Source organism: Neodiprion virginianus, chromosome 2, assembly GCF_021901495.1.
Source record: "Neodiprion virginianus isolate iyNeoVirg1 chromosome 2, iyNeoVirg1.1, whole genome shotgun sequence".
NCBI classification, from domain to species: domain Eukaryota; kingdom Metazoa; phylum Arthropoda; class Insecta; order Hymenoptera; family Diprionidae; genus Neodiprion; species Neodiprion virginianus.
This window is the reverse complement of record NC_060878.1, coordinates 8,642,120-8,703,067: the sequence shown is the minus strand read 5'-3', so window position 1 is coordinate 8,703,067 and position 60,948 is coordinate 8,642,120. Positions and strand designations below refer to the sequence as shown.

At 39.8% G+C, this 60,948-nt stretch overlaps 1 protein-coding gene across 1 annotated transcript; it reads right to left on the bottom strand.

Annotated features, from left to right (window-relative positions):
- Window positions 1-6,340: 6,340 nt before the first annotated feature.
- LOC124296871 (extracellular serine/threonine protein CG31145) lies at window positions 6,341-55,056 on the bottom strand. The gene is made up of 7 exons (XM_046747249.1): window positions 52,424-55,056; window positions 23,543-23,667; window positions 21,571-21,649; window positions 14,817-14,909; window positions 14,263-14,567; window positions 13,259-13,532; window positions 6,341-8,065 (listed from the first exon to the last, which is right to left on the bottom strand). The coding sequence occupies exons 1-7, from the start codon at window positions 52,924-52,926 to the stop codon at window positions 7,873-7,875; spliced, it is 1,572 nt and encodes a 523-aa protein (XP_046603205.1). The 5' UTR covers window positions 52,927-55,056; the 3' UTR covers window positions 6,341-7,872.
- Between the last annotated feature and the right edge of the window lie 5,892 nt (window positions 55,057-60,948).

Below are 60,948 nucleotides of genomic sequence, written 5' to 3'. Positions count from 1 at the left end.
CATGAAATAGCCTCTAGCAAGGAGCTCCACTTTCGTTTTATAAAACGGATTTACTGAACTGAAATGTTCAATTTTCAGATATCAAATATGTAATCGTTGTATGCGAAACTCAACCGACTGCAACATGGTGGATAACGTATATCAACCGTACTTATAAATTGGATTATTTGAGTTCTCATGTTTGGTAGTATAAGCAAAACTGATCGAAGAATATACCAACAGTACGGGAATATCGCGTTGCAAAATGATTTATCTCGTTGAGAAGTAACTGAATTGATTATACTCGTAGTGGTACGAGCCATAGAGGAAACGGAAATCTGCAATTGTCATTTAAACTGTTCCAATCAGAGGTCATAAATGGCCAAACTACGGACCAAGATCCAAGCCAGTATAATTTTCAGTTTGCAGTATGACTGTAATCGAGGTTCAGGAATCAAATGAATCAGGTACGAAATGAAAAAATTCCGATATAAGACTTCAATCGCAAGTTTGTTAATTAAAACTCGGTTAAACGGATGGGATAAGGATGAAAATCGACGTTATGCATAAAGCGAAAATATAGGGAGAGAGCGAAATTAATTCTTTTCTCAGGAACCCATATAATATTATAATATACCCGCGCAGATTCCAAACAGACAGACGTCAGGAATCTTATATTTTCTTTTCCTGCAAACCGGAAGCTTCATTGCGCCCGAACTCTCCTCATTTGCTTATTTTAACATCCCTCGCGCTCGTAGAAATTGGCGAATCCGTGATTTCTCGACTCCGGGAATCAAAATTCGCCCTCTCTCTCCCTCGCCCCGTCACTTTCACTCTCTCCTCTCCTCGACGCTCCATTGCCCAGACCTTCGACCCTCCTGGTCCTCCTTCGCCTCGCAAATAAGACCCCTAGACCAAGATCCGCTCTTTGTGATAAAAGATAGACTGTCTTGAGCTTGCGCGGAATTTAATTTAGTTTTGCACAATATATGTATATGTATGTATGTATACGGAACAGATCCAACTGTATACCTATTCTCGGTAGCCCCTCTGCCGGAACTTCGGGATTCCCTTATTGACGCCATAATGAATTCGAGAATCTGTTTACTCCTATACGGCGAGTAAAACGAGGGCCAATAAATAGTCCGAATTATACGCTCCGCGCGCTTTTATACAGCGTGGTATACTTGTGTATTTATACATATATGTATAATTCCTGTGCAACCAACGCATCTGTGAAATATAATTATAACACGCTACGTATTATTCGGCACGTGAATGCATATGGAAATTATGTCCACGCTCGAATTTACTCGTGTACATGTATATGTATAGGTATGTGGGTATATTTACTTCCACCTTCTCATTATGGATGAAACGCCTGTGTAAATTTGTGTATAACAAACCGCCAGTCGGCCTAGTTCTCTCAGTTTCACTGTTTATCATGCCCTATCCATCTACATTCCTAATGCCATCGAATCCACTTATAATTTACGTGCTTATTTCACGCACCAATGTACGAGGTAATGAATTCCGGCTCGTAAAACGAAGTGTAATAGTTACAAGGTGTCAATTATCTTTTTCACTCGACAAAAATTTACGAGAAGGTAATTATTGGAATTGAAGAGCATCGACAAGTATCGGTGAAAATGGCATTGCGGAACGGGGTCGGTTTAATTTTGCGCTCCAGAGATCACCGTGCGAAACGTTTCAAAAGCACTATCGGTCTAACGATTTGTGCAGGCTAATTAAAATCCGAACGGGAAACTGACCATCGCGTCTCGTCAAACGGAGTTTCTTCTATAAATAAACAATGTTCGAATTACGAGGTAAACGAGACTCGCAAGTAACAGAATTAAGTATCCAGTTGTAGGCGGCTTGTACGTGTATCGAAAGTCTGCAGTCTGCAGTAAGAACCAGATTTGTCCATGTACACTTATACCCGCTATTTTATCGTTTATCTGATTTAAAAATCGTGATGTAAGTTGATCACGAACTAGATCTCAGCCTTACTTTGGGCTCCGATCATTGATTAATCAGTAACTAACACGCAAAATTGATGACGAGATAATTCTCTTCAATAAATACTAAGATACATTCCTTATCGCCGATTATATCGTACAAGTTCCTTACTTACAAATCGCCTCAGGTTTGAACAGCGGTCGCCTCGAATGCAGACGCGTACCCTCTTTCGGTGGCGCCAACTTCTCCGAGATGTATTTTTATCAAAAACACATTTCAGTTATCCTGGCCTCGATTGAAACCGCAAACACTTGGAGTAGCGAATGCTTGGCGAACATTTGGACCAAGTCGGTCCATCGCGTGTTTGTTCTTCGTCGTACGTGACCATCGGAATCATTTTGCGAGGGCCATTTTCAATCGCTTCCTCGATTCGTCCCGTATCTCATGTATCTCGGCTTAAGCCTCAAAGAGAGGAAGAAAAAATACGAGAGAATAGAAACAAGATGGCAAAGTTGAAGACCAGAGTTTTATTCTCCTTCCAAAATTCCTATTAATCTTTCTTCGATATATTATAAAGCGAATAATTACAACCACCGTCGTCTATTCGCGTTGTTGTTATTTTCTTCGCTATCTAATTTATATGTATAATGGATATACCTGTAGCGAGATACCTCGATAAAGTCTGGAGGTTAGAATCGTAATAAAATCATACAGCGCAGACTGTCTGCAAATAAAAGTTTTAATGGCCTATAGCTTTCGCTATCTTTCCCGATAGTTTTTAACTTGGACTGCTGCGTGGTGGACAACAACAGTGGAAGAATAAGAGACGGAGAGGGTCGATATATCGGTATATGTAGGATCCGCGATGCGGAGGATGGTGGAAAAGAGGAAGGAACGAACAGAGCTAACTTTTGACTTGACTGTTATAGATTTCTGCTTAGTGGTGGAAAACTTACCCTCGTAAAAATAACAATAATTCTATTCGGGATTCTACAGTCAACAATAGAGGGCGAGAAACTTTCTTTCCCCGTCCTCGTGATCCGCGTTACCCCCGTACTCACTACGGGTGTCGCAGCATCCTCAATTTTTCTCCCTCTCCTACCCACATTATACGCATATACCTACCCTACATGCTTCTCCCGACGAAAATCCTGCCCGCACTTTTATCGTAAACAGATCCCAACCGCACTCGATTATTTACACTCGGTGTAAACATCGTCAGTACCGATATTTGTTCTTTAAATATGCTTTGGGCCGGACATTTTCAATCAAGACCGCTGCAATTAACTTGATTAAAGTTCGTCAGCTGCGACACTCGCAATTGCTCTATATCGGACGACTGAATCAAAACTCGATTCCACTTGTCTGGAAATAATTGACGGAGTGATGTAACTAGGAATAAAAATAGTGAGAAATTGCTCTCGAGATAGAGAAGAGGTGTGCCACTAACTTGATATGCATACAATATTTACCAATTTATTAACAGTATGGGTATATCGTTGGTATAATTATAAGAATAATTACAGACACCCGATATTCACCGAACAACTTATTCTTAGCTCAGAACTCAATCAACTCCTGACTCTAAGTAAATGCATGGATGCTGTACTCCGGCTCGAGCTCCTTATTGGCAATTCGGTAGTAACTGAATAGTTCAAATCCATCGCGCAATCACTGTAGGTAAGTGATTGAACTTCCCGAGGGCCCCAGTTCGCCGAAATATCCACGTCCTGAAACCCGTTTTCGGAATCGTTTGCGCTCGTCTGTGTATATGTGTGTAAAATCTTCATGCATGCCACGAATAAGCTTGACGCAACTGTGTCAGAGCTTCCATGCAGGATTGGATGCGGATTACGATTGGAAAAGTACCGCCAACTTTGAGAGAGTGCAGCTAAAGTATTTACAACTACGTGAGTAATAGAGTGATATCTACCTGGATTCTGATCTCGAGTCTTGGTGGGTTTCGCTAATATTGCATCACACTTCTCCGCAAGTTAACGAATTTCAAAAGTGTATGCAGCCTGCGCTGGAGTTCAAAGCTAACGAACTTGAGCAGTTGAAGCGCATGTCCAGCATCAAAGTAGTCTGATCAAATGTAACATTTGCGTAAAATTGTCACGCTCTCCATTCGTTTCAGTACAGCTACGTCTGTATAAACCTACGTGCATACTTGCGGCGGAACCAAGGCGGAAAGTGTACGTTGAAAATGTACGATGTGAACGGGGATCGAGATCAGCAACAAACCGACGTAAAACCTGGGTTTACACCTTCTCGATATTTGACTCGTATCTTTTCGCTAGGATGTATCACGTCTCCCGGTGGTGACCATTCTGTCAAATTTACTACCCTCCCTTCTCTCTTTGACGAAAGAATCGGTTCTCGCGGCTTGTGCAGCGCTGGCCTGCAGAGTCATTGTCATAAAACTTCTTTCCCCGGTGCGATGTCATGCATAACGGAGCTACGTGCTCTCAGCGTCGGGTGGGCGGTGGTCTCCAATCAACAAAAATTATCAGGCATCCCCCCGGAAGGCAATCTTATTACTTGCCCTGATCATTACCTCCTTCCCAAGCCGGATTACTCACTTCGCCTCACCGTCAGTCGGCAGGTGAATAATACATCGGGTGTATCGATAAAACGATAACGAACGACACGGCGGCGTATTCGGTTTACAATCGATACCAATGTCGGCAGCGAACCGCTATCATGATTCGTTCAGGCTGCTCGAAGATGTTACCGTACTTTGATAAACGCAAAACTTGGACTGATTTCAGCAATAATTGAACGAGCTTTTTTACTAGACACCCTGCAGATGTCGGCTTTCAGACATCGCTTGCAGAGGCTTGATCGAATATCCATCGGGAAATGGAGAACTGTTTCTGAGATACAACGTCACGAGCTAACCAAGTTCTGTAATTAACCCGACCACTCAAAGTCACGTCCATTATATATCTTGTTCGTGCGTTTCGATAGGTATAAGCAGCCGGTACTTGCCAGGTGTATGGGCCAACTTGGATTACAGTTGGGAACTTGGAGGCGCTCCTTGGCCACCTTGGAAACCCATCTCGGTACCGAATATCAATGATCAATTACCATTCGCACCCCACATCTGCGTATATATAGGTCTAAACCCGGAATGGTCAGGCATCACAGTGCTACGTCACCCCATTCACTCGTTTTATATCCCTATAACATAGCGCGCGTTCCCCTAACGCGCTTTTTCACGCGCAACACGTGGCCTCGTGCGTTACGAGTTTAACCAATTCTTCGACCGCGTTCTTTCGTTTGTCGTTGATGAAGGAAAATAAGGATATCGAGACATTTCACGTGCACGTAATTCGAGCTACCATGTGTACTCAATAATGATTTTCAATATAAACGGGAACTCAGTTACGGGTGGATTTCCGAAGCCAAATTCGTAGTGTTTAGAATTATCTGAGAGGTGAAAAGCCAAGCAAGATATTCTTGCCGTTCTCTTATTCAGCGTGAAACAGCACTCGATAACTGACGAATCTCTTGCGCGATCATGTCACGGAAATAAAAACGCAAGCGAATCAATGGCGGCCATATTGGTTTCACAGTAACATTTACTTACTCACTTGTAGAACGTTAGAAACGTTTAATTTGTGACTCGAGTAAGGTTTGAGAACTGATTGAGCTATGCCGTGTGAAGGGAAAAATTTCAATCCAAGGAATTTTTCTGTGGTACAATTCTGTCGAATACCTTTTCAGCAAGATCGATTTAATTTTTAGCGTAATCTGCAGTGCAATTACGTCAAGGAAGCACTTTTTAGAGTCTGCAGGGCAGACCCAATGAAGTACGACCAGCTGTAATACGAATAGTAAAAATCGCAACGCGGGACAATCGATTAGTAAGCAGAAAAAAATCCGGTCAGAACCAGACGCGTAAGAGTTCTGCCGAGATTTTTACTGCTATTACAATGGTCGATTGTAAGTGGTTCGAATTTTGAGGTCAAAAAACACTCGAAGATTATCCAACTGGTCGTCAACCCGTTATAATTATTATGCTTTGGAGTTTAATAAAGCAACAGCCGCCAGAGAATCCACGGCATGAGGGTTGTAAGGGTCACAAATGCGGTTCTATCTTGGGTTGCGTAAATTTTCTGCTTATCGGAGGAACCAAGGAATTGTGGGTAACCCTCCGTGAACTTCGAAGTTGCGACTTAATTCTGGAGACCCTTCTCTCTAACCTTTACTTCCTCCCTCCCTCTGTCACAGCAGTTTCCCCTTTATCCGTACCAGTGAACCGTGAGGCAAACTTGTTGGCCTTCGAAACAAATTTTTACCTTTATTGCCACCTCGAAAATTCGAAAACCAAGCCTTGCCAATGCAATTCCAATTTTCTTAATGGAAAGAGGATAAATACATGTGAAGGAGGAAATGATATTTTCTATACTTTTATTTGCGTAAGAATATTATTATGATTATGTACAGCCTTACATGCACAGTCCAAAAATAACAACATATATTTTTTTTACACTTGCAGTTATTACCATTAGTTTTCTCCTTTGGGAATTCATTTATCGAGACGAAGACGTTGGAAGAAAAGTACCGAACAAACCTATTTGTTGAGAAATTTAATTATGTACCAGATCCTTATGTTCACTATACATATGTATATAGGATGATAGTATCGTCTTCTTTTTTTTTCAAACGAACATACGACAAGGTATATTACACGTATAAATACGATACCAACATTATTCCATACATCTAATTTTGTCGAATGTTCGTTGACAAAATGAAAATTTTTGGTTTCTCAAGCCAGGATAATTTATTTACAAATTTCGAGATAGGTATATAATGCGTATAAATATAATAACTTACAAGTATATAATAGGTTGTATATTCATAATAGTAGCTATGGTAAAAATGATCCGGGTAGTGTACTTTAAAAAACTGCCCTCATATTTGCAATACGATGATATTCGGGTACATTACACCTAAGACATTCTATTTTATTATACAACAAAATTTTCGGCGCCAAATATACATATCTATTATTATTATACGTTCAGTGCCGCATTATAACAGCTGGTTTAATCCCTAAGCTGGAACAATGATACTCGAAATATCTACTGTACGTTGCGTTTATTATATGTTGTACAACTTGAGGCTTAAAAATTTTAACTGTATACTACAACTTTGTATATAGCCCGCATTTTATACATATTTACAGAGATTTTCTGACCTACATTGCACATTACCCCTTGCGATATACGATTTGCGATACACTGTTCACATCGTATATTTAAACAAATGTAAAATGTCGATAAACTGTCAACTGTTAATGACTTGATTTTTATTTCCCCGTTTGAACTATTTAAAACTATAATCTGAAAATTCAGCGTATCTTCGATACGTTGAAATAACTGTTGAACAACATATTTAATAACTATTTATCCACCATATCGCTATTCCACGATATTCAATCACTAGTTATCATTTATAAAACAAATCGTGCATCATCCGATGTGCGTTACTTATTGTAAGTTTAAAATAAATTTGTCGGTGGTTCAATCGCCTCGACAGATATTATCACGATTGTTAGGTATACATATTTACATAGCGACGCAGAATATTGAATTTACACAATTATTTGATTGAAAAAATGAATATTAAAAACAACTAAAACCTCTTCTATAATAATATTATATATACATCGCAGTGAAACGATTATTACCAAATTTAACAATTACGGTATCGTGTATCTTTTTCGTCATTATAAAACATAACTAATACGTTATATCATACAAAAGTCGTCTTTGGAAAATATTGATATATTGATAAGATATCCTAATTATTCGTTCGCTGATGCTCTCGCACTCGATCGATCGATCCGATTATATCAACGGCGTAAGCAGGATATCGTCGATATTAATATTGTTTAAAAATGGTAATATCCGGAGTCCTTCAGTGTCTGTCCCGTCGCACAACCTGCTCGGACATCGCACTTTTGTCAACACAGTCTCTGACACCCTGGAGAATAATGCCGACGCGTCTGTCCAACGCTGCAAAATGAGGCTCCCACAAAATCGGAGCGACAGGATCGACTGACATGCTCTTGCGCATGGCTGTGCTCAAACGAATCGGCCCATTGTGGTACCTGAAAGTAGAGAGATGCGGTAAATGAAGAATCAAACCGCCTTAAACATCGCCAGCCTTCGATAATAATCCATGATCTAAAATCCTGCGCAATTTTTTAACCCGCACTGTGAATTATTCAGCAACGGCTAAGAGAATAATACATAAAATCTCTCCAGGATATTTGCCCTCGGTATTCGGAATTAAATGCGTTAAAAGCCATTTGTCACGGCATGCTGACAAACGTTTGACTCTTTTTATTCACGCGGATCGTTAGCCGTGAAACAAAGTGAAAAATGAATCGCTCAAGAAGTTTCCTCGTTCAACAACATCGTTATAATTTAGAATTATTTTTCTTTCTTTATAGAGGATTTAATCAGCGGCGAAATCTGATGAATTCAGTATCAATATAATTGTAGAGTAGAGTTAAAAATTAGGCTCCAAGTACCTGGAAGCAAAAATATTCAAAAAACGGCGTAAGGCTGTTTTTTCTTCACTGCATAGTTATTCATCGCTTAAATTCGACTGTAAGATGTATTTTTTTTTTTTTTCACTTTTAATTTCTGTCGTTCAATCATCTTATTTCTCCGGCTGGCGGATATGCAGTTTGTGCTTGGAGGAGCGTCTGGTTGGAGGTTGATCTACGTTCGATACGTTGAAACTTGGTACATATTTGGCATGACAGCGAAGGTAGACTCGGAGAGAGTAATAACGGCGGAAACTCGAGTAGTAGAAACGTTTGTTAGCAGAAACCGACGCTAAGACAGAAGAAACTTGGCCGCCTCGGAAATGTTTAAGCGGTGAAAACTTTGTTTAAACAATTTGGCAATTAGCCTGGGCAAATAGCCGCCGTTTCTCCCTTTCGCTCTCTGCGTCTTGATGCTGGAATGAAAGCCGCATGTAGGTACATCTATGCTGAGCACACATTTCCCATCGATCCCAAGTTCGCTCTCTTATATGACATATATGTATATGATTATACATGTACGTACTGAACAATAGAGATTAGAACACATTGCATTGAATTTTTAATCCAATTTTTCAGGTGACGAATATACTCAGACTTGATTTTTAGTAATCATTTCCTCGACGCAACAAAGACGAAAAAGAATCGCTGATTGTGAGAACGGGGGTAAAAAAAGCTGAATAAATTATCCTCCGGACATGCGATCTGAATATCATATTGAAAACCGCCTCGTACATGAAATCTTTCACTTCTACAAGATCCTCCACTTTTCTTCGCGGAATATTAACATCCGTATTCAGTATCTGAAGACACGAAAATTCTGCAATCGAACTTTTTTAAAAGTACAGCGAATGAAAAGACGGTAAAAAAAAAACTCGTGTCAAATTTTAGTTGTAAATTTGTTTTCCTCTGTTACGAGGAAGTGAAATTACAATAAACAAGTTCAATCATAAACTGCAGACTTTATAGAAAGCCACAAGCAGAATTCAGTGGCAGAAATATCAAATTCAACATTTTGTTATTACTTTATAATACCGAATAAACTTTGTAATATTGAGCACGATCTGGAATTCACCGTAACAAACCGTCATACCATGCAAAAACTAAGAAACGTGCGTTCTGCAGACAGTGAATAAGCGATGAACACTGATGTTGAAGAACTGGAACGTACAAGGTTTTCGACAAGAAGTCAATCTGCCGTGGTAAATTACCGCGCGAGTTGTATTTCCGGACGGATGATTCACAAAATTGGTCTATCTACGTTTTTATTTTCATTTTATTTCAATCTATTCCATTTATTTTTAAATCCAAAATAATTGGCATATCGTATTGTGATATTTCCTCGTCTTTGCTTTCTATCCAAGAATAATGCACTGAAAAATATCGTTGGTTAAAATTACTAATAAATTCTAATAAAACGTGTTATAATAACGGTTTGATTGGTTGGTATCAAATATTAGTGCGATTAAAGCTGTACAATACTTATACATTTTCTGATTACGCTTAGTTAAGCTCATTTTTTATTTAAATAACACCTCAACATCAATTCATTGCTACACGAATATCAAATTATCGCGATATCGATAAGAAAATACATATACGATTATTGACAGTGATCAAAAAGTATACCGACAAAGGTAAAAGATTTTTTACCCAGAACAATGTTTCTTGTGTAACAAAAGAAAAACAGTTATAAAATGTATAATAACCGGAATTAGAAATTTCTTCCTATGGGAGAAGCTGGCCAACGGGATTCCTCGCAAAGAGAGGATCGGAATTTGTTTGGCCCTTGGCCCTTCAGCTGGGGCGATTAGAAAATAGAGAGAGTTTTGCCGTCGCGGGTTGCAGGAGTTAAGAGAGGGGAAAGAGAATTTAAATCGCCCTCAACCCCTGTAACAGTGAATTCCGTCCACCGTGCATTATTCATTCGGATTCGAAACCCTTTCGAAAACCCATTCCCGCGGAGTTTGAGATAAAATAAATTTAAGTGGGTAGATGGCTTTGCTGGACGGTTTTCTTCTCACCTATTGGGACCCGTAAGTGTAATTTTTGCTTTTCTCATCCTCGAGTAAACCGATCTAAACCTGCGTCGAGCTTCGCTGAACGTCCTCCAACGTTGAAAATAACAAATTCAGACATTTAACTTTGCTTCTGATTACATTTTTACAAAAAAATTAATAAATCATAACAATTTCTGTGAATGTTTTACTTTGCAAGATCGGAACTCGAATGGATCTTTAATTGTCAATTTTTTCATACATTATTCACTGATTAAATAGAGAATTATTATAAATGCATTTAAAATTTCGCTGAGAATTTTGAATTGAAAATTTTGTAAAACCGTTCCAAATTCGATGGTCATAATTAGCGATTATGCGCAAAAGAAGTTCCTCTGCTTTAGGATAACGATAACTGTTACTTTTTGAAGAGAATCCTTTAATTTTAGTAAAATAAAAAGGCGTCTAGACGTGATTGAACCCTGTTCTCGGTTCAATCTCTGCGCGTTATCCATTCGCCCGATTAATTTCCGCGGGAATCTGGGGGTGAACTGGAATGACTTTAGGCTAGCTGAAAACATCGCGCGAGGCCTCGAATAATAAGAATTATTATCCGTTACCCCACGTCACGTCGGGTTTAACGTTTAAGCGCCTGGTCCCATAGGTTGGCATTATAGGCACAGGTTAACAAGATATAACGAAAAAGCGGGCTGTAAAAATGTTGGAAGATCAGTAGACGGAAAGGTCACAGTATCGAATTTTCAACGACGCAAAAATCTATTTCACTGAATTTCAAAATTTATCTGAAGTCGAGATAAAGAAAGGTCAAAATGTAGAAAGGTCAAATTATGGAAAGCCGATGTGTAACATCGTCCGAATGACCAAAAATATAATAGTCCAATAAAATAAAATCACCATAACTCTGACCATTTTATATTTTGATTTTCTGTACTTTCCGTAAAATTTTCACGTTTTGACAATTCAATATTAAAATCCTTTTATTTTCTAATCTTTCTGTCCCCACTCAAAAATTGAGAGTATAAGATAATGCAGGGAGGAATTATCGACTAACCGACCAAACAAAATGCCCAAATATCTCGTTTATTATGCCGCAAATATAAACGCCGATAATTTCTGACCAAGTTTCAGCGATCTTGAGACGCGATGCCAATATGGCGTAGATCGACGCTCTCAAGGAACGATAATCGGCCTCCTCTGCCCTCTATATATGTATATTTCCTTCGACGGTACAATATGCGCCGCGTTATTACACCGGCGGAGATGCGGAAAGCTGGACGAGAACTCGTAGCGTCGCTCAAACTAAACTGGAAATTCCGTGGATATGTGCGATATAGGAGAAAGCTCAGAAATTATTAGGTACGTACGTCGACGTTATTATCGGAAGATGCTAGATGATTACCATGACCTTTCTGTCCTGCAAATCATATAATTATCCCGTCGCATCGTATGGCAGTCGATAATAAAGATTAAATTTTATTATTTTTTTCACGGAAGAGATTATTTCTCATCGAACTTATGCAATCTAGTTTTCCTTTGCGACAGCTGGGTGATGACATATTTTCTCAAGCATGGAATGTTCGACGTTATTCGAGCTGCTCATTTCTCGATTCGTGAATCATTCCTGGCCAAATGAGTGACAGTGAATAACTGATTCACGATTCTTTGTCACTTGGAAAATTCGCTTATATAATTTTATACAACGTGAGCGTGTTTTACGCGTTTTTCCGTGCATATTTTCCGTACAAAAAATATCAGAATAAGTCTGCGAATGCGCATGCGCGGAATACTTAATAGCGGTCATTTCCGTACCGCGCGCATGCGCTGTCGCGAACAGATCTGATATTACGCAACCCTAACCTCAATTTCAAACTTACACTCGTCCCAAAGAGACCGAGTTTGCCTCCTTGTTACACAATACATTATTTTCAAACAGGATTATACTCCTACTTGTCTTCGCTGAAAAAATTCTGACCATAAGACGTGATAAAATCGTCTCGCATTAAGCTTTTAAAATTCTCTTATAAGAATTTTAATCCACAGTGATCTCCGATAAGCAAAGTCAGAGTTTCGGGTGATCGAAACAGTCGGTAATCCGTTCAGGTCTAAAAGTGAGGATCAGCTGGCTCTCAGAGCCAGAAACCAGACACGTTATAGGCAGAGATTCACGCTGGGTTCAATTTCGGTCGTATGAAAACCGCAGCTTGCAAGCTCCCGCAGCCAGCATCCGCCTATCCACCTGCCTGCCTGTCTCGCTACTTCCACAGGCAAAGCAATCTGCCCGGTTATTCCGTATAATAAGCTACTCTCCCTGCGCCGAGACTGTCGCGATATGATATACACAGGACTATGCGGCTATGTAATGGTTTAGACACGTGAACGCAGCGTCAAAACACTACGTCACACCATGGAAAATTTTTCTCAGATTTCATCAGGACGACCAGTTACGCCGTGCAGACTAATCGCACTTATATAGCTTATCTACTCCGAAACAATCAGAGCTTGTCACCGAATTCCGTACTGATTTACTAAGAATAAAAGTTATAAGATAAAAAAACCACTGTGTAAATCAAACCAGTTCGAAATGTTGAGGAGTCTAGAATTGTACTAATGTTTATAATTTCGCATAGCTTTTGCATTTATAATTGAGTGACGAATAGAAGAAGAAAAAAAAAAACCACAATAATGGGCGGCATTGTTTTACACCGACTATTACGTAGTATAAGCGACTTACTGAAGCAGGGTTGAAAGGGTGCTCTGTCTTATGACGCAGCATTGCAAAAGCGGGGCGAGAATGGAAGTCTCGTCGTGATATGGCCGGCCAAAACCCCGTCCATGGTCGAGGTGAAGAGTGAAGGTGTTGTTGCCGAATATCTTGAAGGTCTCGTAGTGATGCCGGTCCATGTTTCCGGTGAGGAAATCAAAGACGCACATGTCGACCAAGTCGAGGAGTCGACGGCCCTCGTCGTATGGCGGAATCTCACGAACCAAGGAGCAGTAATCGGAATCTAAAGTAATTGGAAACACTTGAAATCACGTGATTAAAATAACGTTTAAGATTCCGAGCAGCGAGCGTCGGAAATCACGGAAATCGTTGTAAGTCTTACGGTAAATAACTAGATGATTTCAATTCATTATCATTCCTTATATTGATTTCCTATATCTTATCATGTACAGTCGTTGATTTTCAGTTCGCGCAGTGATTCCCATTAGTTTCCAATGATTTTCCAGGGTTATGGGTGATTTCCTGCGATTCAATCCAATCCAGAAACCACTGATTTCCACTTCACGCAGTGATTCCCATTAGTTACCAACGATTTCTTATCGCTCTGAGTGACTACTGCTTCACTGATTTCCAGTTCACCAAGTGATTCTCATTCATTTCCAATGATTTCCCACTGTTCTGGGTGATTTCCTGTGATTCCATGCTATCCAGAAATCACTAATTTCCAGTTTACACAGTGATTTCTATTAACTTTCAATGATTTCCCAGGATTCTGGCTGATTTCCTGTGATTCTATCCAACCCGGAAATCACCGAAGAACGTCCAAAACGGTCGGACATCAGAGTAAACGTTGCAAATGAATGAAAATGAACAAAAATCACATGAAAATTGCAACGATTAGTTTTATTTTCAATATAATATCCCCAGCGGTGAACTCGCCCTAACTTTCCGCCCCCGGGGCTCTGCGGGAACTAAGCGGGCAGGAAGTTACACAGAACAGTTGAAAATCACACCTTGTTCCCACTGCGCCTTCCTTCGCTTGTGGTAACTCCGCCGCCAAGGGTGCCTCCAAACTTTTCTAGCGCCGATGGCGTTGGCCGGTAAAAAACCGGCGAAGCTCCCCTCGAGTGTGTCGGGATTTCCGCAAACCGCGTGAGCGGTGTCGCAGTAATAGCTGCACCTTCCATGAAAACAGAGATTCCCAACCGGGCTGACGAAAAATGTTTTCAAAAGGTCCCCGTCTGCCACTTCGTAGATCTCAGTCGTGACGTTCAGCATCCTGCCGATCACGGGCATTGCTCGCCGGAAATTAAGAAGCCTGTGTAAACGTCGGATAAATTTTTTTTTTTTTTCTTTAAATCAAGAGTAATATTATACGGGGATATTATTTTTGCTTTTCCTACATCACCGCGATTACGGCGGATGATTTATTTGAACTAATGGGAAAAATTTATGAGACTAACGAAACCGGGATTCAACATTTTTATCGGTAATAAATCATCGCCACGTCATTTGTTACAGTACAATGATTCGCCGAGTTCTGTTTTTTTTTTATTGTCATATTTACCTGTCCAAATGGAAGGCGGCGATTTCCGCATTGTGTCGTTCGAAGTCGGTGAAGTAAAAATGATTCGGTAGCGTTTGCTGCTCTCTTGGAAACCTGCGAACAGATAATTATAACCGTCAGTATCTAGATTACGCAGAGAGAAATTTATTTCTTTCATACTCGCGGTGCAGAGATGAGACTGAAAATTATACAAATTTGTACGTATAAAGTCTAGTTATTGCGCCTAATTTAATAGCTGACACAGAATTTAATTAAATAATTTCTCATTGCGATTCTGCGCTCCAAGGATTTACGATTCAAATTTTTTTCTTCACTTTTTTCTTTCAAGTCAGAAAACAGAAGGATATTATGAAATCGGGGAAAACATTTCCGACGATGGATTAGCGAGAACAAAAAAAAAAAAAAAAAAAAAATACTCCAGACGCGCTAATTAAATCAGAGAACTTGAGCTAATTAATTACTCAACTCGTTAATCACGATCATATAATTGCAATCCGAACCAGCGAAGAGCGGTGTTATCTGTACATTTTGTATAAAAAAAAAAGTGTCTCACAAAAAAAAAAAATTGCCAACTAAATAAAAAATAATTCAAATATCAACGATGTTTACGAGTATAACTGAGAGATGATTCGCAACTATTCATAAGTGAGGAAGAAACCGTTCTTCGGCAGAACCAACCCACGAAAAGAGGGTGAAATGATAGGGTGAAAAAGTACGAAGCTTTGGAAAAATATTGAAAGTCATTCAAGCACAGGCGTCTCATACCGGTAACCCTATTCATACGAGCAGAAAGCGGATTTCTCTATAGAATCTGGTCGGAAAAATCATGCGCTACATGTGTCGCGTTACATTATTATTTTTATTCGTTCATTCGTTTTTTTTTTTTTTTTTTTATCGCAATTCCTACAACACCGACGCTGTAGGTAATCGATTCGCGGAAGATTCTGTAATCAAGAAAATTTAGGTGGTGCAGGGTATGGATTTAAGTAAGCAGAAGACGAGGAAAGTCGAAACCGTGAAATATAAGGAGAGAGGAGAAGAAAACTTTCAATTTTATCCATTTCGTTAACTCCAATCAATGGGATTCGGTCCGCTTCGACAAGTTAAATATTTCATCGGCATCGACGAGACGCGGAGGAACCCATCCGTATGTATACATGATTTATTGCCAATTAATAATCACCGTCTACCTATACCAGCAGTAATTACATTGACGGAGTGAGGGGGTGGAAATATAAAAGGAACACCGTATGCACTTCTTTATCAAAGGAAATCTCCTAGCTGTACCCGACCACCTTCCGATATGTCCCTGAAGTATAGAATCTCCAACCTTTTATCGTCGCCGCTATGTCGAGCAAAATTTCCTTTGCTGTATTATACTTGCTAGAAAATTCTAGTAAATAGGTAATAAAAAAAAAAAAAAGATAACTTACACTGAGAAAGATTCTTTGGCTTGAATTTATTTGATTCAAAGCAATGCCACATTTTTATAAGAATAACTCTAATTGTACTACAATATCTAGTCGTACTAGAATAAAAGATATCTCGTTTCAATTTCGGCACTAGTGCGGTAATGTAATATTTTTCTTACTCATTTCACGTGTGAAAAATCGAATCTTGCGCACTTGGTTAGGAAAAATACTATGCACAACGCGTTTGCACAGGTATCACCCGCACCGGTTGCGCAGTCTACTATTTTCCCAGTATAATACCAGAGAATACATAGAAATTTCTCTGAAAGCATCGTGACAAGAGTTGTAACAAGACTTTTCTTTTTTCTCGTTAAAACGACGACCTTTCGCCCCGTCATCCGTCGACGAATCGGAACAACTTGCACTCGTTCCTGTAGTCGAGGGATGGTTATAACAACGCAATTCATCTTTTTACTACCGCCATACGTGACGGGGTCGTACCTGGGCCCCCGTCCCTGGAATAAGGGGGTGGAGGGCATCCCGTGGCATCGGAGAATGATGAATGCGACATCACGTTGGACAGTTATTGTGTAGCCGCAAGTTGTGTAAGGCCGTGAGGATACGTACGTATAAGCGAAGAAGGGGGTCCTGCTTGGAAGGACGTCGCGACGCTCGCCTCGTCAAGTAATAGACCTTATTACATAAATATTTCACAGTTACAGTATACAAGGTGAGCTGGCACCGGCTTACGGACGCTTCCGTCCCCCGGGTTGGATAAAAAGGGGAAATAGAAGCATCAGTTTTCCGGGCAAAGCTTTCTTTCGTCGCAATCTGCTGTGGGGGGGGGGGGGAAAAAAACGGAAATAGTAACCGAAAATCGAATTCCGCGGATAGAACTTGAAACCCTTCGAGGATAATTTGAAAAATTTCATTTCTTACATAGTTGGATGAAAATTCTAGTCAGATATTAGCATAAATCGTTAAAATATAACGTTTGACAAGATACAGGTTAAATTACAAGAAAAACATGCGCTACAAGTACAATTATTTAGTGTCTATTATAATCGTCAATACTATTATTTTCCCGTTACTGCAACATGAAATCTGCAGTTTCTTCAGTTTACGACAGTTTTATTAATTTAAAACATATCCTAGCATCGATTTGTCGTTGCACCAGGATTGTATAGAATTATACGATTTTCACCGAAGCTCGTCTCTGGTAAATTATCATTCGACTCAACGGCAATATTTTTCGCAGCTAATAAAGCCACCTAATAATTTTCTGCGTGTTATTCGTCGTAAATTGTACAGAGCCCTTCTTGATATGTTGTAAGTCGCCGGATCAATTATTCGTGATACTTGAATTTGAATCTTGTTATTCCATCGTCGAAGGCTATAAACCACATTCATCGTACTCGTAGTATCGAGTTTCTTCAGATTTCTTGTGTTATTCGCACGTTTAATATTTATATCAACTTCACCTGTTCAATTTTATTTGTTACACTGTCCGTGACTCCCTCCGAATTAGGATCGTTATTTCATGTTTGCGCTGTTCAATAAATCCGATATCAGTATATGGTTTATTCTTAACAACTCTCTATCCCGAGAAGAAATCCACACAAGTTATAATTAAATTACAGTAGGAGTGACTGTTAACAAAAAAAATTACCCAACATACATTCTGACAAATAGCCCAAATAGTGAAAAAGAGTTAGTAGTTAGTAGCTACAGTTAGAAATTTTTCTCCGTATATCGTAAAATAAGGCAACAAGTTTGAAAATCTTAATATGTTTACAATACTTGAAATAAATAATTTAAAATTTTCCAGATCTTCTAACATGCTTTACGTCACGTATGGTGAAGAAATTTTGATCAAAAAGTTCGAGCAGCAAATTAGGACGTAAAATTTGTTATGTTTTGGTTCGCGATTCGATGATTTGGAACTCCTGCGATGAAAAACGAGATGGGGAAATTTGTGAAGACCGCGCAATCAAGGCATTATAATAATTCATTATCCTGGTCACTGCGCCCTGAGATCGCGAAGGACTCTCAAAGTTTTAGTATATATATATATATATAAAATCTGCAATTCTGCCCCTCCTCGGCTAAGAAAAGTATAAATCCGATTTTCGGATAATCCCTGAACAAAAAACACAGTTCGTCTTAACTCGTTGGAGAGAAAGAAGAAGTAAAAAGAAAAGGTGGAAAAAACTTTTCCCACAGTTCTCTGACTGACCGAACCTCTATTCTTTTAATAAATTACTCGACCTCTCGCCTTTCTTTCTCTCTCACTCTCTGTCTTTATCGCGTCCCCTTTCCCTTGACATAATTTAGGTATCGAAGTTCCCCCCCACCTTCCATCAACCAACTGTTCATGTCACGCTTACAAATAATTTATCTTTCTTGACTTCGAACTCTGCAGTTCCCTGAGTCGGTTCGAAAGAATAAGCAATGACAAGAACAACGAGAAAAGAAATAAAAAAAGACGTGAATCAGTGAGATGAATACATGAGAAAAATGCATGGCCTGAAAAATATCTACAATTAAAATACATTATATATGCGTGTCTAATTTAATCTATTGTTAATCTATGAATTATACCGTAAGTATAGGCTGTACATACATATTTTGCAACTTCGATTCAATGGTAATTCTTCATATAAATTGTAAATTTTGAAAACCGCGATTGCTAAAATTTTAAAAGTCGCATTATACATACGCGACGATTAATTTTTGCAACGAGAATACGCGTCAAGATTTATTGATTAAAGTTGACGCTTCGATTGTTTTTTTGACTTTTTTTCTTCAAACGCGGTAAAGAAAACAAGATAAAAGAATGATACAGCATTGATGAAAGACAGAGGGATGGATAAAATGATATATTTACGAACTGGCGATCCGAAAGTAGCCAGTCAAAGTTGAACGATCCGCGTTTTATGCCGTATTGTAATGGTTATAAACTGAACATCGAATGGAAGTTACTTTTATAGCTATGCACTATAATGACAATGGAATCGAATGAACTTGTGTGCTAAAAATCGAAACGACACGAAACGCGTCAAAACAGAACGATAAATCGAGGAAAATATCCGAGGTGTACGAAAAAGTTTTGCTTGCAAACAAGCGATAATTTAGCCAAGGCGGGTAAACACCGAGTTTGGATATCCCGACAGGAGGAGAAAAAGAGAGACGGGGATGGAATCGTCGAAGCAAGAATCACGCAAGAAGTAGCAAGATCTCCAAGAAAAATCAAACTTTGGTTTAGGTATGTATGTCGATATTGTACTTTTGCCAAAGTTGGTCAACCTGCACACTCCGCGTCCGAGAAATCGGAGACGAAAAGTTTTGCCGGTTAGTTGATTAATTTCCCGGTCGTTGTTTCAAGCTCGACGTTAAAGTCGATCTGAAAACAGAGAACGAACGAAAGAAGAAGAAGAAGAAGAAGAAGAAGAAAAAAAAACCTCAGGGTAGAGGAAAAGGAACAGAAGGGAAACGAATCGCGGATATAAATAGAGGGTAATTGATTTATGGGACATTTCACGCCGTTTCGATTCTCAACTCAACCCCCTTGCAATACCGATTTGGAAATTTACGTTATTCACGATACCTCGAAAGTCCAAGGAAATAGAAACGCTTTTCCTTCTATACCGCTTGACCAAGAAATATAAACAAAATTTTGCTATTCCAGATTTGTTACTACGCTAAAAACTCTTGTTTATACCCTCTTTAAATATCGTTCTGCTAAATAATCAAATAAAGATATTATCAGCTGAATTTCAGAGAAGAATCAACGGCATGTTTTGTTATCTATTTTTGGACCGTCGTCTAGGAGGCGGGTGGAATTCGCCCTTAAAATTCTCCCCCTACTAATTGTAAGTTGTTGAGCGTGGGCGCATAGAATAAGGTACGTAATAATAATTTACTTCGAGTAACATGTTTCGGTAATGTATATAGCAATATAATAATCGAGAAAAGGAAAGAAAGGAAGGCGTAAAATAAAATTAAAATCTGAAAAGAGATCTTCTCAAACTTCCTAGGCAAGTGCAGCAATTTTAGTCGAACTATAAACGATATATGTATGTATATACCTTACATATACACACACACACACACACATATATATACTTATAGCAAACGCCAGAGTATAGAGAAAACTTTTGCGCCGAGTAGAAGTATAAGCGTGGAGAAAGAAGAAGTTATTGCCGAAACTTATTACAAGTTTAAATTCTGTCGCTTTTCCACTACTTAACGAATATAATGTTGAAAAAAAAATAATTTTTTTTACCCGTGTTACTTATACCTATATACATATATATATATATATATATTATACCTATATGATAAAAGCGCTTATAATACCAAAGTTTAAAAAGATACAATATCCTCGTTTTGTACGATAGTTTCGCTAAGCCGTAACAATGAATGGTTCGCCTACTATTCGAAAGTACAGGAATGAGGAAAAGAACAAAAAGAAAATTGAAGAGAAGAAAATTGAAAAAGACGATTCTCTCCCATTTTCCTTCAGCCTTTTATGCAGCATAATATTGCTTGGATCCGATTATACTCATTACTGCAAACCACCGCAGTTAGTTCCGATATCAACGATCAAACGATTTTTCTACTTCTTCTTTTACGTAACGAAGAAAGAGAAAAGAGAAAAAGAAGAAGAAACTCGTTTCAGACTGTTCTCCGTTTTTTACCCCGCGTATATTGCCGCAACAACGTACTGTTCAAATTTCTTCCTATAATTCTTTATAACGGTTGAAGAATTAGAGTCGAATTGCAACCCATGGAAAAAAAGATAATCTTTCAAGATCAAACCGTATAAAAATGTGTAAAGAATTTTCGAGTCACTTCGTGATTGTGGACAGATGTTCTCTGCTGCAAAAAATTAAAAAGTGTATTAAAAAATGCAATCCGCGAATGTAGAATGTAACTGTAGAGATGCGGCAAATAATGAAAAGATGATAGAAACGAGAAGACTTTGAATGGCGGTAAGTCGTCTGCTAGGGGTGAGAATTCCAAGGAGAGGCACTTTGGAATTGATCTCGCAGACGTGCCGCTAGCCACGCCTGGTACATACTCAATTATAACAGGACGATGCATCAAGTAGATGATACGTCACATCCTCCATTGTCTGAATTATAAGTAGGCATGGTTGGTTATAACGCGAAGTCGAGGTGCCGCCATTATCACCTTAGCCCCAAAGTGCTCCGTGCAACTTGTTACAACAATAAAGTCTCTCCTTTTCTCTCTCTCTCTCTTTCTCTCTCTTTCTCTCCGAATGGTTGCAGAGCGGACAATCAGCAATATGCGGACAGACTAGCATGGAGACTGCTTACCTCATGGGTTTGAAGAGCGCTTGCGTATCGTCCGGATACTCGATCACCAGTTTCAGCTGCGTTCCACCCTCCTTTTGAACTGTAACGAGAGGAAAAAAACGAAAGTGCGCGAATGTCAGTTCGAGCTTTTGTTACTTCCTCGATTTTCATATTGATATTCGGACGAGGAAGAGAGGATCGAGGATGGAAATGGACGATGAGCTTGACCGCGAGGAAAAACGGACGGTGTTACCATAGAAATGATTCGATCCTTCTACCCCTCCTGGCCGATATTCTGCCATACCGTAACGGATATATTTCTACCTTTACCGCCAGCATCGCCTAGCTTCCTTTTCGACCAATGAAAGGAATTCGTTTCATCCCTATCGTCTGAATCAAAAGTTGGCAGATGAGAACGAAACGTTTGAAACGTCTTCAGCAATGTTATTAATGACAATGACGGTGATATTGAATAAAAATTGCATCGTCCTTACTACGTACAAGTGGAAATGGATTGAAGCAAATTGAAACAACATTGTAGAATAATCGTATCTAAAGAATGGAAGTTTCATCATTTCGAATATTCCTTTTCTCAAACGTTTCTTCCTCTTTATCAAACTTTTTATTACGACATTGAACTTTTCAACATATTTCTTTGCGGTTTTTTGGTATATCTGACAGTATGGTAATAGGTTTTCAATACTTAATTATTATCGTTAGAAACAAATTGATTGAAAAAAATTCAAGACGGCGAATCCAATACGGTGTACGAAAATTTTTAAATCGATCAAATCCGGAGAAAAAACTCTGCCCAGAAGTTGTTTGGGGTCGTTGATTACGTATATGAAATAAGATTTTGAAAATTCGATACGACGAATCCAATCAGCGACCCCAAAAACCCTTTCATAGACTTTTTTGACAGTCCTCAATCAAGGTTGAAATTTTCGTCGACAAGGTTGGATCCACCGTCTTAAATTTTCAAAATCTGATATCAGGTTCGTGATCAGCGATCCCAAAAAACACAGAATATTACTTTGTCATAAAAGTTGACTTATGTCCGACTCGAAGGGTTAACCAAAATGTGTTTACCTTGTACGATACATATATAGGTACACAGGTAGCGTGCAGTGAGGGGTTGTGTGTTGGAAATATTACCCTGAAAAGGCGGCCCAGAGGCTTGACGAAAAGGCTGTCCAATATGGATCAGCACGGCGGGTATGAATTTTATTCATCCGGCTGAGAGACATTATGCCACCAACACCATTGCGAACGACCGAGCGAGCAAGCAAGCAATAAGGGTATACATATTGCAGAGTTCTAGCCGTGTATCAGCGCGCCATAGAAACAGGAGGGAAAAGTCTATTTACCGTGCTTGGACAATATTGACAACATTAGCTTGCCACCGTGGGTAATACAAAGATAAACAAAAAAAAAAAATAAATAAATAAAAAAAAAAGTAAAAAATAAAAAATACCAGTGCCGGTAGCTGACGTGTGTATATCGATTTAATATCAAACCGCGATTGATTGCACCGCCCCCCTTACGGCTCCGTTCTACTCGATCCGAGGGAATTAATTTGGTCAACGACTCGCTCCCACACCGTTATCGTAATCAATTTTTCTCCTTAGCGTCGATTCATTTTTCGCAATTTTATTTTTGTTGTTTTTTTCTTTCTTTCACTCCTTATTTTTTACTCGTTCGACGATAAATCCTGAGTCAACTCCCGATCTATAAACACTGCAGACTTTGCACAACGTGTAGAAATAATTACAACACCTCCCACCAATTATCGAGCTTTCGCTGCAGTGTCAACAACGTTCAGAACGCTTTGAATAAACATTCGAACGAATCACTAGCTCGTGAATTTTCAAGGTGGATGGATGAATTTTTTGTTTCATTTCGGGGAGTAGGAGTGGGGGGGAGTGAGAGTTAAAATTCTAGAACACAAATGACTTTCGCATTAACGTTAGAAAAAAAAAAGTCATTCGCTCACCGACATGGCGAATCGGCATTGTCGCCATGTGATCGAGAAGCTGGTCAATCAGGATCGAATTCTTTGGGTACAACTCTAGCCTCGAAATCTCGAGCTGAAATCTCTCGAGAATGGTGCCGTTTTTCCTGAAACAAAAATATGATCGACCGGTTAGAGAATTTTCAGAGAAAATTATCATAGGAATGGTATTAGCGAAAAGAATGTATTATGGTATATATATATATGTCGGTAAGATTTTTGAGAATATGATGCGACCCTCGTCTTGTGAGCGAAATTTATCAAATATCGAAAATATTCGAACCTAATACAATCTCAAATGTTATCCAACCTTTGATTTTTTATTAGACTCCTATTATAATCATGGTAATGGGTGAAAACAGTTTATTTTCCAAATTCAGGACATGACAACCGCAAACATGCGGAAACGTTAAAAAAATGCCAATATAAGAAGTAAATTAATTAAATATTGAAAATCAAAGTTGAGAGAAATTTATTACCGTTTCTCCAAAATGTGGATTTAATTCTTTCACTGAAGAAATTACACTACACAGCATCATGATTCTCAATCTTAAATAACAACTTTCTGACCATTAAGAGTAGTGGAAAAAATTCCCTGCCTTTCCTCACCTAATTACGATTTTTCCCTGACCATGAAATTCGTACTCTAATCGTACCAAATCGAATATCCGACAAATGAAGCTCCAAATCATTCGGTACGATTAAAAAACCCGTTTACGATCCATTCAACAGAATTGAAGGTGCAGTGAGAGAAGAGAAAAATGATTCATAATATAACTTCGCTTCTTCTTCACGGGGAGGAAAGTTTCATTCTTTCTCGTTCCTTAAGAGAAAAAGAAATGAAAGAAAAAAAAAACTTGTAACTTTTCCCCGAGTCCTCCAACTTCTTTTCACATATTCCCTGGAAATCAATGACCCGTAACGCGTCATCAAACCAAAGGTAAAGATTCTGACGATCAGCCGACGCATCGTGCAAATTTAGGACTGATCACTGCAGTTTCGTAAGGCCCAAAACGAGCCTCAATGACCTTCGTATATAGGGACCGAATGCCGGTACAAGTAGCGCCGCTAGTGGCTAAATTTGTCCCTATCTACGAGACTCGCACTCACGTCGATGAGTCGTCTGGCGATTATTTGTCATCATTTTTCGTCAAAAACAAATATTTATACAAAAAAAAATCCCTCCACCCGGTGTAAGAAAAGTGAACGCTAATTGATGCGCTATCAGTTGTTATAATAGTTTCAGAAATACCGAGTAAACAGTTATTTACTGTACCACGCCAGTGGAGTATCTTTTGGCACGCAGCCTTTCCGCCATCTTGTGTTATTTTTTTTAAGTTCCGTAGAAACAAAACTCGTAAACGTGTGAGATAAACATGTAAAAAGCTGACTTTATTTTCAATTATAAGTAAATACTCACACGCAATGTCAGTGAAAAAATTAACGAGCGGTTTTCAGAAAGTGCAATTACATATTTTTAGAAGAAAAAGTATTTCTAAAAGTACAAAATTATGCACAAGTTTTCCTGTCTTGAATATACATGTATGAAAAGATTGAGGTTATAATAATTCTCGGCGTATTTTTCGTATGGAATTAAATGAGAAAAACACTGGTCCAAAATAGCTCAAGAAAAAAAAAAAAAATAAATAATACAAATTACTATGATATTATTATTGCGGTAAGTTTAGAACCTTGATTTATCGTCATTAAATTTTTATGTCATTTACGAAATAAGGTTCTAGTCAGCTTTTTACATCACCATCCCATGTGTTTACGAGTTCCGCTAGCACGGAATTTAAATTAAGAAAAAAAAAAAGAAGAGATAGCGCGAAACAGACGATTCAAAACGATTGGTTAATTTCGCGCCACGGCGTAGCCGCGTAAGTTCATAATTGTCTGTAGTCATTGGCGTAGACTGTAGAAAGTATCCGTCGGTATGTGCAAAAAAAATCGATTTTTCGGTGTCGTCGATATCAGCCCGAGGTCCTCTATAATTCCAGCGTCAGGAAAGGAAGTGCTTCTCAAGATGCATGCGGCACGCGGGGTGTCGAAACGAGGCTAAAATGGAAGAGGGAAGAAAAAAAAAAGAAAAAAAAAAAAAAAAAATGAAAAAAAGTAAGAAATAAAGGGGAAGGGACGGAGGAAGGGAAGAGGATGAAAGGGCCTTCCTTCCCCGTCGCGACACTCTACTATTCCCCGAGTTTCGGTTCCCAGGTGGGTGTCCCGCGGGTATCTACGTCATCTCCGGACGTCCTTATAGTCGCGGAGGGGGTGGAGGTAGGGCGGGTGTGTTACCTCGCCCCGATAGCGCCGGATGATACGACGGAGATGGCATATGGGCCTGCATACTAACCACAGCGGCACGACGCGACGGTAAATCTTAGCGAATTATCCGATCTCGGATGAGGGGGAGGCAAAGCGGCAAGGGATGGAGGGACGGAGGGATGGAGGGGTGGATGAAGGGGCGGAGGAGAGAAGTTGGAGGGCTTTCTTCTCCGGAGCTGGAAACCTCGCCGTACTAGCCGGAGCTCTGTTGGGCCCTAATGAAATCATACCTACAAGGGCCGGGGGACGAAGGTCGCACCCTTCTGGATACTAAATCCTATCTATCCCGGTCGACTTGGGAACGGGGAAGAGCCGTGATTCGCCCTGTGCGTAGGCATGCATATACGCTCCGTGATCGCAGATCATCGCCTTTGCCGCGAAAGGGTTTTCGAGTTCCCTTTTTTCAGAACAATATGTCTCTTGCGGTTAAATCGTTGGGGCTTGAAAATTTCACCTTATCTTCCGCGTGTTGCGTCTATATTATATACATACATGTATGTACACTTGGGGATTACATTCGCATATTCGTTGAAATTTGCATTATTTTTGTTGTTGTTCTTCTTGTTGTTATACAGGTGTACTGTAAGAAATTGCACGGAATCTACGAAACCTTCGTAATAAATTAGTAGAATTCACGCCGTTTCTTCATTTCTGAATCAAGTGAAAATGTATTTTAGTGTTTTTGTTCAGGATCCGCGTATAGAAACAGGGCTGTAAAGCTATTTTTTGTGTTTGAGATACGTGGACTTCGATATTTGGAGATATATCTTAATATATATAAATCTCGTGTCACGATGTTTGTCCTCAATGGACTCCTAAACCACTTAATCTTAATATATATAAATCTCGTGTCACGATGTTTGTCCTCAATGGACTCCTAAACCACTTAACCGATTATAATAAAATACGCACACCATGTGCAGTTCGATCCAACTTGAGAGATAGGATAGTTTAAATCTCAAATTATAGTCGCAATTTTAATTTATTGCTAATTATTTGTCTGTTATTATTCGACAGTCACAATTATCTGTTAACTCCGAATGATTCTAACAGATGTCGATACCTTTCGACTGGGTTGAGTAAGTAATCAATAGATGGCGCTGCTATGGTAAATCTACGAACGTGTCATATAAGCTACATTTTAACAGCATAACTAGCAACCCATCCCGGCTTCGCACGGGCATATAATAATATAATAAAAGAAAATACACAATGTTTACAGTGAGTTTCTAGAAAAATAACATTTATATTATTACTTAATATTATTATATGCCCGTGCGAAGCCGGGATGGGCTGCTAGTATATATATATATATCAACATCGAAATCGACCAGGGCATCTCCTTAAGACTAAATACTGAAACTTACGAAATCGATCGATTAATTTTTACCGATTCAATCGAGTCGTGTTCGATTATTTTTTTTTTTTTTTTTTTTGTACTCGATTAATCGATGCATCGATTATTTTTATTTTTACTTAATAGGCACAGTTAGAATCTGTTAAATTGTTATCGTACTAACGTATCGAGTCGTATGAAAAAAAAGTTTTAGCCGTGTCACTGCGGCAGTCATTAAATTAATTATCATATTTTCCGACATAGGTATATTAATGTAAAATGTAAATCGTAATTCGACAATGAGATATTATTGTACATTGTATAGAAAGAGACACGCCGTGCGATCGTCTAACAGTCGAGAGAAAATCGGCTTACCGCGACGAATACAGGCGTGTGTTTATGCGTGTATTATATATACATACATAAAGCGAGAATCAAGGTACATATACATATAAAACGATTTAGCTGCCGACTAAAGTGAATTTCCACGTTATACGTAGCCGGTGTAATACATACATTGCTCCAGGATCCTCCTGAATCCTCGTTTGAATGACGAAATCTTAAGCTCCGACAGACACAACGTATGCTATCCGTATGTGCAGACACAACGATATCGGCTTACGTTGTCATCTTCAATGCGTTTCTCTACACTTGCAATTGACGATTAAAAAGTTTCAACAATTAACCGTCCGCCTCGTCTTGTTCGTGAGAATTTTCCATCTAGTCGAGTGCCGGACGAATCAGACGCGGATCAACTAATCCGTCGGTGAGAGCGTCTAAGTGATCTCAAAGATAATTGGAAACCGTTGTATACGTACAATGTACACAGTATAAACATATGTAGACATGTATATACAGGGAGTAAGGTGGTGTAAGTAAATCTTCAAATTTATGTGTACGTTACGTATATATATATATATATATATATATATATATATATATATATATATATATATATGGGGAATTCCATACGAACCCAACCGGCGTCTGATTCTCGCAATTTCTGATTTTGTTTAAAAATTTTTAGCAATTGTCCCAACTCTGAAACGGTAACCTAAAATTAAACAGATTTTTTTATTCAACTGGTTCAATTATTTACAAATATTGACAGTGATTTCGAAAAGGACATTTTTTCAAATTCTCCAATAACTGTACTTTCCGTTCCAAAGGTTTGAAGATTTTTTACCATTTTTTTTTTTTGGTCGGTTTCAACTGCGAAAATTCCCGAAAAATTCTCGAAACTTTTATTTTTCACTCGGAACATTTTCACATCGGTTTCATTACGCGACAATTTTTCTCTATTTTCTTGGCACATTCAACCTTTCTTACAAACTTCATAATGCGACCGGTCTGGAAATATCCCATGTGAGAAATCAAAGTTTTGAAAATGTTTAAAAAGTTTCTTTTCAAAATCAACTCTCAATATTTATAAATAATTAACCAATCGAATGAAAAATCTGAAAGAAAAAAAAATTCAGGTTACTGTTTCAGTGTTGGAAAAGTTGTAAAACCAATTTTCAAAAATGATCAAGTTCAGACGTCGGTTCGGGTTCCCATGGAATTCCCCATATGCACAAATATATATAGCCTATAGACGTGGCACGGAAGGCAAAACGTGATAGAGACGCGTAGAAGCTGTGCTCTTATACGTATGTGTGTCTTACATACACACACACATATATATATATATATACACACAACCATACAAGACCTGCAGGCGCTAATAATTCGCACGACTGTTTAGCAAATGCAAGCGGACCCCGAGTCACGTCGTGCACATCTGCACCATCCTCTGCATAATTTTGGGATTAGAATCGGGCTTATGAATTTAATTCCCAGCTGAGTTTACGGCATGCAGTAGGATGCAAAGGGGGGGGGGGGGGGGGGGGAGTCTTCCTTCCCCCGTAATCTGCAGTAGCTGGTACTCCACCCCCGAAATCTTGATATTACACTTTGCGCGGCTTTCGTGAGTTCGCGAGGCACGAAAATCGCGAATTACAACGTACAGCAGTTGCGTTTCTAATGCGGCACTAACGCGTTTTAAATTGTATTCCGAATTGACGTTTAATAGGGTACTTTTTTTTTTTTTTTTTTTTACGTTGGAATAAATACGTGTAGCTAATCGTCGTAGTAAAGGTATTAAAAATTGAACATTCTTCACAGTTTGTATTTGTGGTTTTTAATTTTTTTCTTTTGTTTCACATGGATCGATGAAAGATTTTTGCGAGTAAAAATTACTCCGGTTTGAATTTTCAATATCCTTCTTGCCTATCAAACTTTGGTTTTGACGAATTTTATTCTTATTAATTTTGACACGTTTTTAATATGAGGTTCGTTGGCCGAAAATCTGTAATTTTTGTTTACCTTATATTTCGAGTTTTAATCGTATGTTGGATATTTATTAAAATGTTATATTCGTAAGCTACGAAGATCTCTCTTTAAAAATACAAAAATAAGGAATGTTGAAACGATGAAGAAGAAACTTGGGATGCTTTCTTTTAATTCGTTTAAAATTGATTAAAAATCTAGTAAATTTGTTCGATTTAACTCTACGATCATCGCGTTTTTTTTGAATTCCATATGTTGGCATCGTTAAATGTTGTTTTACAACATTTTTGTCGGTATTGATTACGATAAATGGCAGTGTCGAAATAATACCTACAGAAAATAAAATGTATATGTTGCAGTGAATTTGTAGAAAATATAGTCTTCCGAATACAACGAATCAGCGATTTTTAACAATTTTGAAACAATTTGAAACCAAGATCTATTTTGTGTTTTTGAAGGTTTCTTCGATCAAGCTTAAAAATATAATAATTTTACAAGTATTCAGATAACGTGCGACGTCCTTGTAATAAAATTGATAAACTATTGATTTCCGGCGACAAACTATCTCAATTGTATTTCGAAAAAAATCGTTGAAATTTTTTCACTCGGCAAAAAATTCTGAGTTATTTATTGGCGTAACTTGAAGCAAAGAAATCAAACTTTGACGAAACTTCAAGTTCCGATAGAGCAAAGTTCCGAAACATCAAGTTTCGACGGAGTAAACTTCCGAAAATTAAAATACACACACACAGCGTAGATTAATCAGCGAGTGGGTGTAAAAGACAAAAAAAACCAAAAATCAGAATGTCAAGTGTTCCGAACGTAAAAATATCGAAAATCCAAAACAAAGAAAGATCAAATTTGTAAAATTTTTACTTTCAGATTACTTTAAGTTTCGCATGGAAAGAAATTTGAAATTTGGCGCTTTCGAAAATCTTTGAATTGAGAATTTCAACCCCTCCCCTCATCATCCCCTTTCCTTCGGCGGAAATTCTCTCGGAGCTGCGTTCTATCATCCTTCCTTCTCTCCCGGACCCTCAATCCCACCGACTCTGTAAGGGTCAACGTTGAATGTGTTATACGCATAGCCAAGCATAAAATTGAAGTGAAAAGTAGAAAGGCGGAAGTTGGTGAAACACAAGCGGATACGTCGCTGACGTGAAAGATCACCAAGAGCCTAGACGCGTCTATTCCACCTTGGAGGAGAGAGAGAAAGAGAGAGGGAGCAGGTGGGCAAATGAAGTTAGTCTGATTAGGGAATTGTCTGATTAGCCTAGCGACCCCCGTCTTCGTCGCATCTGGAGATCCGCCCCCCTTTTCTACCCTCACCCGCCGCAAGTTGCGGATTGACTTCACAAGCTCAGCGAGCAAATCTGATCCTCTCCACTCTCCTACGAAAGCCGGATTGAGTTCTCGAACATACATATACCTGCCTCGTATGTACGTTGAGCTAAAATTAGTTTCACGTCAGTCTATCTGCCCGGCCGTAATATACCTGTAACGTCACGTATGAGAAGCCAGGCAAGAAGATCATGCGACCGAGTATACGTGGCACACCCGGATCATCTGTCTTGAAGGATCCCTGACTGCACCGAGAGAAATTTTTAGTTCCGGTTACCGCTCGGTCCTTGACTATTTTCATCTTTTACCACGATCGAAAAATATGGTTCTCGGTAGAAAATGAAAATTAGTTTTCTACCTGTTACCGGAATGTCTATAATATACGTAAACTAGAGCGGTCCTTAAAAAGGTCGTTTTTTAACTTCGACCGTCTCGCCCCCCAAATCAGCTCCAAATGATTCGTAAAATAATTCCCTAATTTTTCAAATTTTTACTTAAACTCTGTCCCGTTCCACCAAAGGGTTGATTTCTCCACTTCCACGTATTTCGATGAAATTTGATACAGGCAAGTTTCTTAGGTCGCTAATTACGAATCTGAACTCGAAATTTCAAAATTCAAAATAGTGGATTTAATACGGCAATATCAAGTGACTTTTGCGATGTTAGTCCACCACGTTGGATCCTCCATTTAGAATTTCGAAATTTCGAGCTCAGATTCGCAATCAGGGACCCAAAAACCCTGTTTGTATCAAACCCCGTCGTATTTCATTAAATGAGGAAATCAACCCTTTGTCGGCACGGGTAAAAGTTGAGATAAAGATCTGAAAAAATTATGGAACTATTTTTGAATAATTCGGAACCGTTTTGTTGAGCAAGACAGTCGAAATTCAAAAACGATTTTTTCAGGTATAATCCTAACATATATTTTTACCTTGAAGATACGAATATCCTGAAGGTGGTAAAATTATCTGCGGTATAAATCGTGTACCGTAACTTTATTTACAGTGTTAAGATAAAAGCTGAGCGAGACGAGAAAGAAAGAGAGAGAGTGAGAGAAAGAGAAAGAGGCGCAACTTTGGGAATAGGTTGAAAAGTTCGACGAGGCAGGTATACGGGAATATGATCCGCCTATGAATAACAAATGAGAAGAAACGCGATGAAGCTGCCGCCGCTTCTGCCGCTCGAGTATTTTCGCAAGTTCCATTTTTGGACAGCTTTTACTATAGGTATACACTATTGCGCAGGTATGTATAGGTAGGTATACACGCGTAACCTGGAGGTTACTACTCGTGTAGGCAGCGGACGAGATGAGAACGGTTAAAAATTTAGGCAAAGAGGCGGCGGAGGCAGCCGGCTAGTTTATACGGAAGTTTACACGGCGGCCCGATTTCACATCCTAACCAGCTCCTCTTCTCACCCCCCTGAAGAACAACCCTTATAACCGCACGAATATGGAATTTCAAATTTCTACATTGTCCGAAGGTTTGTTTCGGCAGGAGGGTTAAAAACGCCTCGGAATCTTCGTGCGTCGATTTTTATTTTTTACGTGAGTTTAATCGTTTATTGTGATTAGAGTTGATAAACGAATGTGATATCATACTTGGAGCCAATTTTTTAGGAGAGATTTAAAATGCATGAAAATAGACGAGATCGAGATCAAGTTAATGATTTTCGGATTGGATTTAAAATCGTAGGAAATCACAATCATGTTTTAACGCACAAATTATCGAGAACGCGTTAATTCGTCGGAAATCACTCGGGGAAGTAGAAATCAACGAAAGCGCATGCCAAGTTAAAATTGAGTAGAATATTTACGAATTCAAACAATTTGAGACTTGAAACGATTTCGGCGATTTTCACCACTTCTCGAACGATTACTTCAGATGTTCGTTATTGCAATTTCAAATGATTGTTAATAATTTCGGTAATCCCGATTGATTCGACGTTGTTTCAACGAGCATTTGAGTAACTCAACGTTTCATTCGTTTACAATTCGACTTCGTGCGAACTGCCAAATTCACGACTGTAAATTCTTTATTAGATAATGAATTCCTCGAGTAAACGGACCGTCGAAAGAATTTCCTCTCAAGTTCGCATATTTTTTGGTATCTATACATTATGTGGCAACTCGTAGATGTGCAAAACAACGCGATACAAGCCTTAACGTAGAAGCAGAGATAACGAGAATGAAAACGGCAACAGTTCTCATTGCGCGAAACGTTTTGAATCTTATCTACGCGTCCATTGTTTGTCGGTTGAGGAGGCACAACGCTTCTTCTCGCCTGCACCGCCCACACAACTCAACTCCCTGCTGCAGCTTATAAATGTGTAAGAAACGACAGAGAGAAACTTGACCGAAAACTTGGAGAAAACGCCCTCGGATCACAGCTCGAGATAAAACAGCTTGCGTAATTTCAACGGTGTATGTTATATTACATACTTACGTCTGCATACATATACACTGGAAAAAATGTCATTTGTTACGGTAACTAGAAAAATTGAGTAAAACAGGTATCGTTAAAAAAAACTGTTTCAATATTGTTTGAATTACGAAAAACGAGGTACGCCTAACCATTTTGCGCTATCGTCGATCCTTTTTTGGTTGTTGCAACGCAAAATCAATTTCTGAGGTTTGCTCTACTTTTTTAGTTAAACGAGGCTTTGACGTCAATTTATTCCTGCACGAGCATTAAATTTTCGCAACAGTTGCAAGAAAATCTAGCAACAGTGATCGTAATGAGAAAGAATAGTAACGGATACTAGACTTTCCGGTAACAGCTAGAAAATTAATTTTCATTTTGTACCTAGAACTGTATTTTTCGATTGCTGTAAAAAATGAAAAAATAATCAAGGACTGAGCGGTAACCGGAAGTAAAAATTTCTCTCAGTTTACGTATATATAAGTCGTGTAACTCAAGCGTGTAATTAGACCCTCCGGCGTAAACGCGAAATGCTTCCTCTTTGCATATCAGCATAATATTATCGTTCTTGTAAGTGTCAGACAAAATTATCTCGAAATTTTCCCCTTCGAAAAATTAAACTATTCATTTTTATTTGTTTACATTTTTTTTTTTTAATCTCCACTTTTTCTTCTTAATATCGCATCGTTTCACCCCATTCGAGTGATAACGATACGTTGACGAATGTTCTAAAAATTTTTTTCCTAAAACACTCGACGATATCGAATTTTATTTAAAGAATGTCCTCCTCCACCAACACTTCGTTCAGAGACGTGCTTGATCGTCAGTTTCATGAAATACGATCGATAAAATTTCGCTCCGATTATTCGGAGCAATTTACCGGATCGATGGATCGACGAATCCGGGTGAAAGCTCGCGGTAAAGAAACATTCCTGAACACTGGTTTTTAAAAAAAAAAAAAAAAAAAAACTCTGTTTAAACACGTCGTTGAAACATACAACCTTTCTCCGTGGTTAAAAATCGCCAAGCAATTTTTTCTCTGTATTGCAGTGCGTGCGGTTACGGGGAAACACGCATATGGATATTAAATTATAGAGGCCGGATAGATTCAAAGGATGGTTTTTATTCGCGGGGCGAAAGATCCTCGAATCTTAAGCAATCCCTTGGATTGGGGTTGGATTGGGTTTCCGAGTAAACGTGAGTAAACCTTAAATACCTAAAAAGCGATTCTCAATGTTTTTGGAAACTCGCGCAAGGATTGGGTAAACATTTGCAACTCACTTCAGGAATTAGAGTTGGAGCGTCTTTCGTAACCGCGTTTATATACATATATAGTCGTGCCTGTATGTACGTATATATGTATACATATACATACATCAACGTATCCGGCATGAGCAAACACACCGGAATTATATTTGTTCGTACGAAAGTGAATTTACTTACAGGTATGTGATATTTATGAAAAAGCTTTTTTACCCCGGCCCTAGAATTTTAATCATCCAAAAATTCATCCCCCGTGATTTGTTGTCGCTCGGTTTTTAACTTTTCTCTTGGCTCATATTCGATATCGATCGACGTTGACGCGAAAGCTGAAAGTTTCATCAATAATTCTTAATGCGACATTTTTTTTACGCTTACGTTTAAATTTAATGAGTTTTCAATGACGCGATCAAGAATTTTGGTACGATATTTCCTCACGAAATTCACGTCTGCGTCTCGTATACTGTATGCGATAGTAATACATGAACTGCTGCAATTCTTTGCGAGATAAAAACACCAGCTGTGTAAACCGCTTCACCGTTACAAATAATGTAAATTTCACTTCGAAGAACAATATTCGTAAAACGCAAAAATAGCCTTTGCTTTTCTCCTTGGCATAACTCGAAATACGTTTGACGAGCGAGACGACAATTCGTGTCAGGAAAAAAAATATCTCGGCATTACACAGCGTAGAACAACAACAAAAACGACGACGATAATAATCATAATAATTACGACAGGGTGAAAAATTTTTAGATACAAAAAAATTTCAGGAACAACCAAAAAAATTTATATTTATGGTCACTGAAGAATTAAACTGTCTTTATTGGGTGGATTTTTTTTTTTTTTTTTACTTTTGTTTTTTCTTACGCAACCTTCGAAAAAGTTAGTTTTCAGCCTAAAACGAAGCCTTGTGAAACCGGAACTCGGTAGGAAAATTGTAAAATGTGTCTCATCCGGTTTGTATTTTTCAAACACTCTAACCGAAATATCTCGCAAGGTAATACAATTTGGAAAAATGTTTTTCGTTTCATTTTGTAGATAATCCAATTTTCTATAAAAATTTTTAAAAAGTCAAGGCTACTATACGCCTATATGTTCATCTTGTATTAGATACGAACGTTTAAAGTTGAGTGCACTGAATAAATGCATGAAGATGCTTGTTGCCTTGTAAATTTTTTTTCCCAGTAGTGTTCTAAGCTGATACAAGTAATGTCACGTATTAGTCTGAATGTTTTTTAAACAACATTTTATTATCTAGAAAATTTAACCAAGAACAGCTTCCTGACTTGTATGGCTTTCGAGATATTTCGGTTAGAGTGTTTGAAAAATTCAAACCGGATGCGGCACCTTTTAGAATTTTGCTACCGAGTTCCGGTTTCACGAGGCTTCGTTTTAGGCTGAAAAATAACTTTTCCAAAGGCACGCAAGTTGGAAAAACAAAATTTAAAAAAACAAACCACCCCAGTCTTTAATTTGCAACTTAAAAAATATTGGTCAGTTTTGTAACTGAAACATATTCTCTGGTGTGTATTAGAATAATTAACAACATCGGTGCCACAATAAATTGATATTGAGGCCTTGTTCAGTTGATTAAAAAAGAGAAGAAAAATTTACCAAACCAAGGTGACAGATTTAACGTTTTAGCAAAAACGAACAACCGTAGTGCCGAAAATTATAATCACACTAAATAGTTATTCGTGGAATATTTAAACCTATGCATTCATCTTGTAAAAAACTTTCCGGTGACTATAAAAAAAATTAAAAATTTTTCCAAAGTGTAACGACGCGTGTCATAACACCGATGAAACACCGTGCTTCTATAATTAATGAACGACAAATTCAAGGATCCGTGGAACTCGATTATGCCTATAATATGACACGAGTGGTTGGCTCCGAAATTATGTGTATAAAAGGTTTAACGGATCCTTTGTCGCAGGTTTGAAAGGGTCGGATGTAAAATCTAATTAAGAAAAGCTCAGTTTGTGTATATACGTTCACGATATTGTCGGTTGATCGTGTCTATTGTCGGAACGGAGCGAGAGACGACAGTCCTGATTAACTTTAACAAAATAACAATCGAGTCCTTCGCCCTCCAGGTTTCGGTGTGTGAAATTTGCAGCTCGGCCCAATTGTACCTACACAAGGCGGTTTTCCAGTCAACGCGGATCCGTTGTAATTTTCTCGACAAAAGATTTACCGATTCCCCGTCGCGCTTTTGTGTCTTTTATAAATTCATATTATTTATGAAAAATGCAACCGGCTCTCGACGAGATCGAAGTTCACTGAATTCTATTCTGGAAGGTGAGTCGAGGGCGGGGTTGAAGTTCCGATATCGAAGAGTTCGATACTTGAAGCAAAGAAATCAGAATTTTACGAAACAACGAAGTTTCGAATGGTCGGAATCTTGGAAAATTCAAGTTACGATAGAGCGAAGTTTCGAAAATTAAAAGATCTTTCGTCAAAGTTTCATTCATTCAAGTTTCGCCACCGAAAAATTCGGAATTTGCTACATTCGGAGATTTTTAAATTCCGAATTTCGAACCCACTCCATAAATCGAAATTGTTGTAAATTTGAATAATACGACACATATTGTGTCACTTTATTCTTCCAACTTATTTATAGAGTCGTCAGTATCGATGAAATCCTGCAGCATTTTCAAGCCTTGCAGATAAAAACATTTATTTGCATTTCAAATATTTATTTCATTTCATACGTCACTTCCTCCATTCTGAGATCGTAACTTGTCAGTTTCGACGTTTATAATATCGGGCAAAACAATTTCTTCCGTCTATCTGCAAACGTATCCACGTATGAAATGTCAATCGATGTCGGTCACATGTAATATGAAGACCAGACATTGGCTCGCCACACCTGTCACATCGACTCTCAATCTAGTAACAATAAAATTGTTTTCAACAAAACCGTTACGAAACCGACGAAAAAAACAACACAGCGAAACCGATGACGGACGGTGAAACAGAAATATCGCTACGTTTTTCCCCAACGAGTTCGAGCTGATTGACTGTTCGTGATTATTCGTTCCCTGAATTTGTTTGTTTCTTTTTTTTCCCCCCTTTTAAACATTTCTCTGCTCAGTTTAAATCGTCAAATATGTCGGTAAAAAAAAAAAAAAAAAAAAAAAAAACAACAAACAAACAAAATTCAAACAACTTTTCGCAATCCCTCGACACGTTTTACCGTGGGTATGTATGTACATTGCGAATGCTTGACAAAGATTGCCGGAAAGTTAAGAAATTCCTGCTCAGGGACTTAACGGAGTAAATTATACCTAATGGGACGTAATTGAATTAATTGCCAGTAGAGGTGGTACACACACTCGCATCCGAATACACATATATATATGTGTGTGAGTGTGTGTATGTGTGTATTTATGTATAGAGACGGGGGATTTGTACACGCGTTGCCACCCCAGTACTCACGTAAATCTTCGCAGAAGCCTCCTCTGCACTCGCAGTTTTCTCCAAAGTTTAACAAGTTTCTAAGATAAGGTGCTTAGTTCGTCTCGCAAAATTGGAGAAAATACAAATTTCCTCCTTGTATACATTATATACATACCTATGTATACGTACAGTGTACACGCATAAATTTAATATTATATATAATTACGTTTAACGCGGTGCATCAATTATTTATTTATTTATTTTGCGAAAGAGAGAGAGAGAGAGAGAGAGGGGGGGGGAGACACAAATTGTTTTAATTACACTGAGAAAAATTTCATTTGTTACAGTAACTAGAAAAATTCAATAAAACAGGTATCGTTAAAACAACTGTCCGAATACCGTTGGAATTACGAAAAACGAGGCACGCGTAACCATTTTGCGCTATTGTCGATCGTGTTTTGGCAATTGCAACGCAAAATCAGTTTGTGAGGTTTACTCTACGTTTTTAGTTAAAGAAGGCTTCAACGTCAATTTATCGTTGCACAAGCATTAAATTTTCCCAACAGTTGCAAGAAAACATAGCAACAGTGATCGTAATGAGAAAGAATAGCAACGGATGCTAGACTTTCCGGTAACAGCTAGAAAACTAATTTTCATTTTCTACCTGGAACTATATTTTTCGATCGTGGTAAGAAATGAAAATAGTTGAGGACTGAGCGGTAACCGGAAATAAAAATTTCTTTCGGTGTACCTGACGAAATTTGTAACTAATTGTACCTTCACAAAATTTATTCTCATTGTAATATAAAAACAAGATATTTAAGTTTGCACTGTAATTCTTTCTTCGTATTACAAGTATAAACAAATATTATTATTAACTGTAAAAATGTCACTCTGCATCTCGAATCTCTATTTTACACGCGGTTAGACACGTGTTAATAACAAAACTATCGAACGTAAAATTCTGGTACGAATAAGTCTACGACGTTTTTCCTTATTTGTTGAATTTTCTTTCCTAATTTACTTCTCGTCGCATGTTTTCACGAGAAACGGGAAAACGTAGACGCTGTATAATGGATCGGTTATTATAGTGTTGTAAAGCTCACGGAGCGGGCGAACCGAAAGGCGTCGCATGCAGATTTGTTGTAATTACCGCTTGAATTCCAAGCTGTATTACGTCCGAATGAATTCGACAAATTACGCCCTCAATTTTTCGCCATAATTTTTCGTTTCCCCTCTCACGTCTTAAAAAAAGTTTGATAAAATAAAACCGTCTTGCGTTTCATAACTAAACTGTTCTGTCGTACAAAATACTTTTGCAAATTTTCTGTAACGCAATATACCGTCGATATAATTATACACAACTTATCGAATTATTCTAATACGTAGAAATAAGTGGTCCAAACATTGCAAAAACATTAATTACATGACACCAGCACGCGTGTTAAGAAAGTCATGCGATATCGCGTGTTTGTGTGTGTGTAAATATTATGCGGAAGTATTCGCAAACAATTCAGAAATAAGATAAAAATTTCTTATACAATGTACGGCAATTAGAAGCGGATACGATATGCGGCGCGCATGTAACACGTTACAAAAACTATTTCGATTCAATACAAAACGTATTAATTAATTCCAAGATGTACCTTGGGTTCAATTAAATACACGAAGTTCGAAAAAATTACTGCTGAAAACAATTAATGCCAGTGTAAAAAAACTAGTAAAAAAAAAAATTCCGTCAACGCGAGAAGTTTTGCAAAATTATTTTGCGACGCAGCATGATTTTGCAGTGATAATAAAATAAAATTTCTTAGCGTTCGGATAAACGCCAAGCTTCGTTCTGATTCATATTTTTTGTTGTGTTTATTTTATTTTTTTTTTGTTTTTCTATCTCTATCGCGCGTACCTAGTCAAGGCTCGATGGATCCGTAGTCGAAAGATACAAGTTTGAACGACGACAGTCGAGTTAGTCTTTTAACTTTAAGGGGGAGCGAAAAGAAAAAGGATACAGAGAAGAAAAAAGTTAGAAACGCAGCAGGAGGCTGATGGCCACTTGAGTCGCACCGAAGGCGAACCTCAGAATTGGTACTACTTTATTTTTCAGTTGCTACGGTGGCGGATGCTTGTGGTAATCAAAAAAAAAAAAAAAAAAAGTTTGAAAATTTGCCAAGAAAAAAAGCTCGAATACCGGGTGTTTTATGCGCACATATACGCACGATATTATCCCAAGGTTCACCAGCTCTGTCGAACGATTGGCGAGCTACGCAGTAAAGGAAAAAAAAAAAAACAAAAGTTGAAACAAAAAAAAATAAAAATCGACAGGTGCAACGTAAATTATTTTTTGCAAACATTGCGAAAATTTGCCTTGCGCATAATTTGCGTCGAGTTGAATAAATTAATATGAATTACCGACTAAATATATCATTTATTATCACCGGTGACAACAGTGAGGTGAATTTTTTTTTTCTTTTTTTTTTCGTTCCAAATCGAGACCAGATTTCTAACAAGTATCTTATAAATCCCTGCGACGACCGTTAAAAGACGCATTTCCTTCGTTTTTTTTTTTTTTTTTTTTTTTTTTATTCGCGAGGTGGGTCAATAGAAATTTTTTTCGTAAGAAAATAAACAATTCCGCGCATGTGCCTACATAAAATTTATGACTTCGATTTACGAGAGCATTCACTGATCGGTATAAACTACGAACGTCCTAGATGGAAAAATCGACTCAAGCAACTATTCCGATGGAATTGACAGACGTTATCCATCTATCACATATCAAACACATGCAAACCGCGTGATTCAACCCTATATAGTAGATACAACTCATACACGCGTGATGATGATGATGATGATGATGATGATGATGATGATGATGGTGCCGAAGTGCCAGGGAAAATAATTATTATCCTGACGATATTTGCTCACATGAAAATATATCAAGTGCTACAGCATAGATTGTACGCGTGCATGAAGTAAGTAAATCAGTGACTACTGAATTGATTCGAGGGTTCTTCTTTCCAGCCCTTTGACGATCGGTTGCACAGCAGCGGCTCGTTAGCAGTGTCAGGTTTTTTTTTTTCTTCCCTCCTCCTTTTTTTTTCACGATACAAATTGGCAGGCGCCGTTGATCAGCCACTTGATTCGTCGAATTAAAGGACGGTTCCACGTTTCGTTTCAACTCGCTGTTAATAAATAACGCATAGGTATAGAGGAAAAATTCCAAACGAGTGATTATTTTACGGAAATTTTTTAACGATATTTTGGAAAAGTTTTAAATGAAAAACAGATTTTTGTTCTTTGCAACAAGCCAAACGTTTCAAAAGACACAAGTTTCGAATAGTCTCACACGTTTGTAATTTTCCAACAGCGTTCTTTTTGACGAATTGTACGGAAAGGAAGAAGAAAAAAAAAAAAAAGAAAAAAAAATTAAACAAGTTTTCTTTCGTCTTTCACGAGTGGATTACTATTGCCGATGTAATATTATTTGTCAAATCATTAACTGCGACGTGTGTCGAGAGATTTTTCAAAATTCTCGCCGCTCGTTTTTCATTCAAAAACGATACACCGCGGAGTGTGCAAAAAATGACAAAAAAAGAAACACTCCATGTAGGCGTGATAAATCACGGACAAGCCATGGATGCCCGTGGTCTTACTCGAGTTATAGATATCTCGTCGTTACCGTGGAAATAAATCGTTTTTGCAATATGAATTCGTGGCAGACCTAATTTTTGTCCCTCTTATTTTTTTTTTTTCCCCCGCGTCACAACCGCGACGACTTTTTTCATCGTCGCGGTCTTTGTACGACTTTGAAATGAAAACCGATGAAAAGGAAAAATAAAAAAATTAAAAAAAAAATAAAAAATTACGCTCATACACGTAAATGTGGAAAAATTTACGACACCGAAATCGAGACTCGCCTATGCCGACTCACTTGCGCACTTCCTGCTGAAATCTGGGGAGGGGGAGAATTGAGGGCTGAAATTTATCGAAATGACGGAGCAACGACGCACCGTGGGTGAAAATTTTTCCTCCCTACCCGGACGAGCCGAGTGTAATTAACCAGCATCAGCTGAACGGGGAACGGTGGGCTTGTCAAAATATGATGTACGACCCCCGTCAATATTCAACGTTCTGACCCACCGTTTGTACTATCGACACCCGCAAACACAGTGCAGGCTTGATTCTTCCACGAGTCGATCTAGGCCATGATTAAATCAGTGCCGATTGACGATCAGCCCTAAAATGCTGCCACGCATGGATCGCTGGATTCAAACTGTACTCGCGGTACATGAAATATCCCAGTATTTTCATTACCAAGTTTTCGTTTTTACAGGGGTAAGTAAAACGGGAGGGGGGGAGGGTTCGAAATTGTCTGTAACACGCAATTTGTCTATTGAATAAAATTTTCCAAAGTTCGATTATGGGGCAAACGTAAGGAGCCCTTTAAAAAAAACTCGTCGTTTTACGTCTCGGAAATGATTCGCAAGGATTCCAGTTAGCGAAATGATCTTTTCTCCGAGTATCACGTATTTGAAAAATGAGCGATTTATCCTGAAAATTCGTTACAGCTAGACTGACCTAGCGAATTTCAATCTCGACGAATAAATATCCAAGCAATGATCGGTTCGTAAAAAAACAATAATGAAACTGACAAGCGAGTTGTTTCCTGTGCTACTGTAATATATGCAATGCATTACGCAGAGGTTGAATAATAATTTTAATGAAAATACGTCCGTTTGAGATTAACTTTTAATCTCACCGCTCCACAAACTCCAAATGAAACCACGCAGTGCGGACGACTCGAGTTACACTCTCAACTCCGTCAGCGGTTCGAAGTTCAGCCATGCAGCGTTATTTATTTCCACATGCAGGATGGGAATATAATAATATGCAGTCAGATGTGCAAATTAAGCTTATATTTTATTCGCCGTATGTATACGTATACCCGTAAATACACGGGTCAGCCGAGAACGTAGCCGACCGCAAATTCCGCGACATTTATTTTTCATTTCATTTCTTTTTTTCCCTTCATTTTGCGTATAATATGCCTAAATTTTATCATCCATGCCACGATTTCATCTCGCTCCAATTTTTCCTCCAATTGTAGCGGAATAGTTGAATAACGTAGGATAAAATTCGCACGAGTATGAGAATTCAAGAGGTTCAGGTGCTGTCTTGATTGTTATTTTTTCCACGTCTTTCGTTACAAAGCGGTCGCGAATTCGTAAACGTATGTTTACCCCCCCCCCCCCCCCATCCATCCTCGAGAAAAGAACACCTGCCCTTTTTTTTACACACCTTATATACCTATTTACTTTCATTCTCCAGTTGCGAATATCATCTTCCCTTGTTCAAGAGGCGCGAATTTTAGATCGGTACGAGACGTGCAAGCTCGCTGCTGCACCGCGTCTTCCCCACGGATTTACGGCGTCTGAATCTTGGACGTATCGTCTGAGTCTTTCCCTCGAGTGTGTTCCGGAGTCCGTAAATTCGTCGCGCGGTGTGATCAGGTCTGCCACCCTAAACGATGGTATTCCGATAGTTCCCCGATTCTTGCGAATCGGATAGAAAGAGATCGAGACAGAGGGAGAGAGATAAAGAGGGGTGGAGTTTGACGGGTCAGCCGTTGGAGCTGGTTGGTGGAACTTTAAAGATAGGCTATCTACGTCGAAAAGGTGGTCACAGCCTTTGGTCAAATATTTGACTCGTTTTTTGTCTTAATCGTGCAGGGCGATGTTGACACGGCCGGATTCTAAGGTCCAAAGAGCTTTCCACTATGGCTTAAAGCGCGAGGCGACTTGTTTCGGACGATGGTCGCCGACGGAGTATAAAAAAAAAAAAAAAAAAAAGGTATAAAAAGAGTGATAGAAAGAGGGGAGGAAAAAAATTTCCACCGCGAAAGCTCGCATTGGGTAACAAAATACGATGCACGGAATATTTAGGCTCGGTATAAGTCACGGTGTGAATCGTGATTCTAAAGCATGACTGGAGAGCGTCAAATTTACTCTCCTCTATCTTCTATCATCGAGAGCTGATACCAGCCCTACAGACTCCGATTGTGAATGCCTCGCCTATGCATAGGACCAGACCATGCGTGTTCGTCTGTCCAGATAACGAACAATCAACAAGCGACAATCCGTCGACTGTCCTGCGCAACGGCCGACCAGCAATTCCATCAGAAACAGTACCGACTGACCGAGTATAACGTCAGCCACATATATACGGAGTGAATTGGTAACAACCGAACGGTTTAATGCGCATGCGCTGCAATTTGAGAGCGATAGCAATTGTTTTGTCGGGGTGACCAACGTTTTTCAGGTTATATAAATCGCGGCGAACCGTCATCTGTACTTCAGAATGTTGGTAGCCGTGACGAAACAATTTCTCGTGCTCTCAAGTTTTAGCGCATGCGCATTGAACCGTTCAGTCGTTAGCAATTCGCTCTGTACGTAAAGTAAAATGCATAAATGCCTTAACCTTCTTACGAATTATGCGACAATGCATCCCATTTTCTCACGTCATCTTCTGCATCGTCGATCGTTGTCACATAATCCGTATGAAATTGTACTCGCATTTTGTTTCGGACCGAAAACAAGTTAGCCGGAAGATCAAGTCATTTATGCGTCTTACTGTAGGTACCTAAATTTGAAAAATGAAAAATTTTCAGCACTCCCGATGTGGCAAAATGAGACGAAGTAACGCGTGGGTTTATTCTCACCGAAGGCCGAAAACAGCTGATGGGGGTTGCTAAACGGCGATAAGAGTGTCTCGGTTTCACGGTTAATCTGGACTGCTAATATTATCCGTCAATTCGCATCCACACGCTTCGTCAAATCGACGAGACTATGATTCAGCCTGCAGTTCCCCGGTGGATTTGCAAGCTGAATACCGACCAGGTCTAGGACTTTGTGAAGTACATTGCACTTGTGCACTGTTCCGCTCGTATTATAGACGGCATCAGTCAGGTATGACACATAGACTGCCTTCGGGTTGGTGTATGGAAACGCAATTCCCCATGCGGCGCATTGTTGCCTTCATGTTTACGTGCTTGTGTTAGTTTGTAGGATGCGGTTATACAAGGATTGTCGGCTCGCATCGGTCAGTTTCAATTCCGGAATACAACCTTCAAACTGATAGTCACTGATCCCTGAATTAGAACCAGTTGAAACACGTAAACGGGTCTTTTTGAAACGTGTGAATTGTTTCGAGGCATGGACTGAACTGGCCCACGTGGTTCTCGATCGGATGAAAAACCAAGTTGGTGTCTGGTGAACATTATAAAAGGACAGGTGAATTACCATCTGATTTTCTGGATACATTGATGCATCTTTTTTTAAATTCCACTAGATACACTAACCTCGTTTTTCATTGGAACAAGAACCGTAAGAATTGATGTCCAGGAAGAAGGTATCCATAAGCGATTTTGCAGTTTGCCCAACCGCTAACTCGACTTTGGTGTAAAAACCCCGCAACTTTTGAAACTCTTACTTCGAGCTGAATGGCTATTGAATTAAAATTGATAAACTTCCATCCTGTTCTCACTTTTTCATGAAATATTCAGGTGCAGTTGCATAATTATTCTATATCAAACGATAATTCCTACCAAAAACCAGTGAGGAAAGAAGGACGCACCGTGTACCGCGTATATAAATCTGCTTAGGTGTCTGGGAGAAAAGTCCTCTTGAGAGAAAGTACGGATGCCCTGATTAATGGTGTCTCCAAAGCCTCTTGTGGCGAGCTTTTGATCCAGCTTGCTTGAAACAGTCGGAGTACAAGAAGGTCGAAAAATTTTTGGATTCGGATCTTCCTCGGGATAAGAGTAAGACGAGTGAGGATGAGGCTGACATTTGCAGCGCGGAGCGGCGGTGTGACGTAAATCAGTATGTCAGCTTTAAGGTCCCCTTCTCTATCTCATCAACCCTCCTCTTCTCAGGAGCGAGCGGTTTTCCTCTTGAGAAGCACGAGATAATATTGAGATCTTACGAAAACGTTCGCCCCTCTATATCTCTCTTTCTCTCTCTCTCTCTCTCTCTCTCTCTCTCTCGCTGTCTCGCCTCTCCCCTTATCTTACGGAGCTTTCGCCAGGTGTGTAGACTAATTTGCTACGGATCAATCTTACGTGGGTATAATTGAACATGCGCGTATACACGTGTATGTATACATATAATACGTAATTTCGAAGTCGTGAAAATTTTTCCGTCAAAATTTAACCGGTGTTTCGAAATTTCAGCGCAATTAAATTCCTCGGATAAACATTACAAGTGAAAATCTCACGGATACTTTGTGACTTGTAAAGTAGCGATACTCAGAAACTGAATTCGAGGTAAGATCTTCGAGGAGAAACCGGCGGGTAGTTGAAGCGAGCGAAGATGAAGTAGGTACTACTCCGAATACAAGAGGCCAGAGGGAAATTCTCTTTAGAGACGTTTTCAGCCCCTCAGGGAATACCAAATTATTTTATTTAGGAGCTAACGAAGTGGAAAAACAATAGACAGCTCGGTTGTTAAGCGTGCCTAGCTCTCTGCCCTCTTCGTTTGGTATTTTGACTTTCCCTTAATTTCACTCAGGTATTCACGGTCGGGTTTGTTACGCAAGGAACTGGAGCTCGGCTTCGTCGCTACACGATTTTTACCAAAAATCTTCTTCATGTGCGTTTAGATTAGTTTAGTCACTAGCGTGCCTGACTTCCGGCAAAATCTACCGGCTCTCAATTTTTTGGAAGCTATTAACAATTTTTCGACTCTACGATCAGATTAAATCGAACGTTTTGAAAGATTCGCCATAGAAATGAGAAGAACACAAAATCTAAGACCGACTTTTAACTACGTTGTTGGTTGAGTTTCCGAGGAATGGATTTCAGGAGGCTCAAGTTAGTAGCGTCAAGGTGATTGAAACGTCAGGAATAAAATCATTCCCGTTTATCATGGTCTACAAAATTTCAGACGCTCCTAGAGGCGTGAAGTAACGATGTCCTCTAAACATGCATTGTTGCAGTAACGTAACTAACTTCATCCTCACAGAATTTCACATGACTAAAATTGAGAACAATTCTCATTAGACTCACAAACGCGCAGGCAACTATGCATTATTCAGTTTGCAGATTTAGCAATAATAATTGTGACACGCGTCCTTGACTACTTCCTGCCCTCCTCGCTCCGCGGGCAAAGGCGAACAAGGAGAGAAAAATCATGACGAAGCATCGTGAGGATATCGTACGCGTGGATGCAGGTCAGAGAACGGACGCAGTACGCTTCAGCCGTCCAGGTTTATAAAAGATAGAAAACGGTACAACAAATGCCTCCGCGATAAGCGAATTTGCTACGCGTGCGCGATTACTCGTTGACCCCACCACGGTGTCAAAGTTCACACCGACACGCGCCGTGGGGTTTTGTTAGCTCTAGCGTAATGCGATTGCAGTGAAACAACAGCGATTCCAGCAATTCCCTGACTCAACACACCGCACTGCACAGTGCGAAACGTCGTCGGCTGGCAAACCCGTGCATAATGCATAACGAAAATCCACCGAGTGCAGAAAAATTCATTCAGCTGTTTCCGATAAAGGTTCTACAGGTGTTACAATATGAAATAAACCTGCTTTTTAGACCACCGTTGAGAGTATCTACCGGCCTTCAAACACTGCCAACGAATCTCGTTACATCAAAGCTACCACGCCACTGCAACGTACCAAAAGCCAAACGTACCTCCACGTTTCGCGTCAAATTGCATTAACACACCAATGTGAAGTTGGAAATGACGGAGAGCGGCTCGAAAAGCGACTATAACGCGATGTACGAGTCACGGCTGAGCGAGATGACTCTAATGGGTCCGAGATACACCGCGTGTGACGTAGATACATACACTGTATCTCGAGCTTCCGGCAAGGTTTATAGTCAGATAAAAATTGACTGTAATGGGACTAATGCGCACGTGGGTTGCAATGGTGTTCAAGTGGTGTCGTTAAATGGCGAAAAAAAAAAATCACGAGCGGGTCGTGCAATCCTCCGGTCTGTTCATTCAGGCGGATATATGGTAGACAAGCCGTACGGTGGAAGCAAGTCGTCTATTCGATGACGAATAGACGATCATCGACGTCGTGAAGGCTCTTTGAACACCGCGACTGGTGAGGTGTGGGTTCACGCTTCGTCTTACGTCACAGCCGGTTGAAAACCCGAGCGACATTCTTCATTCTACGAACTCGTTTTCACCCATTCATGTATGTCTACAAATCCCAGCTTCCCTATTTGCGAGGCGTTATAAGGTATACCTGTACATGCGACGACTCTACGACGCAGAACGAAGCTGTTTCTGGTGGTGAGTCGGGATATTTTTCGCATCGAGAAACGCGATCGTGTTTCAACGCTCCGTGCGGTTTCCCACCCGTTAATACATCCACGGGCAAGATTACAGCTTAACGAGTACTATCCGCACCGTTTCAGAAACGGGACAAGACTGCAGTTAATGTTATGCTCTGGAAAACAGAGATGCATTTCTTAAGAAGAAAGTCTATTCAATTTTATTACCCTAGACTCGTATCATCCAGTGGTAAGTTAAACCGTATCTATAATTCTTGACTCGAAACTGGTTTGTTTTACGAAACACATTTTGGCGATTGAATTAAAATTGAGGCGTCGATCTCCTTTACGTTTTTCAAAACACACGAGAAGATGCTAATCGTTGATAGTAGGTATAATAAACTGTTTATAGTCCGCTCAAATGACACTATAACACACTGAGACGGTGCCGCAGGTCCTGTTTATGCATAACAAATTATAACCACTCGTTTATATCGAGTGAGACAGGTTTAACCGCATTGCAACTCCGCAACCACCTCCACGAATAACGCGTGCAAGAGAATCGAGTCAGGTGATCCGTGGAGGCAGCGATTTTCCAACAGTTATGGTTGTTTGTCGGGACAAATTGGAAGTCGTTAAATTCAATTTTCATTTACTTCCATTCTTTTATGTCGACTTAAGAGATTCTTAGAACCATAAATGTAACGAAGGATATCGGACTCTCGTTGCATCCTACGTAAGTCATTCGATCTTCAACGCTTCTTCGTCTAAGAGAGCACGCCTTTGACGGCTACGTAGACGGGACTAGCTGGAGGACGATAACGGAGCAGAAAGCTACTCGTAAATTATTTCCGAACAAACGAGGGAAGTCGATCCCCCAGTGCAACGCTCTGTGACCCGTCTATGGTTACGGCACTGTGTCATCTCTCATCCCATAGTCTTGTGGGATATTACGGCATTGTGACAGGCTCGCATATTCAGAAACAATACAGTCTACTCCCCAAGCAGAGATCCAGCGTATCCTGCTTTCAGCCTGTCCGGTAATTGAGACACTTGCGATTCAACTTGACGGCATCTCTTTACCCGAAAATGTCGTTAGCTAACGTTATTTCAAACCTGATCCGACCGAGGGTATATACGAAGAGTTAGTTTTGCCCGACCACACCGGTTCTAAAATTTCGATCATCCCATAAGGGCGAATGAACGAGGTTGAAGTTAGTAACGTTATCGTAATGAAACATTAGAGAAAAAATCACTGTTTTCTTGTTTTCACAGTGTTTTTCAATGAATTAAGACTGCAAAATATGAGTATGTTTTGTTTTATTACGATTACACTAAATTTCGAACAATTCCAAAAACAGGGAATAACGGTTTTTCATCACCATGAATCTTTACGGTAACGTCACTAACTTCAACGTGATATTAACGAATGAAATGTTTAACACTAGAACTACCGGGGTAAAATGCAACATAAAGTACAAACTTTCAAATGAAATTGTAAGACCAGTCTAATAAGACAAAAATAAAATTCACTACATTACTGCTTTAGTTATCGTTGTAAATGTCATTACATGATTGGGAAAAAAACGAAAGTTCAACATGAAGTAGAATTTTTAAAATAAAATTGTAAGATAAGTAATTTTTACTGGTATGATAGTTCCAGTGTTAAGTACCCAGTCACTGGTCCTCCTGTCCTTTTTACAATTAATATCTGGAAACTACGACGTTTAGTAGGTACGTGTCGCTAAACCACTACGCTTACATCATTCCTATATTTATCGGCATTGAGGAGCTTTTAAACACGATGAATCACAGTGAATCACGAGGGGAGTCAATTGACGCACGTGATATTGAAGCTCTGATGATATGGATAAAAAAAAAGTCACCTTTTATCCGAAACTGGTCCCTTTCGCTTACGATTTATTACCTTCGATACTCAGGCTATTAATGCGGAGCTAATTGAGAACCCCGTCTGCGCGTGACTGTCATCGCGATTAAGAACCAATTGGCAAGGTCTTCCGGTGTCGCTTACCCCACTGCGTATTATCGTAACTTGGGCACGGATAGAGACGCGCTGCGTAGCCGCAAACCGTTGCGAAATTATAACAGGATATATATTATACCGTCTACGTATACCTGTACACTTGGCCTGAGATCAACGCGATCAACACGAACCGCGAAGCGAGGATCGAGACACCCAGTCAGACGGGATCAGGATCTTTGTCCTTACGCCCTTGAAATTTCTACGAACCAGAGACGCCGAGGGGCTTCAACCCCGATGAAAACGAGTCCTTCTTCTTCTTCTTCTTCTTCTTATTCTCTTTCATTGCCGGGCCGAGAAAATGAGTCGTGCAAAGAAAAGTAAAAGAGAATAAAAAAAAGTAATAGTTCTTCAATGGTTGCCATTAAGTGTTACCTCCTCGGAGCATTCAGTGAAACACTTTTTTTCATTTCGGTACCAGCGACGTAATGAGCAAGAGTCCGAATAGTCGGCAAAACTGTTCAGATACTTGCCAAACTTTTTTTCCTCTTTTTCAACACCTCGCCGAGCTATTAAATATATAATATACATCGGTGTATTATAACGTGGTGTCCAGTAAAAAATCCGTAACAAATTCAAGGAGATTTCTAGGACATTTTCAGATTATTCAAGGACATTAAAAATATATTTCCAGGACACAAGAAAATTCAAAGATAGTTTCCAGGACTTTTGAAGGACAAGCAAAATTCAAGGACATTTCCAGAACCACTGGCGAGCATATAATGAGTTGCACAGGGTATCATCGGTCCTCCGATTGCATAATTTCACACCCCAAAAACAATTCAGCGAATTATCGAAATACGCAGAACATACGCCGGAAGTTTGCGTAGCTGTGACAGAGCGAATTGCCAATTATACTACAACAAACCAACCGACCGACCGACCGACCGATCGACCTTCATCACGCGTACTACTTATTTACGAATTTGGTATTCCGCAACTGTACCCGCGACTAACGCGTTGGTAGCCTGAATACTTTGTGCGGAATATCGAGTGCCATCGAAACGTTTGATGTGCCAATCACTGGTCAACGATAACGAGTTGGGGATGATGGATTTTTTTTTAATACGCAATTGACAGCTACTGGAGCATTGATTTACTCATCACTGGGTATAAACGGTTTTTTCACCGGGTAATTATATACAGAGGACGAGGTACGGCACGAATTAGACTACACGATTCTTGGGTTAGGATTGAATTAAATCCGGGAGATTTCCGACGCGAGAAAATGATAAATCTGGTGAGTTTTTGGGGGAGGAGGGTGGACAAGGAGCAGCCTGTTATCTAACGTCAAGCCCAGTTCTCCATGGCTCCGCAAATCTGCACTATATTACCGAACGATAAAACGCCGGTTGAAGTTTGGTTACACGTGGCGATGCTCCCGGGTCCCGTTCCACTCCCAGGAGAGCGTCCCTGAACCCTGGATCCTGAATCCTCAGTCCCGAATCCAGAAGGTTCACCCGGATATCTTAAAACGAGGGTTTAAAGTTATAACTTAGGATTAAATGGTCTTGGTGTTCCGCGTAACTCTCATCCGTATCTCTTGGGCTCGTGGCGGCACTCGGCTCGCCTTACCTCAGTGGCTTGCCTCCTCCGTTCCGTGCCATCCCACACCATTTCATTCCGGTATCACTGTTTCTGATTTCTGTCATTGGGACAGGCTCACCTGGACCAGAACCTCAAGGTCGAAATTGTGTAACGAGATTCGCTACATTCCGGAAAAAAATCACTACCGTCGCGAGGAGAAGAGGCGAGATACGTTTTTCCCTCTGTCCTGGCATTTGAAATTAGATAGTCCTGAAGGACTGGAGCCTCTCGAGGGAGTTTTATTAATAAGAAAATCTTATTGTCCCAGTTTATTAGCCCTTTCGAGTATAATCAGGTAAAATTCAGGTGAGACGGACTCGCGAGCCGTGTCGTATAACTAGCGGCAGTCAAAGTAAAGACGGTCGTAAGACGCAAACACCAATGCTCGGTCGCAAAACCTAGGAAATTCAGTTTGAAGGAATATTGTACATCGCAAGATGTTTCTTCTCGAACGATGTGACGAGTGAAACAGTTCACACCCACCAACAAATGCCTACGAAAAAAGATCGTAATCATGGTTCTACTCACTTTGGTTGAATGTGATTGAGACTGCCGATGGTGGGATTGTGGCTGTAGTCTTCGCCGCTGATCCTGACTACGCCATCGTCGACGTTCACGTTGTAACCGTTTTCGGCGATGTCGACGAGGTCAGCGAAGTCGTCGTGAACCTCCGGCTTATCGGACTTCACCGATTTCAGTGCATTTTCGGAGGGCGTCTTGTCACCCTTGGAGGAATGGGCGGTTCCAGCGGCGTCGAAGCTCGATATTTCCTTGCTGGCGTTTGGCCGCTGCAAGAACTTTCTCCGGAAGCTATTGTAGACAGTTTCTTGATCCGGATCATCGCCTATTCTAACCCTACCGTGACTCGGAACCAAATGGTGTCCGCTGTACCCGAGGTCCATCTGAAGGTCGACGACGAGGAGGAGCGTGAAGAGAATTGCAAAAGCGCTAAGACCGAGGATGAACCTCTCCCGAAGCCTGATCATCCTGATGGTTATCTTCATGATTGAATCTTTGGTCAGCCTAGACATAGGAACTTTGTCTTTACCGTTGTAAATCGGCGCTATATCGCCGGACTCGAAACCGTCTTCGGAAGACGAAGTAGAAGAGGAATTACGTTCGGAAGGTGACGCCGATCGACCCGATTCCACCACCTCGACGGACACTAATTTTTCACTAAACTTATTTTCACCACTCTTAAACACACGAGCCAAGTCCAAATCAGGTTCGCAGAGGCACTTGACGCCCTTTTCGCCGGATGATAAGACGGAACTTGAACTATTACCGATACTCCGCGAATCTATCGAAGCTCGACGTGTCTGCAGGGGCGCGTTAACCTCGCTAAATTCACTCCTATCCAGTAAAACCTCCCAGTCTATGGTCTCGTTCGACGCACTTCTGTTGCTACGACCCGTCGTCGAGTTGACAGGGCCGAAACTAAAGTCCAAGCTAAACTTTGAGTCGTCGTTCGAAGATACCGACGGTTTCCTTTCCTCGTTAAAGTCTCCGCTCAACGATATCTCAACCCCCTCTTCTCCTTCTTCTACTTCCCTCTCAACTCTTAAGGGGTTGCCTTCCTTCGAAGGAATCCGGTCACCGGGTGCTGGCTTCGGATTATCGGCGCAAAGTGAGGAAAGGTGATCAGCGGGTCGAGTGTCTTCCTCGCTGACGGAAGTTTCCGTGTAAAGTAAGACTGGAAACCGATCCGAAGAAGCCGACTCCCCACCGCAGTCGCGTTCCTTGGTGTTCGTGCAACTGTTGAATTCTGCAACTCTGCATTTTATTCGCTTAACTAAAAATTCGTTTTCTGCCTTGGACGGCGACGAACGACTGCTAGCCCGTGTCGACTGGAGTCTAACGTCGTTATCAAAGACCTCGGGGTTATCGCGAATCAAACGTTCCCGTGGCCTCTGAAACGACAAGGCGTCTTCTGGCGGCGGGGAAGATTTCAACTTGCCCGCTGCAGCGGCTCCCCCGCGTCCCTTTGCTCGGACCAAATCCTCCTCGCCCGATCTCGATCCCTCAAATATTTGCGAACCCGAGTTCAACCCTTCGAAATTTCTCCGATTAACCTCCGGTGTCCGAAGAGTCGACCTTCTGGCCTCACCGCCAGGAATGCTGGACCGGATTTGGTCGGACAATCTCGACCATACGGGAGGAACGTTCTGGCGTTCCAAGGTCTCCTGACTACCAGTTCTCCCAACGCAGAAATCAGGAACAAGCTCGTTTCTCCCGAACTTCTCCAACCTCCTGCGAAGCAATGCGCGCTCTTCGAGAAGTCTGAAGTTGTCTTCGGACCTTATAAGCTCGTCAACGTCCTCTACGGACACGCTTTTCGAGCTGGTATGACTCTCGACTTCCCGAAACAACCTCGATCCACCGGTTATCGGCGTTTCCGGTCTCGGAAGCCTCGGACTGGCCCCGGCCGAAGACGGCTTCTCCGGTTCCGGTCCTCGGTCCGGATGATGATTTTCCTCTGTCTCCCTTCCCTGCTCCTTAGCCTCGCGATTTGCCTTCTGCACCTTGAGCCAATTCGAACGCCTCAACGAGTTTCTGGTCAGCCCCTGATCGCCGAGGGGTCTTTTCCGCGATCTTTTCCTCCTGAGAGGAGCCACTGGACGTTCCTCGCTCTGGACGCTTCCCAAGCTGTCGGAACTCTTGCTGGAAAGCAGCTTTCTCCTGAGGAGCAGCGGACTCTTCTGGATGTTCCTCACGAGCCTTTCGCAACCCTCGGCAATGTTCTCTCTCGACGACTTGACGAAACGCTTAAGGAACGAATCGTTCCTCGACAACTTCGCCGCCCTCTGGGCTTCGTGGTTCACGCTCAGTCTGTCAACCTTGTCCACCTCCTCGACCCTTGGCACCGACGAAACTAACTCACAATCCACTGATCTCTCGGGACGATCGCCTTTGCTGACCACTATCCTCTTCGACGGTTTTATCCTGTCGCTCAAGCTCAGCTTTAGCCTTCTTCTACTCTTCCCGCATCCTGCGGACTTCGACTCCCCGTCTTTGACAACCACCGAATTGGCTATTTCCTCCAAGCTCGAAAGGCTATCTCGGTATGTCTGGTGGTCTGACTGTACTCTCGCTACGTTTGAACCACTTTCGTGACATTCTTCTTTATCCAGATTAATCACCAACGTAACACCGTAACAAGCCTATAAACTGTCGGGGAAATTATATTCACCAAAGTACCTTTTACGATATTGCACGTTCGGCTCGTATTTTTTTCTTCGTTTCGTTAACTTTTCGATTATATTGTATTGTGAAAATTCAACATATGACACTTTTCATCCGTATATATATTATTTTCTTTTCAAATTCTTTTAGTTTTAAATTAGAATCTTTGGAATGCGCGGAAATGCACTTGGTCAGCCTTTTTAGATCGGTTGATTATTACCGGAGAATTGTAATCCTGTATGAAAGTTTCGTTTATCTCGTCGCCTCCTCGCTGCAGCTCATTGTCAGCTCAACTCGTTACCTGGATCCTCGTCGCGGAGACTATTCTCTGAAAAATAAATAAAAAATAAGGATAGTTAGTTGAATCGCATATAACAAACTGGCGAGGAGTAAATAGAAAAAACTTGGAGGAAGGCATTCGCGACGCTGGTGGAAGACGGAAACCTCTTCATCTCCATTTTCGCCGCCCTGTACTCAAATACCCCAGATAGCAACACATAAAATCTCTATTTACAAGGTATGTATGTACACAAATAGTGCCTAACTGCCGTTCGCTCGCATCTTTGTGGTTATCACCCAACAGTTATCGTTAAAAAGTGCACAAGAATTCCGGGAGCCCACGATTCAAGATATCGGACTTCGATTCAGAGGTCGATTCTTACTGAGATTTCACGATCTAAATTTACGAGATATGCAGATACGCGCGTGCCTCTGTGATGGGGGATTTTGATAAGAAATTCTTGCCCTCCGTTAAGAGAGGAAAAAACAAGGAATTTCTCATACGGAAAATCCGTAGTTTGGCGTTTTGAATGTGCGTTTATAAATTTGTGGTGTTTACATCAAATTTATGCTTTGGAAATATTAATTTAGGGTAAAAAAATTTGAATGGCTTTGTTTTTTTCATTCAAATCAATATTTGTGGGTTTCGAAAAGTGGGAGTAAAAAATTAGAATGACTGTTTGATAAAAGGACCAAATTATCGAATTTTTAAAGACGTGAAAATCTAATTCGTACAATTATCAAATTGTGGAAAGCCCGAGTAAAGTAAATTGAAAATTTAGGAAGTCCAAATACAGATATATATATAGGCGAAATATAGAAAGATCAAAACCATATAATCAAGACGAATTCTGACCATTCTATTTTTTTACGTCTCAGTACTTGAACTTTCTACATTTTTAAATTCTACAAAGTAAATTTTCGTCTAGTTAAAAATACGATATTGTGGCCCTTCAATTTTTTCATCATTCTATATTTTTAAATTCTCGTAAAGAGATTTGATATTCCGATTGAAATCGCATCGATTCGAGGCTTCGTTTCAAGTTATTTTTATTTAGATACTTTTTTTCAGACATCGCTAAATAACCGAAATCGCGTCAACTTGAAGATCGACATTTCACAACATAAATTCAAGGTTATCAGCAGCAACAGCAGCAGCAACAGCGGCGTATAGAATCAGGGATTTGATTCTGTAATACACCGCGACCAATCCACTGTCGTCTACGAGAAGATCCGCGCGGATCCACGCTCTCCGGAGCGTAAAATTGCCTTCCTGTTTCCGGATTCGAAATTCAAACAGACTTATACAAGGTAGAGATACACGGGGGGTTAAATTCTATACGCGCGATGCATTAGCCGCAGTCGAATCCGTTGACTTTACGTCATCTATACGCACGCTGTTACATATTATGTTACATATACATTCGATATGTCAAACTCTTGTAATTAACCGTCACGGTTGCGTAGTTGCACGATCGCGTACAAGATAAAATTATAAATACGATAGCGTAACTTTGTTACTGTTTATCTGTAAACAGCACGCAATGTAAAAGCGTGTCGGCACGTACAAAAAATTGACGTGAGCGATTTGATTCTGATTGGAAAAGTAGGTATATGGTAAGATAAAAAAAAAAAAAATACGAGAAAGCTGGGCGAAATTTGATTAAATTAAAACGAAGTATGAGCTAATATCGGGGGACGAGCAATAAGTTGCCTGAGAGATAGATGGAGAGATAAAAAGATAGAGGGAGAGAGAGAGAGAGAGAGAAAGGCTCGTTCGTTTCCGACGATAATTTATTACGGTAGCTCTGAAAGAATTGGAAGAAGAAGGTGGCGCAAGTTGATATTGTGATAAAAAACGATTCCCTTCCCCGCGTCGAAAGTTGTTTGGTTGGAAATAATTTGAAAATTTCATTATACTATGTGAGGTAGGTGTGATAACGTACATTGCGCTATGTGATTGGATAGTGAACGGTGATTGCACATTTTTAGGAAAAAATTATATCATGCGCGAGTACACGAGTTTGACCAACATACACTGTAGACTCGAGAATATTGAATAAAGAAATGGACAAGAAGTATTGATTCCTCAACTCAGCAGGATCTTCGAGACGTATACCTAAGGGGTGGGTTGATGTTCCGAATTTCAAAAGTTCCGAAAGCGCCTAATTCTGAATTATTTGGTGGATAAATTTGAAGTAATGGAATTAAACTTTTACGAAACAACGAAGTTTCGAATGATCGGAAATCCGACAGCTCAAAGTTCCGAAATTTCAAGTTACGACAGAGCAAAGTTCCGAAAAGCAAAGTTCCGATAGAGCAAAATTTCGAACATTGAAATACTATCACACAGCGCAGTTTAATCAACGAGTGGGTGCAAAAGATCAGAAAAACCGAAAATCAGAATGACCAGAATTCCGAACGTAAAAATATCGAAAATCGACAACAAAGAAAGGTCAAATTTGTGAAACTTCACCAAGTCATAAATTCGGAATTTCGATGTTGAGAATTTTTAAATTTTCTCATTTTGCATTTTCGGAACTTTGATGTATCGTCAAAGTTTGATATCTTCACTTCAAGTTCCGCCACCAATAAATTCGCAATTTGTCGCGTTCGGATCATTCAAATTCCAGAATTTCGACCCAGCTCCATACCAAAATGAAGTGGATAAACTTTACCGGGAATCAACTGAGCCACCAGAACGCTGGTACTTCTGGATACTGCTAATTATACGTAGGTGAACTCGGAGGTAAATTCACTAGGAATATAATTATATATAGGGATCGGCAAGGAGAGATTCACGGGAAGTGATGTTGATGGCGGTGGTTTCCATTTCACGTTAGGATGGACGGCGACCCAGCCACCCGTTCTGGATACCCCAAAGGCCTCCCATGTTCCTCGTACAAATCTAATCAGTCCTTTGCGAATAAACCGCCTCGCCCTGATGCTCTGTCGCACCAATTTCAAATTAACTTTCAAAATCCACACGAGATACGATGACGCGTGACTTGACAAGCACCAGTTCATACCTGCGGCGCTATCAAAGAGTGGGAAAAAAATTTTGGAATGATTTTAACGAGCCAATTAAAGTCGCAAAGACGAATCTAAAAGCCGGGATTCACGGCGATCGATCAAAATTTGATGCAGCTTGTCTTTTCGTTCTATCAGCAAGAAATGTATTGGAATAGAAAATTTAGGCAAAGAGATACATTATCATTCCAATCTTTCGTTACGATAACGTTACACTAACTTCAACATCGTGCAAATAGCGAGACATCGATTTTCAATAAGATCAATAAAATTATACGCCAAGTGTCGCAGGCGAAAAAAAAAGAGAGTGAAAGAAAGATAGTCGCTACGTTGATAAATGATAAGTTCGATGAAAAGAGATTGATTCGTTACGTGTTACACGTCGGAATTACCGGCAGTAGCTCGTAGTTTTGATCGACAGTGAAAAATAGCCGAATATTTTATTTATACACTCAATTCCCAATACATTGTACATCGGTTATTACTCGCGCGATGAATTATAACAAAGCGAATCGAATTCACAGCCAAACACTTATTCCATCGTGAAATTTTTACACAAGAATACAAAGCATCCGCCGTATTTCGAATCAACTCGAATCAATGAATACAACGACGATTGTGATCAGTTTCCGGTGTCCATCTTGTTTCCTCTTCGTCTGATTTTCGATGCATTTAGCACAATGCGCGTACTCGCCTCTGTGAACATGTCTCAGTAAATAGGTGAAATCATGCCGCTTTGATTCTCTTTGATCAACTTGATTCACGAATTCATGATTCCAGAGAGAGTAGCCCGACTGATGATCACCAGCAACTGAACGTGTAATTAGCGTGAAAATCACCTGACCAAACTTTTTCAAAAAAACATTCTCGATACGTTTGTGAAACTTCAAAGGCTAACGATTACGGTCAAACTCACAGAGTAACGTTAAATGGACGAATGGAACATAGTCGCGCAATGCGAAACTCAACTTCAGATCAGAGTGTTGATTAAAACGCTGGCCAAAAAAGCTGCCACCGCTTCTTCCACACGTATCATCGCGGCGGTGTAAACATTTGGCTGAATGAACGTTCGACTATTACTAGCGTTTTTGAAAATTTGAATCAGTATAAACGATGCTTCGAAATTTGACGCGAGTTGAAAACGATTATTAGTTTCGGTTTCTTCATTTATTTCTGTCATCTGTAGTGATGTGCGATTAATCGATTATCGATAATCGTTTTTCCTATTAATCGATTAAATAACGGTTTCGATTCATCGAAGTTTCTTCATAGTAATTGTGCAGTTCATGCCTGGTCTACAGGCTTCGATTATGTTGGTGCGATAATCAAGATACCGATTATTACAGGGCATCAGAAGGCGAGCGATCAATTACACGATCTGAATGAACATCAATAAATAGCCGAAACTCGACTCAACCGCTCGGAAACATAACCTCTTCGCATCTATTTGTCGGCACGAAGTAGTAGGAAGAAAACACTCTTCGAGTTGAACTGCCTGAGTGCGATTTGAGCGCCTCTTGCGGAAAAAAGTGAAATTTTCGCTATGATACGTAAAATAAGCAGGGCGGTGATCCTGACCTATAATCGGAAAACCGTGCTGTAAACATACTTCATAAATTCTTAAAACACGAATTTGAAGTGAGGGAAAACCGAGTAATTGCTTTTCCAACTTCAACTGACGTTAATTCGTAATATGAAGGGGGGAGAGCGGGGCTTACACCGCAAGAGGTGTTTAAATCGCACCTTGACAATAGAATCCCTGTAAAACAGAGTCCGATCAATGGCCTCCATCTTGGCCGCCATTTTCTGACGAACCGAAATTGTGGCAAGTTTTAAACACGTAGCTAAAAACGTCGATGTTATACGATGAAAATATTGCAATATTAGCTTAAAATATGTTTAGTCATTGATAGCTAAAAACGTCGATGTTATACGATGAAAATATTGCAATATTAGCTTAAAATATGTTTAGTCATTGATATCAACGTTTTTAGCTACGTGTTTAAAACTTGCCACAATTACGTTGCCTCAAAAACTCGACGAACTTTTGAGCCGAGCGCTGCTTTATCGTTGTCTCCTTTCCACTAAATCGTGGTTGTCAATTACACGATGGAAGTCGATGATAATATTCACATATTCGCCCCAGTTTTAAAATTATACCAATCATGGTGTGAAAAAAGATAGCGATCTCGAAAATCTCTGCTCGAAGAAAAAATCGTACACCCGAATCTAGAACGATAACTAAAACCTCTAGCCGCTGTTCGCACGCTATGTTTATATATACGAAGCGCTATTTGGCGCACGCAAAACATTCCAAATCCGATATCAATCGATCCGCTCAATTATATACAGTTATAATCAGGGAAATTGAGGAACATTACTATATTTACATATTATGACAAAGTGAGGTTAGTTACACGTCCCTGTTATCATTGGTCGACATAAATGTACCAATGTAATCATAGCGTGTCGATTAATCGATTAATAAAAAAGTAGACTAGTCGAAATCGTCGATTAATCGATTAATTGGCAAAACGATTAATCGAATAAGCGATCGTTCG

Bases quoted from the DNA above. Each gene is read 5' to 3' on its own strand.
- LOC124296871 (XM_046747249.1), bottom strand. From the start codon at position 52,926: ATGTCTAGGCTGACCAAAGATTCAATCATGAAGATAACCATCAGGATG. The intron at 21,650-23,542 runs GTGAGCGAATGA...CTCTCGTTACAG, and splicing joins AATGCCGATTCGCCATGTCG to TTCAAAAGGAGGGTGGAACG. The intron at 14,568-14,816 runs GTAAATATGACA...ACGTTTACACAG, and splicing joins GCCGCCTTCCATTTGGACAG to GCTTCTTAATTTCCGGCGAG.